The sequence below is a fragment of the Hemicordylus capensis genome, chromosome 1, assembly GCF_027244095.1.
Source record: "Hemicordylus capensis ecotype Gifberg chromosome 1, rHemCap1.1.pri, whole genome shotgun sequence".
NCBI lineage: Eukaryota > Metazoa > Chordata > Lepidosauria > Squamata > Cordylidae > Hemicordylus > Hemicordylus capensis.
Window position 1 is genome coordinate 53683871 of NC_069657.1, and position 72089 is coordinate 53755959.

General features: G+C 42.2%; 1 protein-coding gene across 4 annotated transcripts; it reads left to right on the top strand.

The window, feature by feature from the left end:
* Positions 1–17885: 17885 nt before the first annotated feature.
* On the top strand, positions 17886–33805 carry MBIP (MAP3K12 binding inhibitory protein 1). Of its 4 annotated transcripts, none has more exons than XM_053283571.1 (8): positions 17886–18009; positions 20894–21116; positions 21220–21316; positions 26824–26889; positions 28938–29090; positions 30541–30638; positions 31263–31301; positions 33294–33805. In XM_053283571.1, the coding sequence occupies exons 2-8, from the start codon at positions 21018–21020 to the stop codon at positions 33396–33398; spliced, it is 657 nt and encodes a 218-aa protein (XP_053139546.1). In that variant the 5' UTR covers positions 17886–18009; positions 20894–21017; the 3' UTR covers positions 33399–33805. The 4 variants fall into 4 exon arrangements, with proteins under 4 accessions (XP_053139546.1, XP_053139543.1, XP_053139545.1 ...); XM_053283568.1 differs by lacking the exon at positions 17886–18009 and adding an exon at positions 20194–20344; XM_053283570.1 differs by lacking the exon at positions 17886–18009 and adding an exon at positions 20355–20575.
* Positions 33806–72089: the final 38284 nt, after the last annotated feature.

Genomic DNA, 72089 nt, shown 5'->3' on the forward strand with positions numbered 1-72089 from the left:
TGTGCTATTAACAAGTATGACAAATACAGTCCTGTCCGTACAAATCTTCTCTTGCATCTTCAAGCTTTTACATGTATTTCAATTAAAGATAAGCACTCATTGATCCAGGGAGAGATAGAAGTGAGTTACCTATCTCAATCGCTGGCAAGGGTGGCTGCTGGAGTGTAGCATCACTTCTAGTGCCCAAAGTTTTGAAAGTAAGTTGAAAAGTTGGAGAGGATGCAGAGAGAAGGTTTGAGATGTCTTTCTTACAGTGACAGATAATTAAGAGATCCAATAGCTATTGTTTCTATAAGTTGTTTGGTCAAGGAACTTGGAGGAAACAGGATTGGTTGTGGTCAGTGAACAGTCTCATGCCAAAGTGCATCTAGTGGATGGGAATGAGACAGACTGGAAAACTAGTTGATGGGCTACTCAAGTGGAGATGCTCAATGGATAAATGACTGGGTTTGTATCTGGGATGCATAGGCTCAGGTCCCCAATTCTGTCATGAGTTTATTTTATGACATTGGTCATGTTACACTGTCTCAACCTCCATCCATAAAGAGGCATTATTAGCATATGCCAGGGGTGGCCAACGTGGGGCTCTCCAGCTGTTGTTGGACTACAATGCTAATCCTTCCCAGCCACAGTTTATCGTGGCTGGGGATCATGGGAGTTGTACAACAGTGGAAGAGCTCAAGTTGGCCTCCCTTGGCAGAGGACTTCACTTGTTGAGAACATCATAAAGCTCGTAAACAAGCTTTACTTCTGTTACGTGAAGCCTGGGGAAGGAAACCAATTGCCATTTTTGGTTTAAAAACAAACAACCAAACACTCCTTAGCCTTCTGCATGGACTCTTAATTTAAAATAGGAAAATTGAGGGGGGGATTGAAAAGAATCTGTTGCATGAACTATTTCTCCATAATTAAGGATAAAATTGTTTAAAACCATTTTTAACAGACTAAAACAAATATTAAAATGCAACTGATGAAGGGGCCAACCTGGTATGTATTACCGAGACTTGGTTGGCGGAGTCTAGTGGTTCCAGCTTCGTCCTCCAGGATATTCTATAGAGGAGCAGGTGAGGGGACGTGGGTGGGGTGGAGTGGCTTTGGTCTATAAGGATAAGATCTCCTTTTCCAGGGTCCCTGTTAGGATATCAGACCATATTGAATGTGTGTACTTGAGTTTGGGGACCAGGGACAGATTGGGACTTCTGTTGGTGTACCGATCACCCCACTGCCCAGCAGAATCCCTTACTGAGCTCATGGACTTGGTCGTGGAATTTGCATTGGAGTCTCCCAGACTCTTGGTGCTGGGGGACTTCAATGTTCATTTCAGGACCAATCTGTCTGGGGTAGCTCAGGAGTTCATAGCAGCCATGACAACTATGGGCCTATCCCAAGTGGTCTCTGGACCGACGCACATTGCAGGTCGTACGCTTGATTTGGTCTTTTACTCTGATCAGGGTAGTGTTCCGTGGGGGAGGGACCCCTGTGATTTCCCCATAATCATGGATGGACCACCATCTGGTTAAGGTTGGACTTACAACCACTTCCCTCTTCCACAGGGGCAAGGGGCCTCTGAGAATGGTCCGCCCGAAGAGGTTACTGGATCCAGTAAGATTCCAAGAAGCTTTGGAGAGATTAAATGTTGGCTTTGCCGGTTATCCTGTTGATGGATAACCGGTTATCCTGGTTATCCATCAACAGGATGCCGGTTATCCTGGTTGAGAACTGGAACAACTTGCTCACCAGGGAAATAGACACGATTGCTCCTAAGTGTCCCTTCCGACCCGCTTCAAAATTGGCCCCTTGGTATACGGAAGATCTACGGGGGCTGAAGCAGCAAGGTAGGCGACTGGAGTGCAAGTGGAGAAAGACTCAACTCGAATCCGACAGATTGTGACATAGAGCACATCTAAAAATCTATGCTCAGGCAATACGTGTGGCAAAGAGGCAGCTCTTTTCTGCCCGTATTGCCTCTGCGAGTTCATGTCCAGCAGAGTTGTTCAAGGTTGTGAGGGGACTAGTATCTGCTTCCCCTCTCTTGAATCAGAATTTGGAGTTATCAGTTACCCATTGCAATGTGTTTAAAGAGTTTTTTGCAGATAAAATCTCTCAGATTCGGGCCAACCTAGATGGAGACCCCACAATTAATTTGATGTCTGAACTGGAGGTGCCCAACAACTCCTCTTATGTGATTCGACTGGATCGGTTTCAGTTTGTGACTCCTGAGGATGTGGACAAGCTGCTTGGAGCGGTGAGGCCTACCACTTATTCTCTTGACCCTTGTCCACAATGGCCTGTTCTATCTAGCAGGGAGGCTGTTATAGACAGCCTGGTGGAAATTATAAATGCTTCTCTGAGGGAGGGCAGATTGTCTCCTTGTCTTAAGGAGGCAATTATTAGACCTCTTCTAAAGAAGCCTGCATTAGATCCCTCAGAGTTGAGCAATTATAAGCATGTTTCCAACCTCCCATGGCTGGGCAAGGTAAATGAGAGGTTGGTGGCCTCTCAGCTCCAGGTGGTCTTGGAGGAAACTGATTATCTAGACCCATTTTAAACTGGTTTTCGGGTGGGCTGTGGAGACTGCCTTGGTCGGCCTGATGGATGATCTCCAATTGGGAATTGACAGAGGAAGTGTGACTCTGTTGGTCCTTTTGGATCTCTTGGCGGCTTTCGATACTATCAACCATAGTATCCTTCTGGAACGTCTGAGGGTGTTGGTGGTGGGAAGCACTGTTTTACAGTGGTTCTGCTCCTACCTCTCGGATAGATTCCGTGCTGGGTGATGGTGCTGGGTGACTTCAATGTTCACTTTGGGACTAAATTGGCAGGAGCAGTTCAGGAGTTCATAGCGGCCATGACAACTATGGGCCTTTCCCAAATGGTCTCAGATCCAAACATGTCACTGGTCACATGCTTGATTTGGTTTTTTGGTCTGATCAGGGAAGTGTTCCATGGGTGGGGACTCCTATGCTTTCTCCATTGTCTTGGATGGACCACAACTTGGTAAAGGTTCAGTTTTCAGCCACTGGTAACCTCTGCAAGGGTGAAGGGTCTATTAGGATGGTCCACCCAAGGAGGCTATTGGATCCAACAGGATTCCAAGAAATCCTGGAGAGTTTTAATGTTGGCTCTGCTGGTGATCCTGTTGACACCCTGATGGGAAACTGGAATAATGAGCTCACTAGTGTGATAGACTCAATCGCTCGTAAGCATCCACTGCGATCCACTTCTAAATTAGAAGCAGCTAGGTGGAGCTGAAGCAGCTAGGTAGATGACTAGAGTGCAAATGGAGAAGGACTCAACTTGAATCCAGCAGATGCAGGCCAGAGCACAACTGAATATGGCAATATGCTCAGTATATGGCAATATGCTCAGTATGCTCTGGCAGTATGTGTGGCAAAGAAGCAGTTCTTTGCTGCACATATTGTGTCTGCAGGTTTGCATCCAGCAGAATTGTCAAGGGTGGTGAGGGGACTTACACAGGCCCCTTCCACTCTAGCTTTGGAGTAATCAGTTAGCTGCTGTGAAGCTTTAAATGATTCTTTGTGGACAAAATCTCTCATATTCAAGCTGACCCGGATTGTGATCAGGGAAGATGCAGTCTTTAGCAGGGGTATCCAGTAACTCTTCTTGTGTGGTTAAATTGGATCAGTTTCAGTTTGTGATTCCCGAGGATGTGAACAAGCTCCTAGGAATTATGCGTCTTACCACGTGTTCTCTTGAACCTTGTCCGAAACGTCTTATATTATCAAGCAGGGAGATTGTTGGAGAGGGCCTGGTCATAAATGCTTCTCTGAGGGAAGGGAGGATGCATCCTTGTTTAAAGGATGCAATTATTAGACCTCTTTTAAAGAAGCGTATGCTTGCTCTCTCAGAGTTAGGCAATTATAGGCCTGTCTCCAATCTCCTGTGGTTGGCCAAGGTGATTGAGAAGGTGGTGGACTCTCAACTCCCAGCAGCCTTGGATGAATCAGATAGGGGTGTGCATGGAATTGGCTAGTCCGGTTCAGTTCACGTCAGAATTGGACCCGGACCAGGCCAGTTCAGTCCGGCACCCCCCCCCCCCACGGTTCGGGTCGGCGGGGGGCAGGGAGGGTTTGCTAATTAAAAAAAATTTTTTTTTACATTTACCCCCTCCAGGGGAATTGTCAAAGGCAGCGAGGGGGTCTGCAGAGGTTCCCCCTCCCCTCCTCCAGCCTCCCTTATTCCAGAAATCAACCGTTTGGCCGCTCTTCAGCTGGTTTTCAGCCTTCCCACTCGGTACAGTAGCCATTTTGGAGGCATAGGCCTCTGAGTTACCTGGGTCATGACCCATAAGGGAGGCCAGGGGGAGGGGGAGGGAGAACCTCTGTGGACCCTCCCCCTCTGCTGCCTTGGACAACTCCCCCAGAGGGGGTAAGTGTAAAAAAAACCTGATTTTTTTTTAAAAAAATAACAAACCCCAGGGTGGTTTGGTCCAGGGTCGGACCGAACAGGTTCGACCCCGAACAGTCAAACCAAACCAGTTCAACATCAAACACGTTAGACGTCGAACCTGTTTGCACATCCCTGGAAACAGATTATCTAGACCCATTTCAAACTGGCTTTTGGGCAGGTTGTGGGGTGGAGTCTGCCTTTGTTAGCCTGATGGATGTTCTCCAAAGGGGAATAGACAGAGGGAGTGTGACTCTGTTGGTCCTTCTGGATCTCTCAGCGGCTTTTGATACCACCAACCATGGCATCCTTCTGGATCACCTGGGGGAACTGGGCACAGGGGGCACTGCTTTGCAGTGGTTCCACTCATACCTCTTAGGCAGTGTTCTCTCTCATTTATTTTCATTTGTGTGCAGAATGAGTTTTGTTCTGGGTGGCAGTATCAAGGCAGTGTGTGCACAAATGCATTCAGAGTGGGGCCTTCCGAGGGGCATAGCTAGGGAAAGGGGGCCCCGCGTTTGTCCCTCTCCTCGGTGGCCCCTCGGAGTGAGGGAGATAATGAAGAAAATAGGGAAGGGTGGAGCTCGGGGCCCCTCAGGAGCTGGAGCCCCCGGGTTCCTTGAAGCCATCCGCTCAATTACAGCTAGACCCCTGGGCCTTCCTGTTTCAACCTGAGCGGGATCTAAAATTAACTGAGTGGACATCAAAAAGATTGTCAGTGCACGCCATAGAGGGAACACTGCTCTTAGGCAGATTTCAGAAGGTGTTACTGTTGCAGGTACTGTTGGATACTGTTGCTTTATGAAGTGAGAGCTTTTGTATGGTTTATCTCAGGACTCCATCCTGTCTCCAATGCCACCAAACACCAAACTCTATTTCTCCATGTCAGCTTCATCAGGCCATGACATACCTTGCCTAAATACCTGCCTTGAGGCAGTAATGGGCTGGATGATAGATAACAAACTGAGACAAAATCCAAACAAGACGGAAGTGCTCATTGTAGGAAGCCGCCTGTTTGGGAAATAGGATAGATCTGCTGGTTCTGGATGTGGTTACACTCCCCCAGAAGGAAGAGGTCCACAGTTTGAAAGTACTTCTGGACCAACCCTCTCTCTGATACCTCCGGTGGAGGCAGTGGCTAGGAGTGCTTTCCAACAGCTTCAGCTGGTTTGCCAACCATACGCTTTCCTGGAAGTAACCTTAAGACAGTGGTGCACATGCTGGTAACCTCCAGGCTTGACTACTGCAATGCACTATATGTGGGGTTGCCTTTGTACATAGTCCGGAAACTACAATTGGTGCAGAATGCTGCTGCCAGATTGGTCTCCAGAACATCCCAAAGATACCATATTACTCCAGTTTTAAAAGAACTATAGTGGCTACCAATAGGTTTCTGGGCAAAATACAAAGTGCTGGTTATTACCTATAAAGCCCTTAATGGCTTGTGCCCAGTGAATTTAAGAGAACGCCTTTTTCGTTATGAACCCTGCTGCCTATTAAAATCTTCAGCGGAGGTTTGTCTGAGGGTGCTGCCAGCTTGTCTGGTGATGAATCAGAGGCGAGCCATCTCTGTAGTTGATAAAATATCAAAGCTATAAAGCCCAAATGGAAACACATTTCAAAATGACAAATTCAACACGAAGATTTAGGCTGTGTTCTCACAATCACAGTGAACCTGGTCAAATCATTAACCGGAGTCCTGTGCTGCTGCTTGTGAGAATGCAAATTTCCTGGGAAGTCCTCATCAAACCACTGTGGTTAAACCACATTTAACCAGGAGAGATAACCAGAATCTGATCATCAACCTACAACTGAAAACCCTCTTGCCATCCCTTCCCAGGGAAAATATGTGGCTCCAGTCTCTTTTAAATCTTTATGGAGGTTGCATCTGCAAAAAACACCAGAATATGCCCACTACCTACAGAAGAACCTTGGAAAAAGAGGTGATGTGGGTGTTCCCTGGAAATCCATGGTGTGGTGGAGAATAGTTGTCACAGATTTTAGATTTTGGCTGCAGTCCTATTCAAAGTTCCTAGGGAGGAAAGCCTTGACTATGCACAGAACAGAACATAGTGGGAAAGTCTTAAGTGGTGAGTTACTTTAGAAATGCAGCTTCTTTAAATACATCTGCATTTGTCTGTATTTTAACTTAAACTTTTGTCTGAGCGGAAAGCCTCATTCAAAATTTTATTCTGTATATGCAGTTTGCAAGACATATTTTGTTGGAGCTCCTTGTGGCATTGATCACTCTTGCAAAGCTTAATCTTGTAGAAAATTGGTTGCAAATAATCAGTGGACACTATCCTGATGAGTATTGCTGCTCACATGAAAACATTCCACTCATGCAAAAGAGAAAGGAGTGATTTTCACTGATTTTCCTTTCCTGTGCTGCAAGGCCCACCTGAAAATATGTCTGGTTCGAACTCGGATTGCCCAAACTGGGCTGGCTCAATGTAGAGCCCACCTTGAAGCTAGCCAGTCCTGCACATCCCTACAACACAATTTCAGGCCATATTGCTCTTCACTGCTCATCAGCAGCATATTCCAGATTTACAGGTAAATGTTTTGACAGTTTTAAAAAATCCTAAACATCTAAATTCATCTATAAATTAATCCCAACCCCAAATTCATCCTTAAACGAATTTCAGCTCCCAAGTCTAAGCTTAGAAAGAAAATGGAGCCACTGTATCATACATCTGGCATTCTGCTGTGCTTTGTAAAGGGTTTATACCTGTGATCTAAAACAGTTATCAGAACTGTGTGAATAGCATTGCCAATTACTATTGGTAAGCAGACTGTGCACATACAGTCCAGTTGATTTCTACACTTCCATTGTAAATGCAGTACACTTCCATCTGTGGTGGGTTATAATTAAGCAATAACACGGCAGGTGTATGTCATGCTATGATAATGATTCCATGCGTTGGGTAAGTTCTGCAGTTCGTGGAGTGCTTTTAGTGGATCAAGAAGTGGCATTATCCCAGCATGACACATCCTGGTGTGTGTCTCTGCAATTAACCATATTTCCAGCACAGATTTTTTTTAAAAAAGTAACTTCTTAGGCATTTAATCTTTCATCTTATCAAGCAACCAATTGCGGTGTTATGCAACCTCCGTTTCACTTTTTTTTTAACCTTCATTAATGTTAAAAGTCACTTTACTTGCATAGTCCCATATTTTGGGATGTCATCTTGGAGGAGTTGCTAGCACAAATTGTGTAACCTTAAACCCTGTAACTAAGCCCACAAAAAGTTAGTAGCCAGCAAAAAAATGTATGAGCCTGCTTATAGATAGAACAGAATGTTAAAGAAGAGCATTACACTTCAAACATCCAGAAATCCAGGCCTTGTTACCACGAAACACCACTGTCAGATGTTCATAAATACTGTATTAGGATGCACTAGTTGAGTGTGTCCTACCTGGGGAGGACAGGAATATCTGCACATGAAGCAGCTTGTTATCTCCATTTGTTTGCTGGTCTCTACACTTAGAGACCTAAAAACAGGTCTGCTAGCAGAAGTTGTGGGGTGAGCATCTACACCTGAAACAGTTGAACATCTTTTTTGTCAACCGGTGTATGTTGCCAGAAGAGAAAGCCGTTTAATGTAATATGAGGGGTTTGGGGTTTTTTGTTTTTGCTTCCAAGTTTTCTGTTGGGGGGTTATCTGTGCTTCCTGTCTACGAAATGTATTTTATTCATTTTATTGGTTTTAGTCTGAATTATATTGGTTTTATTCTGATAAGGGATTGACTTTACTGGACTTAGATCAGGCGGCAGTGGCCTGGGTCCAGCCCCGCTCAGCGGCCCCTCCAGCTACGCCCATGCGTGCGACGTCACGCACATGGGGGCGCGGCTCGGGCTCCGGAGCAGCCCAGACCAAACTCCCCCTACTACGCCCAGGCTGCCGAGAGCCTGGGTGAACTGTCGGCTAATTATTTCAGGCAGCGCAGACTGCCCGAAAGGGGAAAACATCCTATCAGGCAGCCGATGCTGCCTGAAATGATGAGCTGAGAACTCGCTTGAACTCTCAGCAGCCCGGACCATGCCCCTTTGCATGTGATGTCACACGCAAAGGGGGCATGGCCTGGGCTGCTGAGAGCCTGAGCGAGCTCTCCCCTCTTCATTTCAGGCAGTGTCGGCTGCCTGATAGGATGTTTTCCCCTTTCGGGCAGTCTGCGCTGCCTGAAATAATTAGCCGACAGTTCACCCATGCTCTCAGTGGCCTGGCGTGTGGGGGGTAGTTCGCTCTGGGCTCCTATGGAGCCCAAGCCATGGGGCTCGGCGGCCTTTTCCATTGGTGGCTCGAGTTCTTTGAACCCATTCACACAATAGTGGCTACACCCCTGACTTAGATATAAGAAGGCATGGCTTGCCCCTGTGCAAGGGTGTGATTTTTAGAGAATACCAGCTCCACTCCAGTAGTGAGTAGGGATGTGCACGGAACTGCGTGCTGTGGTGCTGCTTTAAGAATGGGGGAGGCTGCACTTACTCCTCCTGCTGCTTTCCCCCTGCTGGCTTCTGTTTTTGTCAAAGCCCATCAGGGTGGCAGCATTTCTCCCTGCCGCCCCATTGCCCCTGTTGTCCAGATATAACCGGAAGTATCCAATGCGCCGGCATGGAAAAAACCACACTCTTGGAATAAAAACAATTAAAAGCAATTCACAGAATGAAACAATTAAAATAATTTCACAGGATAAAAACAACTAAACAGTTTAAAATTAATTTTAATTAAAAGCCTGAGAAAACAGCTGTGTCTTAAGGGTCTTTTTATTTTATTAATTATTTATTACATTTAGAAACCGCCCTATCCAAAGGCTCTGGGTGGTGTATTCCTTTAGAAGCAATCAGAGATGGAGAAGCTCTTATTTTGCCCCAAAAGCTCTGGGGCAGTTACAGAGAAGACCTGGCCCTGAGTTGTCCCCAGACAAGCCTTTGGCAAACATAACCAAACCTCCCTAGATGATCTTAATAGGCAACAAGGAAGGTGGTCTCTTAAATACCCTACACTTGGGGGGCGGAGGAGGCGGCAAGATGGTGACAAGCTAGCAGCTCCACTCATGAGCTCCTGCCCTCAAAACAGCCTTTCCCCTTCTGGGCTGTAATTGCCAGACAAACCATGATGAACAAAGGCAAGAAAAAAAACAGGAACAGCCGCCCCACATGGTGACCACCACAGAGACCACCACTCAGCCAAGTCAGGGAAGCAGATGAGACTCCTAGATCCCTCCCACTGAGCGAAAGGAACTGTGAGTACTTTTTCCGCAATCCCCACTAAAAACAGATTTACAGTCCTAGGCATGGAAAGTCCTCCCTCTTCCCCCAAGGAGCCTGCTATAAGGGAGACAGCACTACATCTGGCTGCTCTCTCACCATCCAAGAACTCCGGCCCAAGAACCGTCCCCCCCGCACAGAGAAATGGGATCCAAAACTCCCAGACGTGCCCCCTGCCTTCCCTGTGAACTCCTCACTGAACACCTAAGCAGCACGTGTTTACTAATGGCAGAAATGACCTTTCAAATGTTAGGGCACCTTAACAACATTGCAGCAAACGTGGACAAACTCAGCCATGCCCTTGACTTGTTCATATCACAAGGCAACAGAGGGGTTAAAAGCCCAGCTCAACCCATCTTCGACAACACCCTGATAGCTCCCTCCCCCTCCACACAAGACACCCCCTAAAACGAATTGCCCTGACAACTTCTCACGAGTACTTCAAACATCCCAGGTACTACAAATCCTATTAAATGCCTGAAGATGGTCTTCTCACAAAACAATAACTTATTCCCTGAGCGAACTCCTTAACTGCCAACCAACCCGGTCACATTTATTTATTTGACATATTTGTATACCACCCACTACTGACTTCTCTAGATGGTTTTCAGCAATGAAACAAACCAAGAAATTTTAATTAAAACATATATAGGATCCAATTAGAATACCCATAAAAACTACTAGATAGCTTTGGCATCTTTTTGCTTCCTACCCAGCCATCCAGATGCCCCACGTGTCATGCTCTCCTTCTCCCAAGCCTCTCTTCCACTTAAACTCATGCAAACAGGGGCGGGGGCGTATCCTCCATAGTTTCAACATCAAAGCCAAAAGTGTCTTCAGAGACTGCACAGTATAGCCTCTGTTCCCAGGGAAGCAAATAATAAAAACAACATTCCTCCCTCCAAAACTCACTTCAATGAACTCAGACCTAAATAAACATCCCAGTAGCATACTCTTCAAGCTTCAGCAGATTAACCCTCTACAGCCTGAAGATAGTGAAATCCAAAAGGCCATGGACTCAAATTTTGCTGAACTGACAATGCAACTTGACCCCCTTCTCCGAACACCTGTGCTCCTGCGACTCTGGGCAAGTTGAAATAACAAAGCATGTCCTCCTCCACTGTCCATTCTACAGGGACACTCGAATCACCCTCATCTTTCTGCTTATAAGCAAGTCTATTGGGATTGTTTTAATGAAAGGCAGTATATAAATTTAACAATAAATAAACAATAAAAATAAATAAAGCCCTCAGGTTGCTCAAGCCCATTCTACGCCTCTTTCCAGCTCTCTGACTCCAACCCTATTACCACACATACTGTTGCCAAGTTCTGCGCAGCAGTGTGTAAAATTAGCCAAGTCCTGACAGTCAACAAAATCTAAGCAGGACTGACACAGTGCATTTACAGTTTTACAGGTTTTAAGATTAAAGATGTCAAGATTTTAAGATTTTACCCACTAAAGCTTCTATATAGTTTCACCCATTTTACCCTTATTACACTAATTCGATTCATTTTAACTGCAGTTTTAAGATAGTTTACCATAGTTTTACAGTAGTTATAATAGTAACGTTTAAGTTTTTAGTCTCTATACTCACAGTTCCGGATATAGCCTGTTTTAATGCCATTTTAATGCCACTCTAATGTAACCTACTTTATGCTGGCTAAATACCATAATAAAGATTGATTTGATTGCCCTAGATCTAAGCTGTTCAGGGCTTTATAGGTAAAGACCAGCACTTTGTATTTTGTTCAGAAACATATTAGCAGCCAGTGCAATTCTTTCAGAATCTGTGTTATATAGTCCCTCTTTGTTGTCCCAGAAACCAGCCTGGTTGCTGCATTAAGGTCATTTACCTACACAAATGGATGTAGCTGATGTATAAGCCAAAGCTGATAAAAAGCGCTCCTGGCCACTGCCTCAGACTGAGAAACCAGAGAGAGTTTTGGATCCAGGATCACTCCCAAGTTATGTACTTAATCTTTCAGGGGTAGTGTAACCCCATCAAGAACAGGCAGATCTAAACCATCTCTCAGGTCTTGACCCCCCTATAGTCAGTACCTCTGTCTTATTTGGATTCAACTTCAGTTTGTTATCCTTCATTCAGCCCATTACCGCCTCCAGGCAGGCATTTAAGGAAGTTATGCCATTTCTTGATAAAATTGATAGGGAGAAATAGATTTGGGTGTCATAAGCATATTGATAACACCCTGCACCAGATCTCCGGATGATCTCTCCCAGCAGTTTCATGTAGACATTAAAAAGCATTGGAGACAGTATGGAGCCTTGTAGAACTCCATACAGTAACTCTCATTTTGAAGAGCAACAGTCTCCAAATGACACCATCTGGAATCTACCTGAGATGTAGGAACAGTGCCACCTAATAACACCTCCCTCAGGCAACCCAGAAGAATACCATCGTCAATGCTATCAAAAGCTGCCAAGAGATTCAAAAGGATCAACAGAGTCACACTGCCTCTGTCAGTATACCTCTTGTTTCAAAGTAGGCAAATTTTCAAGCTTCATTTTATATTGTCATCTTTTTGTTTTAAATTTTGTAAATGTACTTTTCATTTTATATTGTGATTACTTTAGTTTTAAGCAATAAAGAACTTGAACTATCCATTACAGCAATTTCTCACCTGTACATACAAGAATTTGATGGATGAAACTTGGAATTCCAAGCCTTTGCGTATAAGATATAGGAATGAAAAAAGTCTCTTTTTCCTATGCTTGCGTGACTCCTGCCTATAAACAGAGTGGAAGCAAGGCAGGATTTGAACTCAGAACCTGCAGGTTCATAAATATGCCCTTTGCTTTTCTTCTACACTACAGCAGTTCCTCACTCACACATACAGGAATGTGATAGATGCAGCTTGGAATTAAAAAACATTGCATATAAGAAATATTGGCATATCTTCCTCCCAGGGTACAAGGATTACAATGTTGAATTAGGAAGAGAAAATGTCGATTGGAATTCAAAACTGTGGGATGCACAGATGACAGCTGTATCTTCAGGGTGAGGACACTGAGCATGCTCTTTTCTTAGCAGCTCTCCGGGTATTTCACAGCACTTCAAATGTGCCTTAATAAACACCATTGTAGTCTTTCCCTCTTTGTATTTCAGAGTTATTTGGGTGCCAAATAGCACACTCAACAACACCTGATGCTTTCCTGCAGGTTAGATTTCTTTTGTTCCTGTTTGAAGAAGTTAATGAATATCTGACACGAACTGTAGGCAGAAAAAAGAAAGCAGCTTCCTTTGGTCATACTGAACATGCTCCACTGAAGTTAAGCATGCTCAGTTGCATAAGATAAACAAATCTGAGAGGATAAGCAAAATATGATAAATAAATTACATTACACCAGTTGTTGGGTTTGGTATGGTACATTTCCATAGTATGCACAGGATGCATACAGACATTCTGTGTTATTACTTTCTGATCACAAGTCACAAGAGACAGACTACTCTCAACTTGAAAATCTTCTAATTCTTTCCTTCCGTTTTCTTTTCTTTATTATTTATTTTGTACATTTTTGATTGCTTGATATCATTTTCTATGCCATTGCCATGACATATTTAGCATGCCTTGCCTCATAGCTCCTCAGAAAGGCTGTCAGCCTTCTCCTTAATAAAGTGTCAAAACTTTATTTTTCTCCTGAAATAGTGTCAAAACACACACATTTACCATTTCTGCAACTCGGCCTAAATGCATCTCTTTGCTTTGCAATGCTAAATTGCCCTACAAGGGCGCAAACAGACAGCACAGCTTTTACCAAAAGGGCTAAACTTTTCTGAGTTGATTTTGGCACATTGGCCTTGTAAAGCTGCTGTCTCCATTTTGAGGTCTACTGGCACTATAGTTTGCCTTGTTCTGCAAAATAATGTAGAACAGCAAATAGAGGCCCGGTTATGGTTGCCATGCCACTGGCTCATTTGGCCCTCAAGACACATCTGATTTCAGGCCATAGAAATCCACCTCGCTGTTCTTAATAAACATATAAAATAAACATGTTTGGTTACTATGCTATTCATGATAGAGATTACTTCATTTTATATGATGGGGGATGTATGTATTGCATTGGCAGAGATATCTTCAACTATAGCTTTTAATTGTGGATAATGTTCAATTGTGTAAAGGTAAAGGGCAATGAACAACCATCACTATGATTTTCTGTCAGATAAGTCAAGGAGCCATGATCAGCACAGCCATGTACAGGCAGTTCATGCATTGCTAGGAACGCTATACATTCTGCTATTTTGATGATATAATACTTCTTTTTCTGAACCAGCTCTGAAACTAAAAAGGTGTCAACAACAGAGAATTCTGGTTCCATCTCCCCTCTCCCCCTTATATACAGGTGAAACTCGGAAAATTAGAATATCGTGCAAAAGTCCATTAATTTCAGTAATGCAAATTAAAAGGTGAAACTGATATATGAGACAGACACATTACATGCAAAGCGAGATAAGTCAAGCCTTAATTTGTTATAATTGTGATGATCATGGCGTACAGCTCATGAAAACCCCAAATCCACAATCTCAGAAAATTAGAATATTATATGGAACCAATAAGACAAGGATTGAAGAATAGAACAATATCGGACCTCTGAAAAGTATACAGTGTACTGTGCTTGATTGGCCAGCAAACTCGCCTGACCTGACCCCATAGAGAATCTATGGGGCATTGCCAAGAGAAGGATGAGACCAAACAATGAGACCAAACAATGCAGAATTGCTGAAGGCCACTAATGAAGCATCCTGGTCTTCCATAATACCTCATCAGTGCCACAGGCTGATAGCATCCATGCCACGCTGCATTGAAGCAGTAATTGCTGCAAAAGGCGCCCAAATCAAGTACTGAATACATATGCATGCTTATACTTTTCAGAGGTCCGATATTGTTCTATTCTTCAATCCTTGTCTTATTGGTTCCATGTAATATTCTAATTTACTGAGATTGTGGATTTGCATTACTGAAATTAATGGACTTTTGCACGATATTCTAATTTTCCGAGTTTCACCTGTATTTTCTGCATGAGTAACATAAAATCCTGTCACTGGAACCTAAGCATTCCAGTTATTAAAGGCAACAGAGAATTCTGGTCCTCCGTCTTCCTCACTTATATTTTATTTATTTATTTTTATTTTTACATTTATATCCCGCACTTCCTCCAAGGAGCCCATGGTTAAGCTTATCCTCACAACCTTGTGAGGTAGGTTAGACTGAGACAGACATGACTGGCTCAGAGTCACCTAGTGAATTTGATGGCTGAATGGGGATTTGAACTCAGTTCTCCCTGGTCCTGGTTCAACACTCTAACCACTACAAAACAGCTCTCTCTCTCTCTCTCTCTCTCTCTCTCTCTCTCTCTCTCTCTCTGTGTATATATATATTGCCTGCATGGGGTTTATTATTGATTGATTGATTGATTTGATTTGATTTGATTCCTATATCACCCTTCCAAAAATGGCTCAGGGTGGTTTACACAGAGAAATAACAAATAAATAAGATGGATCCCTGTCCCCAAAGGGCTCACAATCTAAAATGAAACAAGACAGCCACCAGCAACAGTCACTGGAGGTACTGTGCTCGGGGTGGATAGGGCCAGTTACTCTCCTCTTCTAAATAAAGAGAATCACCACGTTAAAAGGTGATTAGTTAGACCTTGAATAGTTAGACCTCTTCTTAAGAAGCCTTCCCTGGATCCCTCAGTGATGGATAGTTATAGGCCAATCTCCAATCTCCCCTGGTTGGGCAAGGTAATCGAGAGGGTGGTGGCTAACCAGCTCCAGACGGATTTGGAGGAAACATTATCTAGACCCATTTCAAACTGGCTTTAGTGGTGTTGAGACAACCTCGGGGGATCGACAGAGGGAGCGTGACTCTGTTGGTCCTCTTGGATCTCTTGGCGGCGTTCAATACCATTGACTATGGTATCCTTCTGGGTAGCCTGGGGGAGTTGGGAATAGGGGGCACTGTTTTGCAGTGGTTCCATTCCCATCTCTCGGGTAGATCCCAGATGGTGAAAGTTGCTCCTCAAAACAGGAGCTGTTATATGGAGTCCCTCAGAGCTCCATTCTGTCACCAGTGCTTTTCAATATCTGCATGAAACCACTGGGTGAGGTCATCAGGAGATTTGGTGCTGGGTGTTTTCAGTATGCTGATGACACCCAAATCTACTTCTCCCTTCCTTCTTCAGGAAATGGCACTCATTTTCTAAATGCCTGCCTACAGGCAGTAATGGGCTGGATGAGGAAGAACAAATTGAAGCTGAATCCAAGCAAGACGGAGGTGCTCATTGTGGGGGCTCAGAATCTGAGGGGTGAGTTAGATCTTCCTGTGCTGGATGGGGTTACACTCCCCCAGAAGGAGCAGGTGTGCAGCTTGGGAGTACTCCTGGACCCAGGCCTCACCCTGGTATCTCAGGTGGAGGCCATGGCCAGGAGTGCTTTCTATCAGCTTTGGCTGATTCGACAGCTGTGCCCTTTCCTTGAAGAGGATGATCTCAAAACAATAGTGCACCAGCTGGTAACCTCCCAGCTTGACTATTTCAATGTGCTCTACGTGGGGCTACCTTTGTACATAGTTCGGAAACTTCAGTTAGTTCAGAATGCGGCAGCCAGATTGGTCTCTAGGGTAACCCGGAGTGACCATATTATACCTATTTTGAAACAATTGCACTGGCTGACGGTATGTTTCCAGGCAAAATACAAAGTGCTGCTTATTACCTTTAAAGCCCTGAACGGCTTAGGCCCGAGTTACCTCAGAGAGCGCCTTCTTCTGCGTGATCCCCACCGCACATTAAGGTCATCTGAGGAGGTTCGTCTCCAGTTACCACCAGCTCATCTGGTGGCGACTCAGAGGCGGGCCTTCTCCATAGCAGCTCCTGGGCTGTGGAATGCGCTCCCTGCGGAAATCCATAATTTGAATTCTCTATTAGCCTTTAAGGGAGAGCCCTTAAAACGTAATTTTTTTTGCCTGGCATTCCAGGGCTTTTAAATCAGTTTTAATATTTTAACCCGGTTTGGGGTTTTTTAATTAGTGTAATTGTTTTAGTGGTTTGTTTTTAATTGTAAACCAACCTGAGCCATTTTGGAAGGGCGGAATTAAAAATAAATAAATAAATAAAAGGCGCCTCTTTGCCAAGTTAGCAGGGGTTACCTACTAACTTACCAGGGAAGGTCCTTTAAGTTACCGGGGAAGATCCTCCGCATGTAACGTATCTTATTATTTATTTACAGTATAATATTTTTGTAGACTGTCCCAACTTCTGTCTCTGCCAATTCCATTTTTGCTGATAAGAGTGCTTCTGTTGCCTACTGTGTGGCTAAATTCTGTGCTATTGTGTATAAAATCTGACAAGTAATGGTTAAGTCTCCCTCAACTGGTTAGGCAAAGACGTTTACTCACGCGGGGCATCCTGGAACTTCCAGGGGCCGCGCAGCCCTCAATCCCCGCTGCTCCGTGTGTGGGTGGCCGATCTGGCGCCTAGCTAAGCCCGCTCTCCCCACAAACCTCCTCTCAGCGCTTCTCACCAATCGTGAGAATCGCCTCAGTGTATGCTACTCAAAGATATATGCCCAGTAAATTGGCCCCTTCCAAGTAAACACAAGTACAAAATATAGAATGACTCTGTGCTACTCAAAGAACTGTGCCCAATAAACTGGCCCCTTGAAAGTATACGTAAGGACAAATATAGAATGAAAGTGTGCATGTTGGCCTTTTCCAAATAAATATAAGCAGAAATGCAGAATGTGTGTGTGCCACTCAAAGAACTGTGCCCAGCAAATTGGCCCCTTCCAAGTAAATTCAAGCACAAAATACAGAATAAATGTGAGCTCGTCAAAGCAGTGCAATCCTTTAGTGTGTGCATTCAGGACACACCACTCTTAACACCACTCCATCCTAAACTCTAGGCACTATGTAGAGCCACTTAGACAAGAGGTGCCAAGGTACCTTTAAAGGAGCATTCTGGGCAGCGGGGCCTGGCAATCCTTGAGCCATTTAACATTAAAGCTTAAGAAAATACTGAAGCATTTTCCAACCATCAGCTGACTGACAGCAGCAGCAGCAGAAAGAATTAATGAAGACTTCATGCTGCACCTTCTTTTTCTATCTTAGCCTCTCAAGCAACAGCAGCCAAGCCTATTGGCTCTCTTCCCCTAGTCACGTGTTCTTCCCGCTCAGCAATTGAATGCTGTTGCAGAGAGAAGGAAATGTGAGGGAGACGCTGGGCTGGCTGTTCCTTTCAGCAAAACAGAAAAGGGGAAAGAAAGGAAAAAAGAATATTGTGTGCCTGATTTCCTCCCCTCCATGCTTGAACTGCTGTGTGTTTTTCTCAGATTCTTTTCACTAGCCACGCCTTGGAAATCTGTGTGTGATTCTAAAATGCGCCCCCCCCATGATTTGTATGCAGCAGGGGAGGGCGGGGATGGGTCAATGCTCTTCTAGCAAAATTGGTCTGTTTTTTACTTTCTTTCTGATTTTGCTTTACCATGTGGTGGCTATTTGTGACAGTGGATGCTAGATTGTTTGCTGGCTTTAATCTGGGGTGTGTGTGTTTGTTTTTGTGTCTTGGCATAGTTGTTAAAAATATATACTTATATACTGCTTTTCAACAAAAGATATATCTCTCTCAAAATGGTATACATAAGTATTTTGCTAAGAAAATGTTTCCCTGCGCTCCACACAGGGGCATAGGTATATTTGAGCAGATGGGTTCAAAGAACCCAGGCCCCCAGGTTCCAGAGGGCACCTCAGCTCTACCCCTCCCTATTTTCTTCATTATCTCCCTCAGTCTTAGGGGCCACAGGAGAGAGGGGTGAACACAGGCCCCCTCTCCCCTAGCTACGCCCCATGCCTCACAGTTCTGTTGCGGTGGGGTGGGGGCGGGAAGACCAGGGAACCCTACATTAATTGTTTGCTAGTTTTAAAAGTGGTCTGATTGGATTCTTTCCCTTTGTTTTATTATTATTCAAAATACATAGGCCACTACCCAAAAAGTCCCCAAAGCAGTTTGCATAGCAAAAAAAAAAAAAATGAACAAATGGTTATCTACCCCAATATGGCTCTCATAAAGAGTTAGTGGCTATTTTATTTTGCTCAGTGATTATAAAAATACTCCATACACAAATCATTTACATATTTTTTACAAGTTTGCAGTGGAACAAAGTAGCCCCAAATTCTTGAAAGTGACTCTGCTCTTAGCAAAGGAGCTCAAAGTGCAAAACAGAATTAAACATTTCCTCCCCCACCCCACACCAAAAATGCACAATTTTGTAGTCTCTTCTTTTTAATACTTGCATCAAAATAAGACTTTGAAAATCAAATGATGGGAAACTTTTTTAATGTCTCCCCCCTCCCTTCCCTTGAAACACATGCATATCCTTAAATCCTAAAGAAACTAGGGTAACTCTATATATGCCATTCTGCTGTCTAGGTTGAAATCAAATTGGTGTTTATATATATATTGTCTAAACTGGTTGCAAGTAGGTGGCTTTTTCTTCTGTTTTGGCATACATAGCATTGCATGTGGTGATTCTACTGGAGAACACGTGGCGAAAAGTCAACATAAATATGCTTGCATCAAAATAAGACTTTGCAAATCAAACTGATGGCAAACTTTTTTTAAACTATCTTTTTCACATGCATTTTCTTGTGACACTTTTGCCCTTCCTTCAAGACACTCAGGGCAGTGCATTTTGTTCTATCTCCACTCTTTTATTCTGACAACTGTCCTGTGAGGCATGTTAGGATGAGAAAGGTTAGGTCACCCAGTGAGCTCTAAGGCTGAACAGGGAAGGATTTGAATCCAGGTCTCCCCAATTCACAACCAACACTCTAACCACACTGGCTTTCAATTATGTGGGGTATTGACTGCAGGAGCAAAAGGAGAGTGAAGTTCTTATTTTTAGCTGTGAAACAGAGTAATGTGATGGCTAAACATTATTAAGATTGGCTGGCATAAACTTAAAAATAAAAATAAATTTTAAAATACAATATTGAATCATCATAGTGGCTCCTGCAAACTGTTGTTGCCCTGCGTCCTCCAAAAGCTAGACACAGCCCTGGTTAAGAAAGCCCCATACTCTGATTTGCCCTAAGCTCCTACACAAATCATATGTGCTAGTCAAATAAATCTGCTCAGTAAGCAGACCCCTTCAAATGTAAATGAAAGCACAAACGCAGAATGAAAGTGTGCTAAAAGTTCCCCTAAAGTAAATTGGCCACTTAAGTAAAGAAAAATGCAAGATTGATCTCTCTCTCTCCCGCTATGGTTTTCTCTGCTACAACACTCTCAGAGCCAAGCATCCGTTCGCCTCCGAACCCGGGCCGAGGCAAATGCCTCATGGCTGGAATGATCCCTACATCCCTTCCTAGCGCCATCTCTTTCCCTTAGTCCCTCCTCCTCTGCTTGTCATTGGCTGCAGTGTGAGCAGCCAGAGGCTGACTGACAGGCTCCTCTCCAGGCATTTCCCTCCGTTAGGCTGTCAGTCAGCCTCAGCCTGCACAGCCCTCGACCAATGACAAGCAGAGGGATTGTCCCTCCCGTTTCGTCCTCGGCTTCCCGCCTCCTCCTCCTCCGCCAGGCAGCAGCCGCTTTCCCCCTCCCCTTCCTCCTCCGGCGCGGTGGGGACGACAACGGCAGTCGCGACTCTATCAGTAAGTTGCTGCCGTCGCCCGGTCTCCGGACGGGGTTGCGGTAATGGGGCCGGGAAGTCATTTGTTGTGGCCGGGCCCCTTTTGACTGCTGTGTAGCCCTGGGCCTTGTGGCTGCTGTTTCAAATGGCGATGCTGCCAGTGATGGAGTGTTTAAAGCAAGAGCTTTAACAGGAGAAGAGTTCTGGCTCTCTAGTGTTAGGGAGGAAAAATACTCAGGCCGTAATGTCTTGAGTAAGCATTTGAATTATATGTAAACTAAGTGGTATTGGTGCCAAGGGCTGATGCTTTGATTTGGTCCGAAACTGATGAGTATCAGGTGGATTTGCTCAGATCTTCTAGAAGGTTGTTTAAAAATACAAATAGGTACTGATCAGCAGGACAGTGACACTTGGTGATGCTATATTTTAGTTCTAGTCTGAATGGATTTTATCTACACACAGGTGATAGCAATTGCCTTATAATTATTTTAAGCAGCTTGTTTTAGAAATTCAAGTTTTAAAAAGTGTTCTGTCAGTTTGAGCCCTCTCTTTCTCTTTCTCACTTGCTTAGCCATTTATAGGGGGGGAAATCTCCAGCCTTTGATTAAAGAAGAAAACACTAGACCAGTTGATGATTCCAATAAGAAACAAGGTGGAAAGTGTGAGACTAATTCAAATGTAACAGAGGAACGCAGATGGAAGCAAAACACACAGCCAGTGGTTCTGAAAGCCTGAAAGAGGCGCGTATTGATTTCGACCCAGAAGTAGTCCAAATAAAAGCCGGGAAAGCTGAAGTATGTGACTCTTGGGCCACTTTTTAAAATCTTGTCTAGACCATTCTTTCATTTTGAATAGCAATAATGAAGACTAAATACAAGTTGTTCCTGTTACCTACAGATTGACAGACGAATATCAGCCTTCATTGAAAGGAAACAAGCTGAGATCAATGAAAATAACATCCGAGAATTTTGCAATGTTATTGATTGTAATCAAGGTAGCTATCCAGTTGTCATTTAATTTTCTTAGCCCTTTACACATGATTTTCCTCTCTTATTTTGAATGGTTGAAGTTATTGTGAAAAGGCAAAGTTTTTTTGTTTTGTTAGGCAAAATAATTATTGGTTGGACAAAATGTAGACGGTGGGTAGCATCTACAGTATCACTGTTGCATGTGCACCAGTGGTAGGCACTTGTCTATGCCTCTTCTCTTTACTAGACCTAGTAAATGGTCAGGGGCCCATTGAAAATGGGGATGGGGCCTTGGGTCAGTGGTAGAGCATCTGATTTGCATGCAAAAGGTCCCAGTTTAAATCCCTTGCTCCTCCAGGTAGGGCTGGGAAAGACACTTGCCTGAAAATGCTGAAGAGCACTGTCTGTTAGTGTGTAGACAATACTGAGCTAGATGGACCAGTGATCTGACTTGGTATAAGGCAGCTTCCTATGCTCCATATGTAAAAAGGCACCTGGAGTAGATTTTTAGTAGAGACATATACATATACAGGCACAGGTGGACCTTTAGGTATCCCATACCAAGCCATTTAGGGCTTTAAAGGTAAGAACTTGCAACTTGAATTGGACTTGGAAACAAATAAGTAACCAATGCAGATTTGAGTAGAAGTATTTTGTTCCAGCTGAAAAACAAAAGCCATCACTTACCCCAAAACCTGCTGTGCCTATGAGCATACCACTGCCCCATAACCTTTTATCACAAATGGTTGTACATCTTAAGAGTACAACCAGCTCTGAGATAAGTGAACTTTTTCAGTATATCTGTTTTGTTAGTTGTCATTAAAACAAACATTCAGAATGAAATCCACTAATTAAATTGGATACATATCACATACGTCTTGAATAAAGAAATTTAAAACAAAATGAATATATATATATAAACAAAACAGAATTTTCAACATGTCAATAAGAGACTATCCTTGTATTCTCTCTATTCCAAATGATGTACATTTGACTTTATTCATCAAGTCTCTCCTTTCTCACTTCCTTAAATCCTATTAAATGAGTAATCATCAAATGCATGTTCAGTGTTCTTAGCCATTTTTCAACTGATAACGTCTATTTTCTACTTGAAAGCCATTTAAATTCTTCCTTTAACATATCTATTGCTATTTTTTCTGTCTTACTGCATTTTTGACTTTTAAAAAAATCTTGTATTACATGAAAAGCTTACCCTATTATTTCCTTAGTTATAGCCAATATTTCTTGCCAAAAAGAAATAATTTTGGGGCAAACATCATTTATGAAAATGACCATTGGAACTGTCAGTGTCTTTAATATTGTGCTAGTCTGTACCATCATGTATCCCTTTAAAGTGATTTTTCCTTGAATTAGTAGCTGTAGAGTGTTTGAGGTTTTGAGTAAAATACATACCCCCATACATCTTCCATAATATTCATTTTTTCCTCAGTCTGTTCTGCTTGAACATAAATGTAGAACACCTGTCTTCAAAATATCATAATATTAAGAAAGCAAACCCTTAATTTTTACTGCATGATACACGTGGCTTTCAAAATTTATGATTTATCTTTTTACTGACCGCTCCTAACCCATTCTATCATAAAATGTCTTATTGGTATAACATGTTTTACCTTTCATAGTCACATATATGAATTCATCATTAAGAAATTAGTAGAAGAAAATGTTCTGTACATTTAAAGGTACCACAGGTTCCTGCTGCTTAGAGATACTTACTGTTATAAAGCACTAATGTAATTGATATGGCTTTACTAATATTTTTAAATGTTTTCTAATATATTTTACAATGATAATGTAAGATTATTGTCAGTATTTCAGGAACTCTCAGGCTATAAAAAGCAATGATGAAATCATAAACCAATAACTGCATGTTGGGCTGTTTTAATAACAGTTTTGCATATCAGGAATATCAGTACCCTAAATTTTCTTCCCTTGGTCATAAATTTCTCATGGATAAACATACACACACAATATTCTATTGCACCAAAAGCATAAAGTGGTAATTCAAATCAAAAAGCAAATTAAGAAGAATATTTGTTTTTACCAAAGCTATTTGCCACATTCTTTTAACATCCTATATTTATGCTATTGTACAAATGCACTCATCAGGTCATTGGTAGCAACTGTATCTTTTTCTCTGGTGAGAAAAGCATGGGAGAAGGGTGGAGGCATGTCTCAGCTGGATTTTGGAGGTATTGTTGTTGCTTTCTGATTGGCTCTGAAGTGAAGCATATTGACAGACACAGGACCCCACCCCTCCCCTGACTATGGGTGGGATTTTGACTGGCCACCAAGGTCAGAGACTATTTGTGGGGACCCTACTTACAACATTGATCAGTTTTCTTCTTCTATTACTGGCATAACTTAATTCAGGCAATTTCAAATTTATCAGAATATTAATATCTAGTATTAGATATTTTCTTCTATGGAATAGAATCTTGATATTAAATTCACTTCTTCATTAGTAATGATCAGTGTCTCTTATTTCAGATTGAGCTTGTCTCGGTTAGTACCAAGATATTTTGCTATATTGTTACATGTCTAATACTACTGGAGATGTAAGAGGATTAACATCAATTAAATTAATGTTGCTAATTCATTTGTATACAACTCTAGCTTAATTCTCTTGTTCTAGTTCACTGACTTTTCCCAATTCTTATTCCTTTCATTTTCCATAATCTGCTGTGTTCAGGATTCTGTAATAAAAGCGAACACAGAGAGGAGGGGACATCTATCCTGTATCCAATTACATTTTATCTGAGTCAGTAAATAACTTAATCTAGCTACCAAATTACTACATCTTAAAAAAAAACCCGCCAATATAAAAAACTATGACTTATATGCAAAATACTTGCAATATCTTCAGTCTCATTCCTCAAAATCAAATGCTTTCTGCACACTGAAAAGTATAATAGTACTCTATTTTTATTACTTAAAAAAATTCTATACATTATCTGTCACTCTTTCCAGGTATAAAAGATTCGGGTCATCCTTTATGTAGATCTTTATAGATCTTGTTTAACCAGTTGGCTAATATCAATGCCATTATTTTATACTTGGTATATATAAGAGGGAAATACATCTGTCTGCTTCTGCAGACATAAATGTTGAATATTTGCTTTTGGGTATTTAACATATTTATAATCCTTAGGGTCCCTGGAATCTCATTTAGAATTTCACTGCACACTTGTTATTTCAGGTTAGATATCTGTAGTGTACCACGCACTATACATCAGTCAAGGCCTGATGCTTTTCTTCCATTTAACGGTTGCTTCTCCCACATCTGAAATGTTTAATAACTCAGCTTCTGAGATTACCAGAAATCTAGGTCTTTCTAAATCATGTTATATTTTAATATTCCAAGGTTTATACGAGTGTGACTATATTACTTCACCAACTCTTTAAAAATGAGATACTTTAAGCACCTTTTTGGGTCCTTAATGGTGTTATAGCCACTCTTCATATTTGTATTGTATTTATTTATTATTTGCAAAATATAATTGTCTTGAGAATGCCATGGTTTGTTGGTGGGATTTTTTTTTTTTAAATCTTGACTTTTCTCTTGGAATCATAATTACAATTTTCTAATAATAAACTTTTTACTGATTATCTACTACAGGATCTATCTTCTAATGAAACCTTTTTCAGTTTTAATTATATAAAACTGCATAACCCATCTGACCTTTTATAAAAGCTGTTTCATTCTGTTGTCAGCTAAGTTTCTTCAACTATTTTACTTGTGCACACACACACTCATAATTCCCTCCCTACTTTTTCAACCAAATCTTTATCCTGTAGCAATAGTTTGTTTAAATCTGTGAATCTTCTCCTATTTTTACTTTTGTCTACATTCCAAACCATTGGTACATATCCATGTATAACTGACTTGCAGTTCTCAGTAATCATATTTTCCAATACTTCTGTCTTCTAAATTAAGTATACTATACATATGAAAGGCATGAGTAACCCAAGTGTTTAAGAATTCTCTAAGACTTGCACTTACTCTTACTTAATAAAGCAATTTATAACATTTCTATTGCAAGTATGCAAATAGCTGAAAAGTTGAAAGCATCTCATAGCCAAACTGAGAAGAAAATTATTATTAGGTCCCACAACTGGCTGGCACAGGAAGTCCTACTGTGAGTCAGGACCTCCTGGGTGAGCACAAGACACCTGGGGAAGGGACAAAGAGTTCCATAGTGGGAGAAGATAGTGCAGCAGGTGGGGCCAGAGACACTTTCCTTCCAGAAGAACAGATCTAGTGTTGTAGCCATCGGAATTGCTGTGCTAACTGTGGAAGCTGCAGAGAAGCAAAGAGTATTTAGGAACTTCTACAGGAGCTCTCCTATCTCTTTTTCTGACTGGATGGTTTAAGAGATGCCCTCTTCTAAGCCTTTCTTAATGCCAGGTTTGGATTAGTGATGGAATCCACAGATACCTTTACTTGATCTGCAGTCAGCTGCATGTGTGCAACCATGTGTAAGGATTCTGTGTGTCTACTGAAAAGCGTATTGGGGTTGAAGAGTTTGAAAGGATAGAGTAAGCTTAAAGGGGACTCCAGTCCAGAGTTTGAGAAATACTAGACTGACCCCTAGTTAAATATGATATGTCCCCAGATACAATTTCATTCACTAAGAAGAGTAGATGAGTGAATTCATAGTGCTATTTATACAACTGAAACACTGTGTACTGTGTGTGTGTTTTTGTGTGTATAAATTAATCTTACTACTTGATAAGTGGACAATTATACCTTTTGCCATGGGACTAAGGTCATTTAGCACCTTGCTTGTAGATCTAGGTTGGCTGAAGATGGGTATGCTCTGGTGATTATTTAATTTGGGCCATTGCCATATCTAATAGTAGGCATGTCTTTGCTAGAATAGAGTTACCCATTGAAGTCTAAGACTGGCATGTGTGTAAGACACAAGTCAAATATAGCCAAGAATGTAATTGGTGCTACCATGTTTTTCAGAACTGTAGCTTAGAGGAGCTTTCAACCTGACATGAGCAGCAGATAGCCAGCCAGTACTTCAGGTTGGGTGGGATGCCACCCTGCTTCTTTTCAACAGATGTAATGGAGTCTGGCCTCATTTGAAGTGAAACCATCCCTATCCTTTTATGTCCTACTTCAAGCAGTGTAATCAGTAGAGGAGAAGGTTTAGCCACAGTGTTGTCTGGACTGAATAGAATAATTAATGTACACTGCTGAGTGACTACTCTGGTGCTCAGATAATATTCATTTCTAAATACAGTAAGTTATAAAAGTGGTGCAAGGATCTGAATGACTATTTTAGGATCTAAAATACTAATATATTGAGTGTCCATTAAAGACGCAAAGGTTATTTTCTATGTGAATAATCTGGGATGAAGTAGCTAAAATGGAATATGAACATCAGCATTGCATTGAGTGCTATACATTTGTAGCTTAGATATGTTTTGGCCTAATCTGTTCAGCCTTTGAAGTGGTAAGTGGACTTCTTAAATCACTGCACTAATAATAAAACACTTCCTTTAGAAAACAGCTGTGCCAGGACTGATGCAGTGTTCACACCTTATCCTGGATTCAAAAGTCACGTAAAGGGTAAATACTACTATTTATTGTATCCATTATTTAATGTGTCTTGTCTCCTAAAATTGAGGTGGTCCAATTGGTATGGATGAGAAAGGATTGTGTCCATTTTATTAAACAACCACCTGGACACCGTGACTGACATGTTCCACAGTGTAATGTGGGTGCTTCTGGGCCATCCACACTGCTGCAGGCTCCTAAGACCACCAGCAGCTCCTCGTGCAAGAGTACAGATATAGTCATCCCTTGCCAACCACAAGAGTTCCGTTCCAGGAAAATCTCGCAGTTGATGAATTCGCAGTTGGAGAGCCATTGAAATAAATGGCAAATGGGGTTAGGGGAATCGCGATCGTGAAAGGATTGCAAAATACACTAAAGGGGGGGGGGATTCCCTCAAATCACCAGGAATCAGTAAGAAGCATGGAGGGGGGAGGGCACCTCCAAATCACGAGCCCGCCCCCCTTGCAAAAAAATTTCGCCAAACTGCAGGTACTCAGGTTGCAGTTGGTGTGACCTGCCACAATTTCCCAGTTGGGGATTCTCAAAACCATGATTGGGAAACCTGCGGTTGGTGAGGGATGACTGTACTGCACTTCAGGAGTGCTACTCTAGATTAGCTACTTAGATTATTTCCAATCTAAGTAGCGCTCCCAAAGTGCGGATGCACTGCTTTAAGTATTTGCTTTTCTGCAGGACTGTTGGAGGTTCCTTAGAACTAGCACAGTGCAGGCAGCTCAGAACCACCTGCGTTACCCTGCAGAACATGTCAGTCACTCTATTTTTATTTGAAAACAAACTGTGGCAGCTGAGACATCAATGGAAGGGCTATATATTATATATGCAATGCTATGCATCTGTATTCAGAAGTGACTCCCCTCTAAGTGTAATAGGACTTACTCCGTATATGTGTGTAGTGGGGGGCAGATTCCAGCTTCAATTCATTCTATAAGAGGGAACAGACAAGTTCAGCTATATCTGCCATTGGCAGAAGCAAGTGCTAGAAATTTATTTCTGTGTGGTTTTAATTAAAAGAATTATTGGGATTCAGTAGGAGACATCTCAGTGAGCTCTGTATTACTATCCCTATTAACTGAGCAAAGAGACACATGGTAGTTCTCTTATATTTAGCAGGGGGAGAGCAACTGGCCGTATCCAGCCCCAGCACAGTATCCTTCCAGTGGCTGTTGCTGGTATCTGCCTTTATTTTTCTTTTAGATTGTGAGCCTTTTGGGAACAGGGGACCATTTTGTTTTAAGTATTTATTTTTCTTTGTAAACAGCTTTGAACTTTGGTTGAAGAGCAGTATATAAATATTCGTAGTAGTAGTAATAGTACTTGCTTTGCAGTAAATATTTCTTTGATCGGGCTGTCAGCATAACAGACTATGGGTAGTAGAAAATGCTTCTGGAGGGTGCAAGCTGCCTTCCATTTCTAGAACCAGTGCAGGGGGATGCAGAGGTTGGTTTTGTTGTTGTTGTTTTTAGAGATATAGCACAAAACCTTGAGGCAGTTACTCCTTTTGTTGGCCTAAGCAGAATAGTTGGCTAGAAAGTCAAGAGATGCTCCTCTGTCATTTATTTTGTGGGCTGCTTCCTGTGGCAATTTGACACTCTTGTTAAACTGTTTTTAGGGGTGAACAGCAGGTGAGTCACATCTGCTAAGCTGAGCACTACAGGTTCTTTGAGAATCTACAGTAGTTGCTAATTTATAACAGTTGAGATTATGTTCTGCTGTGTGAGGGTGTGTTAGGCTAGTCTAGAACTCTGTGGTGTATGTGACAAGAACAAAGCAAAGTAGCAGAGGATAGTGTGTGTGCTCAGGATGAAGGTGCAAATAACAGGTGGTTTTAAATTGGTAAGGAAAGATAAATTCTAACAGTACAGAAATGAACTAGTTGAGCAATTTAGCCAGCACTGGAGTATAATCTGACATTTTAAGATAATATGAATATGATTTGAGATTGGCTAGCATTAGTTTATTCTGGCACTAAATGGTCCCCTATTGGCAGGTGGCCTTGCTTGTTCCTTCCATGTAAGAATATTCTTTCACTTTCTTTTTAGTTTCTCGAGTTGTAAATACCTATGGCCCTCAGACGAGAAATGAAGGTGCTCATGGGTCGAATTACAAATCTAATCCCGTCCCTCGTGATTGTGGGAATCAAGCTGTAGAAGAGAGACTACAAAATATTGAAGCCCATTTAAGGTTACAAACAGGTTTGTAGCAAGAGGGAGGTTTGTAGAAATGTTGTATTTCAGCTCTGTACATTGTGACTTTTTTTCATTGTAGTGGAAACTAACAGGTGTCATTGTTAGTGAGCTACATTTTTATCCCTTGCTGGGCCTTTCAACCTTTGGACTTCAAAATTAGGAAAAATTCCAAAACTGAGAATGATGAGAAATGTCTTTAAAGTATTTGATTGTTTTGTAGGTCTATATCATGAGATGTGTAAGCACTGTAAATTTATTCATTCATTCATTCAGTTTCTATACTGCCCTTCCAAAAATGACTCAGGGCGGTTTGCATTTGCAAATTGCATTTGCTTCTCTACTCTCATGCTTCCCTTTTGGCGTTATTGAAAGAGAATCAGTTTTGCAAGTCCTCACAATTATTTTATTTGGGCTAATTGACTTGTCAGGCACACTGCTCTATATGTGATGGCCTAGGACAAGTCTACATGCTGATACTTGCTGCACGAAGTCCTTCCATTACTCCACATGATGACTATTTTACTACTTCCCTACACCCAAGAAGAGTGTATTCCCTAACAATAAGATGATGTGCCTTTGTATCTTTGTTTTGCCCACCTTTTGTTTTTCTGTGTCCCTTCCCAGAAGGGGTATGTACACCAGTGTTTTTTCCACTGGACTTGGCTTGTAGGACATGCAGTTCTTCTGTGGTCTTACTGGGCATCCTAATAAAGGTCGCTACCAGCCTCCGTTTCCTAACTGTAAAATAAGGACAATATTTAACTTGCAAGTTTCCTTTGAAGATCAAGTTGGAAAGTACTGTGTTCCTCTGTAATGAGGACAGATTATGGATTTGCAGACAAAAATCTCCTTCCTCTGGAGCAAATAATCTTCTGGAGGAAGGAAGCCTATGGATGCAGCATTACAATTCTAAATCAGCTTGCTTTGCTAGTCATGTTTCACTCTCAGTACCACACACCTACAAAACATGAAGTAGCAGATAAGAATGTGCATTTGTTCAAAAGAAGGAAGCCTGACTCCCAACAATTCGGTGGAGCAGTCATCAAACACTGTGTAGATAAGCTATTTGGTTAGATAAGCTATTACTATACTTCTGCTTTAATGAACAAAATGAAGAGAACTGTATTTTCAGAGAAGAAGACTTTAAGTTGGAAATGAATTGAAAAAGAAAACTGACTCAAAACATTAAACAGATCTCTATTGCAACCTTGGATCAGCATTTATATATATGTAGGGAACCTTCTAGGCAGATTCCAGGTACAACACCTTGTTAGGAGTCCCAACAAGATGTGGCACCAGGCCATTTCTGTTTCATGGGTTTTTCTGTGCCCATCTCTGTGTTCACATCTTGGCTGGAAAACCAAACGTTAAAGGCTGCTTTTGCTTTTTTTACCTTTGTAGTCATGATAGCTTCTCTGATGCTTTTTCTAACATAACATATATGTATGTTATATAGGTGGGCCAGTGCCAAAAGACATTTATCAACGAATAAAAAAGCTTGAGGATAAAATTCTTGAATTGGAAGGGATGTCTCCTGAATATTTTCAGCCTGTAGTAAGTAACAAGTCTCTTGTTCCTAACAAAATATTCTGAAGAGGGGTGTGAATGTATATAGTGAAGACATACAGTTGTTTCACTCCAGTACTTTGCTGCAGGCACATAATTTTGATGTGCTTGAAGCTGTTCCACCTACACAGCCTGTCCATGTCAAAGGAATTCTGCATGGTAACCCTATTTTATGCCTGGCACTGCCTCCTCCATTGAGGTCATTTGGACTGTTAGAGCATGCAGAGTTCTGTGCATATACTGAAGTATTCATGTACAAAATCTCCTGCATGTAGAACATTCGCGTATCAAGAACAAAAGCTAGGCTAGAATACTTACACTTGATTTGCCACTTGCTTTACAGGCAGGCACCCTGATCCAAAGGTGCATGTGCAGGCAGCCAGGGCTGTATGCGCAGATCCCTTTTGAAAAAGTTAAAATTCCAGCTGGGGTTGTGGGGGGTGGGAAGGAGGAAGACTGAATCCATCCCCTTTCATTCCTAAACACCAAACAGGCAGATGTTTATCCTTTCTGAAAGTGTTGCATGTGGTTAGCCCCAACTTCTGGGCTCATTTGTTCTAATAAAGGTCCATAGGTAGTTCATTACTAAACTTGGGGGTTTGTCTTTAATAGAACTTGTCCGGGGAAAGAAGAAAAGTCCAACCAAACCAAGTAAGTGCTGATGACTCTCCTGTGTGTGTGCATAGTAAATACAAATTTGGAGATACTCTTTCACTTCCTGCTTTTACCTTCCTCCTGCCCTGAACCCAGGGCTGCACAACATTGACCCTCCAGCTGGTATTGGACAACTACTCCCCTCATCCCTCACTATTGGCCATTGTGGTTGGGGATGATGGGAGTAGTAGTCCAACTATAGCTGGAGAGCCAAAGTTGTGCAGCCCTGCCCTAACCTGTGGGTTGAAGATCTGCACCCTAAATGTCTTTAAACTGCAGTAAACACTCCAGCCACCTGCATGTTCTTTTGTCTTAACATATATTGAGGTCATTCACACAGTCAAAAACTGTGTTCTATCCAGCTTTGGGAGCTGTGTGTGCTCCCAATTTTCAATTGTGTGAAAGCAAGGTTGGAGGAAAAGCTACCCAGGTTAATATTGTCAAAATAATTTTGTCTCATAACATTAAAGGTGGACTCGGTTCACACGTTTGTACAGCAGTGGTGTTGCATCTAAACATTGCTTTCCCTTTATGGGCTCCAGCCAGGTGGTGGTATGTTTGAATCTGCTTCTTGCAGCATCTGCTGGACTGCTAGGGAACAGCATCAGTGGTCCTTCCTCGATACCAGGGTGGTACAGGTACTTTGCACACCATCCAGCAGACCCACATGGGGAAAGTGGAACAGTTGGATGGAACCTGAACTATGGAGGAACTTGATTAAGTGCAACCCTTTCTGATACAAATGTTTGTGCAATGCTATGGCGTTGTACCAAAAAGCAGCTTTTCAGTAGAATTTCATAGCATTGCACAAACATTTGAAGTTGTCTAAAGAAAGGATTGTACTTAGTAACATTTCTTACTGAAACAGCAGTCCTTCAAAGTTGTCTGTTTATAGAATCTGACATCTTTAAGCATTGCAGAATTTTTAAAAAAAGCAGTTTCTGCTGCAGGCTTATGTTCTAAGAAGACATTATGGAAGAAGAGAAACTAAAGTAAATGGGAAGGGTCAGTTGGGATAAAAGCAGATGAACAAATGTGCTTAAAGGAAGCACTTGAATGTAAAAGAAGAGAAGAAAAGTCTGATGTCAGTTGGAAGGATGTTCCCATAGTGGGTTGCTATCTGGGGGAAGGTGCTGCAGGCAAGGCATAGAGAGGATAATCTTAGTCTGAACAAGAAGATGTGCACCTTTAGACTAAATGCTTGAGTATGTAGGGAAGGAAGAAAAGATGCAAAAGAGCAAAACCATGGAGATGTTTGAAAGCTGGTACAAGAAGCTTGAACTGAAGACAAGAACAGAGGATGAAACAGTCGAGAGAATATACAAAAGAATAATATGGTCCAAATGAGAAAGAAGGCATGTCAAATGGACAGCAGTTCTTAGACAGAGTGAAGAAGCTAAGAGGAGATGCAGGAAGACCAACAGAACATTCGTTTATTATAAATAATCAGTGTAATAAATAATTAGTGTGGAAAATAAGAAAGAACTAACAACAAGACTTGGCAAGAGCCTGAATATAGGGAGAAAAAGAAAAATCAGAAGTTGCTCATGTTGACTCTCAGTTCACAGTATTACTGTTTTGCTTGATAGTTTATTAAGAGTAATATTAGAAGTTCTTCTCTCTCTCTCTCTCTCTCTCTCTCTCTCTCTCTCTCTCTCTCTCTCTCTCTCTCTCGCTTTAAAGTATTATTATTTTAGCACTGAAACACTTCAGACTTGCCGTCTAGAAGCATCCAGCCCTTTGACCCAGCACAGGAACTCTCCAAGTGGCTGTTTGCTGGTAGCTTCCTTGTGTCTCTCTTAGATTGTGAGCCCCTTTGGGACAGGAACCATGTCCTCATTTTATTTGCTCTGTTAATTGCTTTGATAACTTCTGTGTTTGAAAAGTGGTATATTTGCATTTATAGTAATTAAAATATATTGAAGTAATGCTAAACGTTTATGCAACAACTTCAAAATCTTAAATTCTAACTTCTTTTCCAAATGACAGGACTATTCTTTGGCTGAACTGGATGAGAAGATTAGTGGTCTTAGGCAAACCTTGCTGAGAAAAATAAACGAAGGGAGACCCAAGGTGGTGAATCAGATTCTTTGAGAACAGTCATACGATTTCATGCTTTTATGTGTACTTAACTGTTTTTAGACTGTCTGTGTACTGTTTATCTAGGCACTGTGGTAATGACGCTAAACAATGCATAGGAACCTATCTAATTCTTAGTGGAAACCTAGATCACTTGAACTCTTGTTTCTTCAAAATGAAGAATGCGTTGGAAGTCACATTGTAAATGTCTCTTCCTTTCTGTTGGAAGAGCAGAACCGTTCACAAAAGAAAATAGTACTTCAGTTTTGTTGTGTAAAAATAACCATATTCTGTATGTGATCAGAAGAATGTCTTTTTAAATATAGTTCTATCTAAAGACTGCTAAGTGAAATCTGATTGTTCATATAGCTTCATGAAAGATATGGGTAGAAGAATAAACAAGACTTGCAATAATAATGAAATCCATTGTTTTGATGGTGGATCTAATTATTTTTATTGATTCTTAGAATTTATACTGCTTTTCAACAACAACAACGCCACAATGCAGTTTACTTATCACAAGGAGTGAAAAGATGGTCCCTTATCCCAGAGAAGCTCACAGTCTTAGGAACAAAAGGAGAAACCAGAACAGAGACTAGGTGTTATGCTGAACTGAATAGAGCTAGAGAACCCCTGCTTTATAAGATGGTTTTCTTTGCCCAGTTACCATCCAGTCCTTATTTAATGGGATAAGGATGGCATCCATGGATCTTCTAATGGAGGGTAATAGGAAATGTATAATTAGTTAAGGGAATCCATTTGGTTAGTACTGCAAATTATATGCATTTCACCTCCATATTATTTCAAGGCAGTGGTAAATGAGTCCCTTCTGAAGCAAAGAAGTGGGACTAAATTACAATGGATCAGGCTAATCATCCTTCCAGCCTAGTACTCTGTGCTGGCCATACCTTCCAGAGTCTTCACAATCATGTCACTTTGGCGTCCTTTAACTTCAGACCCAAAAACTGAAGCTGTAGTTTCTACACACAAATTATGTGTTTTAACACTGAGCTATGGCTGCTACTAAGGAAGAAAAAAGCATAACTGTAACTCTGCAGTTTTCAATATCTTAATGGAGATATGTATGCAAACATAGCCATTACTTACGTCATACACCAACCTTTTGGCAGCCGGGTTTTGCTGTAACTCATTACTAGGCTTATTACCACTGCACTAATATCTGTTATAGCAAACACAATTCTACACAATGTTTCAGTATAGTGATAAGTACTACTTTTGTAGTTACAAGCTCGGATCAAGTGGGGTAGAAGTAAGTACCAGATAATATCCTTTCTTAAACCCTATTCAGACATGTTGTGTTAGTGTACAGCAGTCTGTATACTTGTACAAGTTTATGTGTGAATGATTGTGACTGCTTTTCATTTTAAAAGAACCTGGATATGCGTGGAAATTCCATGCATTTGAATGCATGGAAATATATTGCTGTACCAGTGCACACTGTAAGGCCTGTTTGCTGTACCAAAGCCTGCTGGGTATCCCTAAGAGGGGGAGGGTGTTTCATAGTTTGAACAATGGGAGAAAAAGCTCATCCAGAACAGTGTAAATGAGTTAACATAAGATCACGCTATAAACATACTCGTAGATGAGGCTTCTCATTGACTGTGCAAAGTCATTTTGTGTAGATTACATTTGTAGGACAGTTCAAGAAATCAAATATACAATTTTTTATTAATGCAAAAGGGAAATAAAAGAACAGTTTGAAATTAGTAGGATTTTAACTTCAAACATTCATTTTATTGAATAATTGCCATATATGATAAATTTAAATCATAAATTTGAATCCGAGAAAGATTTGCTTTTCTTTGACATGTCAAAGAAATTATTTTGAATTAGTGATCTGATTGAGTGTTAAAAATCTGAACAATAGTTAGAATATATTTAGAATTTCTTCTTTAAAAATACAAAAAAACCATAACCTTGCCCTTATCATATTCCAGTGTAAAGAGTAGTACATTCAGCTAATTTAAGTGGCAGGATCATGCATGCAAAATTTGGCAACTGTAGGTAACGGAAGTATGACTACTTCTCACCAACCAACCAAATACTTCAAAACATATAAGAGTTTTGTTCAGAGGCACCACCTTTGTGCTTTGGTATCTTCCCAGACTTTAGCTCCCAGAATGTAATGTCAGCTGTTGAATGTAGGCCATTTATCAGAAAAAGCATCTATATGATTATTTCTGGGGGAAGAGGCTGACCTGGTGTGTGTAACAGATGGCTAGATGGTATGAAATGTCTGTCTAAGAGCCCCTGGTGGCGCAGTGGTAAAACTGCCGCCCTGTAACCAGAAGGTTACAAGTTCGATCCTGACCAGGGGCTCAAGGTTGACTCAGCCTTCCATCCTTCCGAGGTCGGTAAAATGAGTACCCAGAATGTTGGGGGCAATATGCTAAATCATTGTAAACCGCTTAGAGAGCTCCGGCTATAGAGCGGTATATAAATGTAAGTGCTATTGCTATGGGTGTTTGCTGGGTATTCTGTTCACTATTAGCAAAGTAGGCAGGGAGGAGGAGTTTCTAAAGTCCATAATGATTTCATCTCCCTTACCATACCCTATTGAGGACATGGCCCATATTGACTGGGAATTCTGCTGGGGTGCTAGCCACTTTGCCGCTTGACTTGAGCTGGCACAAGTGCTCTCTATGTTGAAGTTCCCTAGACTCCTTTTTCTGGGAGATTACCATTTCCTCATTGATGTTGTATTCAAAGGCATGACTCGAGAGTTCATGGCCTCTGTGACTATTGGCAGCTTATTCTGGTGTGTCTGTCCAGTCTCCTGTGGTGTTAATCATAAATGATATGTACTTCTATTTTGAATAGATGGTTCATGATGGGGATCCAGTATTTATCTCTGTTGTGATTTAGGGTTATGTCAACTTCAGACCTCCACAGGGGTGGTGGACTCATTGACAGTAAACTCTGAAGGCTTATGGAACCAGAGGATTTCCAGATAGCTTAGGACAGGGGTGGGCAAACTGACCCTCCAGCTGTTGTGCCTGGGGATGATGGGGTGGAGGGCCAGATTTGCCCACTCCTGGCTTAGGAGACTTCTTCAGCTGATCCGTCTAGCCTGTTGATTCCTGGAATAAGGAATTCTCTTATTCAAGATATAATAGCTACTAGGTGTTCTGATTGCCATGATTTAGTCCTCCCCGTAGTTTAATGAGGAGGAGTATGAGGATGTGGCAGCAGGGAAGACAATTTGAGCAAAAGAGAAGGAAAACTCATGTGAAACCAATCAAATATGGCTTAGAGCTCACCGGAAGGCCTATTCTACTGTTGAACATAGGAAGCTGCCATATACTGAGTCAGACCATTGGTGTATCTAGTTCAATATTGTCTTCACAGACTGGCAGTGGCTTCTCCAAGGTTGCAGGCAGGAATCTCTCTCAGCCCTATTTTTTTAACAAAATGGAACTATCACATCTATGTTCTGCAAGAGACCCATTTCGAAAATGAGAGCCACCGCTTTTCGGCACAACAGCAATGGACAGTGGGCCCATCCTTCTGGTCCTACGATGGGAGCGGCAATGCAGCGGTAGTGATATTGTTCAAAGACAGACCTGATCTCAAAATCGAGAGGGTATTGGAAATTGATCAGGGCAGACTAATGTATGTAGATTTTACTGTCAGGGGTGACCCAAACTCGACAACCACTCTAAGGCTTGACCGAGCCTTTAGACTCTGCACCATATATGCCCCAGTACAATCACACCTTAGGAAGGCTCTTTCGGCTAAACTAAAAGATATATGTGACACCAAGCGCCACCTCCTGATCGCGGGGGATTTTAATAACAGAGCCCAACCGAGCGACAGGAAAGCCTTTTCGGGAGGCCTCCCAGTCTCCCCCTCAAGTCCCTCTCTAACGAATGAGGAAAAAGCTCTCCAATGGTTTCTGAGTGAGACTCTGGGTTTAGATGATATGGCCTTGGGGGTATATAATGATTTGGATTTTCCCCCAATCCGTCACGAGAACTTTAAATCGCAGTATAGACATAAATTTAAAACCGGAGTCAAATTTATATATTACCACCCAAGATCAGCTAGCCGGCTAGATAGACTCTGGGTTCCCCCTTCTTTTGAAGTCTACAGAGCCCCTGGTGGCGCAGTGGTAAAACTGCCGCCCTGTAACCAGAAGGTTACAAGTTCGATCCTGACCAGGGGCTCAAGGTTGACTCAGCCTTCCATCCTTCCGAGGTCGGTAAAATGAGTACCCAGAAATGTTGGGGGCAATATGCTAAATCATTGTAAACCGCTTAGAGAGCTCTGGCTATAGAGCGGTATATAAATGTAAGTAAGTGCTACAGGTGTAAACTAGTACTTACCCCATGGTCAGACTATGTGGCTGTGGGATTTATTTGTAATCTCTCTGAGGTAATTCCACATGGTAAGCCCTTGTGCCGATTACGCCCAAAAATGTTAAGTGATGAATATCTCAAAGGTGTCCTTTTATCAGAACAGAGGCGACAGATCCCTCGGCTATTAGAAGCAGAAGATGATCTTTTGGGAGCCTGGAAGACACTTAAAAAGAGGGTGGGCTACCGTACTAGGGCAGTGACCAGCCAGATATATAAGATAGGGGTCAAAAATTATCAGAAAGTGATCACCCAGCATCTGAGGATTGTTGATAAGATGAACAGGGGAGAAGCCTTCGATGTGGAATCATGCCGCCGCTACAAAGAGACAATCAGGACATTTCAAAATTAGCTGCGGCACAGGCGTTTAGAAAATAAGCGGTATCGCTTCAAAGGATCTATAGTTGGAAAAGGGGGAGTGGGCAAAGGACAAGACGCATGCATCTAGCTTGACATTCCAAGGCCTGCGATTGGATGGAAGTAGCCCACTAATGGCCGACCCCCACAATATGTTAAAGATCATGGCCCAGTTTTATACAAACTTGTATGCATTGAAGGATATTTCTGTAAAGGACATTCAATCCTATCTAGATAGGTTCTGCAGTCTGAATGAATGGTCTCGGCCATTCCCTCACTGGGGGGGGGGGAGCTCTTTGACCCATCCTGTAATGATAGAAGAGGTCAGAGCAGTTATCTCAGCGGGAAAGAACACATCAGCCCTGGGGCCTGATGGTCTGACATGGCCTTTCTATAAGATTTACGCAGACCAGCTACTACCAGTTTTAGTTAAATTATTTAATTTTGTCCTAGACAATGGTCGTTTAAATAGGTCCTTTGGTGATGGCCTCTTAATTCCCCCCCCCCCAAGAAAGGTGACACCACTTTACCACAAAACTGGAGACCGATAACCCTCACAAATATCGATTACAGAATCTTTGCCAAAATCCTAAATAATAGATGGGCGAAAGTGACCCCTAAATTGGTCCACAGCTTGCAGACAAGCACTATCTCGGGAAGAAAGATGACAGACTCATTGTGTCTTCTGAGAGAACTTTTTTACTCTATACAGAATGAAAGTTGGAAAGGTCACCTCCTCTTATTGGATCAAGTTAAGGCCTTTGACAAGGTGAACCACAATTATCTGTGGACATTGTTGAAAGCTAAAGGTATACCACCCCTCTTCGTTACTTGGATACAGCTGCTCTATACGAATGCAAAGGTGACACCACAGACTAATGGATGGCGGGGCGACCCAATCATTTTGCATTTGGGTGTTTGCCAAGGATGCCCACTGAGCCCATTACTTTATGTTTTTACCCTGGATCCGATCCTGATCAGGATTCAGAGAGAACCCCATCTGCAAGGACTCTGTCTCTATTCCTCCGCCCTGTGAGATCTTCCCGGGAGCGAGGAGGAGGGAGAGTGATGGGATAGCCGAACCACCTGTCCACTCAGAACTGCATTCTGAGTTTAGGGTAAAATTTGTAGCTCATGCCGATGAAGTTACATTACTGTTATCGGATGAAAATGAAATCTCTATAATACTAGACCTCTTCTGAGAATATGGCAAGATCTCGGGCTCAGAATTAAATGCTGACAAAAGTGTATTTGTTAAAATGGACCCCGAACACAAGCAACTCTCGTGCCTACCCATCTCTGAATGTAAAAGCGAAGGAGCCCCAGATTCCAAACTGAAGTGGGTAGATACAGTAAACATTTTGGGGATTGAATATGGGATTAAGGAAAAAGTCTGGGGGGAAAATTGGACAGATTGGGAAGAAAAAGTAATGCTTAAAATCACCATGTGGAAAAAATGGAGCCTTGCCATGTACCAGAAAGCGGTTTATATCCGGACTTACCTGATACCCCCGGTGCATAACCTGGCAGTAGTCTATCCTCCCCCGCTCGATCTCCTTTGGAGAGTTGAAAGCCAGATCTTCCGTCTAGTATGGCACACAGTGTCCTTCCCTTTGGCCCATGCGGTAGCATTTAAGGAGGTTGAGCGAGGAGGCCTAGCCCTACCTGCCCTGCAACCCTATTTTGTAACTGAATTCATGTCCTACAATTTTGGAAACTGGATTTTTGTGAATGTCCATAATATGTCCAACCTCCTGCAAAAAACCTGGGTCTCGCTTTTCGCTCTGCGTTGGCGCAAGTCAGCATGGGGCATAGCGTGGTGGGGGAAAGGATCTTTCAATGGTAATATCACACAAGTATTAAAAAGAGAACACCCGGACTACTTGAGAGATTTGTTATTCACACTTACAAAATGGAAGGTTGAACCAGATCTATTTAAAGGATCCTCCTCAATTAAGCAGCTAAGGGAAACACTTTATGGAGAGATTCTAGAAGTGGGTTTTAAAAACCTTATTTAGAACGTAAACGCTACAAACACTGCACCTCACAGTACTTGTTGCAACCCGATCACCCTATCGCTCTCTTTAAGGAGAAAAAAGTCCCTTTCCATTTCTGAGAAACAAGGTGGCGCTTATACCACCAAGTACTGCCACTTAATGGGGCTAAGCCATGGCTCCCAGAGGACAAGCAATAGTGTCCTAAAATCACCTGCAAACAGAAAGCTAGTGAGCTAGGCAAAATATTCAGGGAAACCCACTCACATTTCTTAAAAGAGTGTGTGGTAGCCAAAAGAGTGTGGCAGGGAGTAAACAAGCTGTTAGAGTGGCCTGATTTGGAAAAACAGACTTGGGAAGAACTAACCTCGGGTTTGAGTGATAGAACCTCTTTCCAAGGTCCCAGAAAGAAACCTTCAAGGAAACGGGATGGAACGGGTGCCCTCATACTAGGGAATTGGAACGTTGTTCCCCTTCTCGTAATCAGGTTAGTAAACCTGTATGTCATTTATGCAATGCTCCTGCATAGGAATAGGGAGGAAAGACGCGAGACCAAGAGGTTCACGGAGATGAGACAGTAAATCTCTTCTGGAAAAGTCTGTATGGTTATGTATAAAAAGACAAGAGTATCTCTTCTAAACAGCAATGGGACAAATTATGGAAATGGACGTTGGACATAACCCCCCAGATTACCTGATGTGCCTTGCAATCCCCCACCCCCAAGTTACAGTACTACCTGCATATACCTCATAACCTTGTGGGTTTCCAAATCCTTGTGTGTAAATCTTTGTAGATATATCATGTAAAAACAACCACTTTGTATATAATTGTGCTTTGGAAACATACTGTATGCTTTGGTAGTTTGTTGGTTCAATAAAAAATCTTGTCTTATAAAAAAAAATCTTGTCCTATTTTGGAGAAGCCAGGGAGGGAACTTGAAACCTTCTGCTCGCTCCATACCCTGAGGGGAATATCTTACAGTGCTTACACTTCTAGTCTCCCTTTCATATGCAAATAGGGTAGACCCTGCTTAGCTAAGGGGACAAGTCATGCTTCCTATCACAAGACCAGCTCTCCTCTCCTAATTAGCAAATAAATTGTAGATCTCTGCTACTATTTTGCCATGCTTCTCCATGTGGTTAAAAGACATTTACATCCCACCCCCAGCTTCTCTGGAAGGAATAAAGTCTGTGACTTTGTAGATAAAGTCACTCACATCTGTACCTTTAAAAGTACTCTTGTTTCAGAAACAATAGCAAAGGCTTCTGGGTCCTCTTTTAGTCAGCTCTTATTGGATGGGTTTTTTTAAAAAAAAAAGTATTCACACTTAAGAATGTGGACAGAATATTTGATTCTGTACACCCTACATGTCAGCTCAACTCATGTCCAGCTTGGCTAGTATTAAACAGTCAGATGAAATTTCTAGCCCAAGAGTGTCAAACTGTAGCCTTCCAGCTGTTGTTGGGCTACGAAAGTCATAGAGGCAAGTAGCCCAGGATGATGGGAGTTGTAGGCCAACATCTGCAGGAGGGCTGCAGTTTGACACCCCTGTTATGCATTTTTGTTTGGGAGAGGGCAAATAATAAAAATAAATTAATAAAATAGTGCCGATGACAACCAATGAAAGGACTAGAGCCTGTTCTGAAGGGCTCACAATCTAGGAATAAACCCAAGAGGGGCAGCAAAGAAAGGAGAAGGGAAGGGAGGCAGGCTAAAGAGGGGAAGACTATGGGGAATATTTCATGTACACATACTTGGGCTTAGTTGCAGTAGGTCATGAGGACTAGAGGGTTGTTCCAAATAAAGTAAAGTGTGTCATCGATTCGGTGTCGACTCCTGGTGACTACAGGGCCCCGTGGTGGTCTTTGGTACAACACAGGAGGGGTTTACCATTGCCATTTCCCATGCAGTATGAAATCATGCCTTTCAGCATCTTCCTATATTGCTGCTGCCCAATATAGGTACCTGTGGGGATTTGAACCGGCAACCTATGACTTGCTAATCCAGTCATTTCTCCGAATACTTCATGGAAAAAGTGAACCTTGAGGAGAGATTTGAAGGAAGGAATTGAGAAAGAATCACATGGGTTCTGGCTAGTTGGAAGGAGGCAGTAGGGGAACTGCGGGTCAGTTTCTAATCTCCCGTTGTTGCCTTACAGTGGCTGAATGGGATGAGCTGAGCACCTCCAGGTATTCCTGATGATTGAATTATCCTGACTCCTGTAAATCCAGCTTCCAGTCAAGCTGTTTGGTTGGGACTGCCTTAGTTGCTCTAATGAGTCATGGCCTTTGCAAAAATGCAAGAGAGCCGTGTGACCCCGTCACTTCTCCTGGACCTCTCAGCAGAATCTGGAACCATCATGGAGTTCTTTTGGATTGAGATCCACAAGCATCCCACATGCATTGGGAGCAGCGGCAGAGTCACTCCTACCAAAGCAGGAGAATTTAGAATGTGAGGCTGGGAGGCTGTTATTCTTACCCATGGACGCTGGGACACTCCAGAAATACCACAACAATGACAGCTAATACTGCTTTTCAACAAATGTGTTCATAGTAGTTTACATTAAAAAAAAAAAAGTAGGAAATAAAAATAGAAATAGCAGCTACTGGATCTGGATCTGCTTGTGCATTTTCAGATGGAGACTGGCCAGGACTGCCTGGTTGCTATGCCAGCTGCATCCTTTCTTGGAGAAGAGAGAGACTTTTCTACAGTTATGAATACCACTGTAACCTCTTAGTTGGACCGCTGCAATGCTCTGTACTACTATTACTGCTACTGCCACTGCCCTCTGATAACTGAGCAAAGAGGCACACTTAAAAAGTGGCGATTCTCTTTATTTAGCAGGGGGGAGAGCAACTGGCCCTGCCCAGCCCTAGCACAGCATCCCTCCAGTGGCTGATGCTGGTGTCTGGCTTGTGTTTCTATATAAAAACTGCTTTGGGAACCAGGGCGATCATCCCCAGCCCAAACACACCTGCAGGCTGTGCACCTGGCTGCCAACCCTACAGCTGGCGTGGGCTCTGAGATTCTGAAATGCCTCCTCTGCGCTCCACACCCCAGCAGTGTGGGGCTGGCCAGGAGCAGGAGGATTGCTTGCCATTGAAAGGCTCTCTGTGTGCTGGGACAGCCTGCCAGATACAGATCCCACCCCCGCCCCGCCCCGCCCCGCCGACTAAGCTGTTCAGAAGGTGGGCGTGGCTTCCAGAGGCCTCTCTGCCAGCCTCTCGAGTATGTGTCTGTGAAACTCCCCAGTATGGGCTGGCAGGCTGCTTGTAGGCAGTACAGAAGGAAGGAGGTAGAGTTGCCAGAGTTAGCTGCCCACAAGAGTGCTTTGCACACTCTCTGCCCTGCTCTGCCGCAGTGTGCTGAGCCTGTGCCTTCCTCCTCCTCAGAGGCAGCAATGGAAGCTATGGGATTTCCCTTTTGTCGTTATCCCCCCCCCCCGGTATATTTATGGAATGGCTTGCTATAGGGCTTTGATATCAGGCACATATGTGGGGCAGGGTGGGAGGGCTCTTTATATTTAATTTGATTTTTAATATATATATTTTATTTTAAGGGTAAAGAATCCCCTTTTTGTCCCACCCTTTAGACCTCCTGGAATGGCATAGGGCTTTGGTATTGAGCACAAATGTAGGGCAAGGTGGGAGATCTCTGTGTATTTATTACGAAGCAGACTTCTCAATCTTTCCCTACTGCAGTAAAGCTGCCAGAAAGCATTCTCTCTATCCATAGAGTACTTATAAAGTGGATGTAACTGTAAACAGCCTAATAAACAAACTATTTTTAAGAAAAATGGACTAGGTTCAAGTTCGTTTGCAATCAAGAAGGTCTGAGTGAGAACTATGAAGCAAGGGGCATGTGTTGTGCTTTTAACTTTTCCCCTTATCAATGCACTATACATCCAAACTGGTTGGACATGTCCAAACAAACTCACTTTGCTCACTCACTCACACTGTTTACACAATATGTAATCATATGAAATGTTAAGGAGGCCCTGCACATGCTAATTCGTCCCCAGCCCTGCATCTCCCCAAGAGACAGCCCTGAATGTAAGTAAGTGTAAAGTGATGCATATTGGAGGTGAAAAACCCCAACTTCACATATACACTGATGGGGTCTGTGCTGTCAATGACTGACCAGGAGAAAGATCTTGGGGTCGTGGTGGACAGCTCGTTAAGAGTGTCAACTCAGTGCACGGCAGCTGTGAAAAAGCTGCCTGGCATGCAATTCCATGCTAGGGAACATTAGGAAGGGGGTTGAAAATAAAAATGCTAATATTATAATGACCATATACAAATCAATGGTGCAGCTCATTTGTAATATTACATACAGTTCTGGTCACCTTTTCTTAAGAAGGACATTGTAGAATTGGAAAAGGTACAGAAGAGGGCAACCAAGATGATCGGGGTCTGTAGCAACTTCCATATGAGGAAAGGCTATACCATCTGGGGCTTTTTAGTTTGGAAAAGAGGTGACTATGGGGAGACATGATCCAGGTATATAAAATTATGCATAGTATGGAGAGAGTGGACAGAGATAATTTTTTCTTCCTCTCTCACAACACTAGAAATGGGTCATCTTATGAAACTGAAGTCCAGGAAACGTAGGATGGACAAAAGGAAGTACTTTTTCACACACCACATAATTGATCTATGGAATTCTATGCCATGGGATGTGGTGAAGGCCACTAACTTGGATAGCTTTAAAAGAGGCTTAGACAAATTCATGAAGAACAGGTTTATCAGTGGCTAATAGTCTGGTAGCTATAGGTCACTTCCAGCCTTAGAGATAAGATGCCTCTCAATTCCAGTTGCAGGGGAGCAACAGCACTAGAGAGGGCATGCCCTCACGCCTTGGGCCTCTGGTGGGCCTCTGTGCAAAACAGGATGGTGGACTGGATGGGCCTTGGGCCTGATCCAGCAGGGCTGTTCTTACATTATGTTTTTATCCTAAGCGTAGCTTTTAAGAAAACAGCCCAGAGCTGCATCTGAGCTGCAGCAGTCAAATAAATGCCCCTCCGAGGATTCAGTATCAAAACTAGAGGCTGGTGCTCAGTGATGAAAGTGAATTTCATGCCACAGAGATACAGGTTGAATTTCTTCACACCCCATACAAGACTTAGGGCTTCCTTGTCTATTTGTGCATAATTACGTTCTGTTGCTGACAAAGATCTGGAGGCAAATGCTATTGGCCTTTCAGATTACTCTAGGCAGACATAGAGCTCTTAACAAAGCATTTTCATTGAGCAACAAACACACTAAGTAGCAGATACAACAGCCTGGCAGAGCCAACATACTTCAATGCAAAATGAAGCCTAACTGCAGATTCACTAAACGGTTCAACATATCTAACACAATGCCCAATTGGGGGATTTCAATCGCCTGATTGGGAATTTCTATCCCCCCAGTCATGAGAATGACAGCCCACACATCTCTGAGCAAGGTAAGCAGAGAGAGAGATTGGCAGCAGGGGCAGAAAGGGAAGGGAGAGCAAGAGATGCAGCTGTGGTTTGTTTTCCACCCCCCCAACTCTCCCTCCTCCCAACTCATCTGTGCTGGCTGCCAGTGGTGCAGGCATGCTGCTTTAATTATTTGTGCTCTTGCAGTAGACCGCTGGCTCTTCCTCTGAAGCCCATAGCAGTATAGGCAAATCAGAAGAACCACTTGTGTTACATTGGGGAATGTGTTGGCCTGGCTAGTGTGCATGATGACATTGCTGAATTGTTGAAAAATGAATGGGAGATTGTAACTCATTTTGTAAATTAAACTTATTCACGAGTGTATACATTTATATTGTGTGATGATAATCCCTGCAGTTTTAGCAGTGTGTAGGAAGTTCTCCACTTTGGATACAACTTCCAATCTGAGTCCTTAGAAACATGACTGAATCTGTACAGGTGACTCCATTTTTGTGACCGGGGGTGGGGAGGAGGGAGAAAAAGAGGGTAATTACTCATTCTCACTTAAAGTGCACACTTTGATGCCTGCAAATGGAAGGAGTAGTTCTGATCTCTGTGACAGAAAAGCAAGAACACAGTAGAATTTTACATTCTGACCTGCAGGACAAAACATTTCACAAATGATTAAAGTCAGTTCTCTCCTTTGTTATGTAGTTACCTGAATGTACTGTTTAAAACACTATTCATCTTCTGCCAGTTTTTGCAATAGCTTTTTGTGCACATTAGTATAGCTTCTTAATCACCTGTCCAACTACATAATTTAATAGATACTATGTAAAAGCCATTCCATGATAATCATCTTCCATTTTCTAGTTTTCTTAAATACCTTGGCTCCTCTAATGCCTCCCCAGACAGGCACTGTAACATGTTGGCTGGTCTTATTTTATTGTTTGATTCTGGCATGTACCGTATGCTTCCATTGCAAGTTCTTCTGAGAAGGGAGTGATTCATCTCTAGGAGGCTAATTTCTTATAGCCAAGTGCAAGATTTTAATAAATAAACCAAAAAGTGAAGTGGCATTTTGAACAGCCCTCACATCAGCAGGAAATATGAGTGGTTCAGAAAACTTGAACCATTCACAATTCTATCATTGTTTGGAACAGTAATATGCCTCCCCCACCCTTAATAAAACATAAGTGATCTCTTTGTTTGGTTTTAATTAAGGAATTGCACTACCACTGTGGAGTTTTCGTTCCTAAATGCTAAGCAAATAATCTGGAATAAAAACTAAAGAGGTAGACAGATTGGCAGACTTAATTCTGAAATACTTTTAGAGGTCTACATTATTACCCATGGTTAACATAAGAACAGCCCTGCTGGATCAGGCCCAAGACCCATCTAGTCCAGCATCCTGTTTCATACAGTGGCCCACCAGCTGCCACCGGAAGCCTAAAGGCAGGAGTTGAGAGCACGCCCTCTGTCCTGCTGTTACTCCCCTGCAACTGGTACTCAGAGGCATCCTGCCTTTGAGGCTGGAGGTGGCCTATAGCCCTCCAAATAGTAGCCGTTGATAGACCTCTCCTCCATGAAGTTATCCAAACCCTTCTTGAAACCATCCAGGTTGTTGGCTGTCACCACATCTTGTATGTATTTGTATGTATTTATGTATTTATTCAGTTTCTATACCGCCCTTCCAAAAATGGCTCAGGGCGGTTTACACAGAGAAATAACAAATAAATAAGATGGATCCCTGTCCCCAAAGGGCTCACACTCTAAAAAGAAACATAAGATGGACACCAGCAACAGTCACTGGAGGTACTGTGCTGAGGGTGGATGGGGCCAGTTACTCTCCCCCTGCTAAACAGAAGAGAATCACCACATAAAAAGGTGCCTCTTTGCCAAGTTAGCAGGGGTGGCAGAGAATTCCACAAGTTGATTATGCATTGTGTGAAAAAGTACCTGCGTTTGCTGGCCCTAAATTTCCTAGCAATCAATTTCATGGAATGACCCCTGGTTCAAGTATTATGTGAAAAGGAGAAGAATTTCTCTCTATCCACTTTCTCCACACTATGAATGATTTTATAGACCTCTATCATGTCTCCCCGCAGTTGTCTTTTTTCTAAACTAAAAAGCCCCAGGTGTTGTAGTCTTGCCTCATAAGGAAGGTGCTCTAGGCCCCTGATCATCTCGCTTGCCCTCTTCTGCACCTTTTCCAGTTCTACAATGCCCTTTTTAGATGTGGTGACCAGAATTGTATGCAGTACTCCAGGTGTGGCCGCACCATAATTTTGTATAATGGCATTATAATATTAGCAGTTTTATTTTCGATCCCCTTCCTAATGATCCCAAGCATGGAATTGGCCTTTTTCACAGCTGCCACACATTGAGTCAACACTTTCAACGAGCTGTCCACCACGATCCCAAGATCCGTCTCCTGGTCAGTCACCGACAGCTCATATCCCATCAACATATACTTGAAGTTGGTGTTGGGCAAGGTGGTTAAGCAGATGGTGGCCTCTCAGCTCTAGGCAGTTTTGGATGATGCAAATTATCTAGATCCATTTCAAACTGGCTTTCATGTGGGGAGTGTGACTCTGCTGATCCTTTTGGACCTCTCTGCAACTTTCGATACCATAGACCATGGTATACTTCTGGACCGCTTGAGGGAGGTGGGATTGTGTGGCACTGTTTTACAGTGGTTCTGCTCCTACCTCTCTGTCAGATTCCAGATAGTGTTGCTTGGAGACTGTTGTTCTAATAAGCAGGAACTGAGGTGTGGAGTTCCACAAGGCTCCATACTATCTCCAATTCTTCTTAATCTCTACATGAAACCGTTGGGTGAGATCATCAGGAGATTTGGTGCTGGGTGTTATCAATATCCTGATGACACCCAGATCTATTTCTCCAACCTCATCAGGAAATGGCATATCTTCCCTAAATGCCTGCAGTAATGAGCTGGATGAGGGATAACAAACTGAAGTTGAATCCAAATAAGATGGCAGTACTGACTGTGGGTGGTCGGGGCCCAAGAGATTGTTTAGAACTGCCTGTTCTGGATGGGGTTACACTCCCCCAAAATATCAGGTACGTAGCTTGGGAGTGCTCCTAGACCCAAAGCTCTCCCTGGTTTTTCAAGTTGAGGCAGTAGCCAGGAGCGCTTTTTATCAGCTTCAACTGATACATCAGCTACGTCCATTTTAAGGTGAATAAGCTTAAAACAGTGGTATACATGCTGGTAACCTGCAGGCTTGACTACTGTAATGCTCTCTACGTGGGGCTGCTTTTGTATGTAGTCCGGAAACTTCAATTGGTACAGAATGTAGCAGCCAGATTGGTCTCCTGGGCAACACGAAGGGTCCACATAACACCGTTTTAAAACAGTACAGTTTTAAAAGAACTGTACTAGCTGCTGATATGTTTCCAGGTGAAATACAAAATGCTGGTTATTACCTATAAAGCCCTTAATGGCTTGAGTCCAGGCTATTTAAGAGAGTGTTTCCTTTGTCATAAACTCTGCCACCTGTTACTATCTTCTGGAGAGGCCTGGTTATGGTTGCCACCGGCTTGTTTGGTGGCAACCCAGGACGAGGCTTTCTCTGTGGCTGCCCCAGGGCTTTAGAATATGCTCTTTGCTGAAATAAGAGCATCTCCTTCTCTGTTTGTTTTCAGGAAGTCCCCCAAGACTCTCCTGTTTTTGCAGGCTTTTAATTAGAATTAATTTTAATAATTTTAATAATTTGTTTTAATAATTATTTTATTCTATTGTTTTATTGTGTCATGTATTTTAATCTGTGACTTTTAAACATTTTAAAGTGACTCCATGTTTTGTACACTATTTAGAGATGTACATATCAGGTGGTATAAAGTATGACTGATAAGTAAATAAATAAATAAATAAAATTATTAATGCAACCATCAGTTTCCAACGGACTGTCAAAAAGACAGCCAGCTGTGCTTCAGGGCTGTATCCTAGGCACACAAAATATGTTAGGGTTTCAAAACAGGGACTCTCACAGTGGGACCTAGGTACCTCTGAGTTCCTCAGCCATTATGGTAACATACAAGAAGAGGTAGTTGTTCTGCTGTGTTCCTAGTGGCCAAAGGGTGGTATTGCAGCTACCAGCTCAGCAAAGGTCAGCAAAGGTGATAACAAAAAGCCTATACAGTTCCATCTGGTCCTATAAAGCGGCTGACTCTAGGATGGTTTATCAGTCTGAGCAACTAGTTACATCTAGTTGGGGTGCTAGATGACTATACTGGGCTTCACTTTTCATGGGTAGGATTCAGTACCAGTAGCTTGAGTATCTCCATAGATCGTGCCAGCAATAAATTGCCTTCTGCCTCTGTACTGAACACCCATCTTCAGTAGCTATAAGGCACGCAATGGATACCATTAAACTTATCACAAAGCACTTGAGCAGAACTTAAATTCCAGTAAATTACCCTTGCTAAATTTGCAGAGGCACCTTTTAAAGTGGTGGTTCCCTTATAATCAGCAGGGGGAGAGCAATTGTCCATATTAATGCCAACATAGCATCTTTTCCAGTGGCTATTTGCTGGTATCTCCCTTGTCTCTTTTTTGTTTTTAGATGGTGAGTCTCTTTGGGACAGGGGACCATTATTTCATTTCTTTTGTTATGTAAACTTCATTGAGGGCTTTTGTTGTTGGGGAGAAGTATACAACTATTTAAAATAATAATAAATAATAATTGTGATGGACCAGCCACTGTACTTCGAGGGAAAACAGATTCAGTAAAATCATCTTTTTCGTATAATTTGCAAGTTTACCACAATGTTTAGTACTTTCCCCATAGGGCTGGCTCAGACATTACTACTACTGCAGCCATAGTAAAATACATTACTAGTCAATATATTTCTATACCACTATTACTGTATACTACTATAAATATATTATATTTTACATTGTAAAATATATTACTATGAATACTATGGATATGAAAATAAACATGGAGCCTTGTTAAAAACCTGGCTCTGTGTGATGTCCCTGACCTTGGGAGTGCATGCTCCCCCGCCCTATGCCCTTGTGGGTGTCTACTTCTAATTTTGGTTAAAACAAACCAAGATAGATCATCATGTCTGAACTGAACAATCTTGGTTTATTCTAAGCTACTTACATGAAATATACCATGATCTGAAAGCAAGGTTTGACATGAGCAACAGATCATGATTTAGTTCAAAGTAAATAGGTTAGAATAAACCAGGCTCAATTGGTTCAAATATCATGGTCAATCTTGGTTTCTTTTATTATCAGTTGGAGTCGACCCTTGCATGGGCATGGGAAGGGAAAGTGCATGCTTCCAAGTCTCAGGGACATCAAGCAGAGCCAGGCTTTAACTGAAGTTCTGTGTGATCTCTGTACCAGCCCACCTAGAGAAAGCTTTCCTTTAAGCTGCTAGATAAAAGCAAGCAGATTAAAAGGTGTTGTGAGTGCTGTCTGAATGGAATGCATGTTAATGCATGCAAGGCAAGGAGATTTCATCAAGTAACTGCTGAAACACTTTCCCAGTGTTTGAATGAAGCATATAAAGAGAATAATGCAACAGCTGGGTTTGAGATATGATGTTCTACACAATCCTGGAAGAACCCTGTTTTTAGGTACTGGGTGATATGCCTGAATCCAAAGCGGTTTACATGAGGTCATCCATCCAGGCACTGACCAGGCCTAGACGAGCATAGCTGCAGCAAGGCAGCTGCATCAGACAGCCTGAGATCATACCCTGTTCTCTTATCCTAACAGTCTGAAGGAGATGACCCCATGTTTGTTGTAACCTCCACTATCATCACTACTTTACACTGGCCACTGGTTCAGCTAAAAAACCTGGAGGAAACAGATACCAAATTATCATAATCATAATGATTCAATTTTGGTCAGTTTGTGTACATAAAACAACAAACTCTCTCCTGGCCTTTTGCAGGCCATTGATGACCATTCTTTTGTTTAGGCCTTTAGATAGCAGAACAAGTCTTTTTGGCTTGCTGTTAAATGGAGTCTTAGGACATGTTTAGCTGCAGTTGGACATGATAGATTGGCTCCTGCTATTCCATTGGATTGTGTGCATTCATTTCTATTGTTATTTATTTGTTTTCATTTTTAGGTTTTTAATATTGTACACTAACTGGCACCAACTGGGGACACACAGTCCATAAATATAAATATTAATGAATTAAAAACAGAATCCTTGGCAATATGTTTGGACGACTACGCACATTAACAAAATTCCAGAGCTGTGGGCTGTACTTCCTGCTGTGGGATGAAGCTCCTGCTAAGATTAGAGTTGTTCCATCCTTGTTGGCATTTAGGAAACAACTAAAAATGCATCTCTTCAGCCAAGCTTTTTATCTGTTTGGTATTTGTCTGGCTAAACGTCCCTGTCTCCTTTACCCAGCCTGACTAGGCTTATTGGGTCCGGCCTCAGAGCGGGGACAGGGAGGAGGTTGAGCGTCACCCTGTGCCTCCTCCATCCCAGGCTGCTTGCTCCTTGTGTCTGCCCCTCTCCGGGGGCCCCTAACACTCTCCACCAGCCAGCTTCTTATCTCCGGCTGGCTGCTTATATGCCTCCTCATAGGCTATGCACCGCCTGCCCCCAATTACGGGGCCAACGCCCCTCTTTATTACCTGTAATTGATTATCCCTTACAGCTGTTGCCAGTGCCTCTCCCTCTTCTTCCTCCACCTGCTCAGACCGTCTCCCTTCGGGAGGCATGCTGCTGATGCTATCCTCCCACACCTGCCCTTTGATCTTATCAGGGCTCTGCTCCTCCTCAACTGGAGCTGAGTCCCTGCCCGTTGGCAGTCTTTCCTCCATCTCTCCCCGGCTGCCACCTGTCCCTGTCGCCTTGGGCCCTCTCACCACTCTGTCCTCGGAGGTAAGGACAACTGACCTTTCTAGACAGTATTTTAAATTGATTTTTTTTGTTTTAATTATTAAAATTTCTTGGTTTTATTGCTAGAGACTTCGGTAGTGGGTGGTATACAAACATGTCAAATAAATAAATAAATAAATAAATATCAATCCATAGGTCATCACCTATGATGATGACCACCACCTATGGTGGAGCAAGGGGGCTGACAGAGAATCCTTCAACACTGATACACAGGATGGTTGGTGAGCCAGAGTAATGTTGAGTAACTGGGGAGTTTGACAGCAACATGAAATCTGTTGCAAAGAAAGATTTTCTCCATTGCTTAGAAAACATAACACATCATTCCAAGTTTAGTTCACAGAACAAGTGTGCCGACTGAGATATATCATCAGAGAGATTGGTAATCCATTTATGTTAACTGGTCAAGTCCTTGTAGTTATTGACAACTGTATTGTTGCAAACAAAGCTGTTGATACAATAATTTCTGCAGAGAGGATTGGTAAAAATCTGTACAACTCCTTTGTTGAAGGACGACGTGTTAAGAAGAGCTGTATCTTATCTGAGCCACAGAGGAAAAAGAACATTTGTGTTTGTGCAATATGCCAGCCAAGAAGAATAGCAATACAAATGTTACACTGAAGTATCTGAAAACAGATGTTCAGCTGTTTTCAAGGATGTTCATGGTAAGTCTGAATTGCAACATGGATTTTTAACAATTCTTCAGACATGAGAAACAGTCCTTTCCGCCTACAGCAACAGTGATAGATGTGTAGGCTACGTTAGAGTTGGTTCTGCTGTTAGAGATGGCATATGACCAAAATCAGCATAACTTCTCAGGATATGATGGAGCAGCACTTATTAATATTTTGGGACCACGCATGTCAGAGACAGTCAAGGACAATTACTTTGATGCTTTCCAACCTTACATCTACAAAGACATTGTGAAAATGTTTCTTTGCTTAATTGACTTCTAGGGTTTTAGTGTTTTTCATGCTGGAGTGTTATTTATTACTGTTTTAGTTCTCAGTTTGGTGCTCACTATTAGTGCTCACTATTTTTCAAGTGTCTGGATTCTTTGGTGTATAATAACTTTTCCTCAATGAATCCCTATGAGGATTCATTACACACCTTCATTTCTTCTATTCATTTTGACTGTCTTTTCGACAGTGCCAACTGTTAACTGCCATGTGCCAACTTCACCCACCCTCAAGGCAGTGGAGTACTGGTTTATGTTCTAGGAATTTTTTCAAGTGTTTAGGCTCTTTGGTGTCTAGTAACCTTTCTTCATAATGAATCCCTATGAGGATTCATTACACATCAAAGAGTCTAAACACCTCAAAAATTCCTAAAGTGTAAACTGAGTAAAGTGTGTAATGAAGACACCAAATAATATAAACACTTCAATATTCCTAAAAATTAAAATGAGTACCCCACTGCTTTGCCGGGGGGGGGGTAAGTTGGCACTTGGCAGTTGACAGTTGGCACTGTCCAATGACAGTCAAAATGAACAGAAGAAATGAAGGTGTGCAATGAATCCTCATAGGAATTCATTATGAGGAAAAGTTATTATACACCAAATAATCCAAACACTTGAAAAATAATGACTGCACATTTTGCTCCATAATTCCACTTCTACAAGGGCTAGAGCTTAGCTTTTAGAAAGAAAGAAAGAAAGCAAGCAAGCAAGCAAGCAAGCTGGGGATCCATATTAGGGTTAGGATAGGGCAACGTCAAATCCCCATTGTTTCCTATGGCGTAAATATACAAAATCAGTAAAAACTAAAATAATTCATTAAAAATCAACTAAGTGCCCCACTGCCTTGAAATTTGGATAATAGGTGGCATCCATGGGGACCTACCCACCACCCAAATGTGGCACCCCTAGGACCTTGTTAAATGGTCCAAATCAATCCAATACAAATCAAATCCTATACAAATTGAATCTGGGGTGATGGGGGTAGATTTGGACACAAAACAAATCAGGGGTGATTTGATTTGGGCATAACTTGAATTTTAAAAAATCAATTTGTGCACATCCCTAATTTTTACATCATCATTCTGATAAGCTCTTAGCTACTCAGAATGAGCTGCCAAAATGTGGATCTGACTGGGGCAATGTATGTGTTACCTCATTGGTGAACACAGTGTTTTTATCTTCATGCAACAGTTCATGGCACATCTTGTTGGAACCATGTGCAGAAATCCACTGCTGGATCAAGACATGTTGTTGCATACACACGATGACCCATAGGAATCTCATGTTTCTAGACTGTAACATGGTAGTTGATCCTTTGAAAAACCTAATCTTTGCACAATAATAGTACAGCAATCTGTGAGTTTATCAAGCCGGATAAGCAGGAGTCCAGGAAAAGGAATGGTCAGTTGTAGGAGCTAACACTGTTGACCTTGATCCCTGACATCACAGTTCTTCAAATTGTACTGTATGACTAGGATTTAACACCATGTTTTATAAAGGCAAAATTATCCTTTACTAATGCGATCAAACTCATTCCAACAGTAGTTAGCAAAACTTCCTACATGTATTCCTCTATTACCTCCCAGCACAAAAAACTAAGCAGAATATTTGGATTTTACCTCCTCATTATGGTTTCAGAGCTGCCTGAGCTGTCCTCCTGGAGAAGTGGCTGTGGGTACAGCATAAAATAATTGGCAGGGGAAAAGAGTCAGAGTTAGGTAATCACCTTTGTAAATCTTCAAATAAAACTGTGCTTTGTCATGAACAAAACACTTCGAGCCACAATGAAAAGAACAGGCATTGTTTAAAACCTATTATTTAGAAATCATCTAATTTTTAAAGGTTAATTAGTGTAATTTACCCATCTTGGGTTATTGAAAAGGTCTGTATGAGCACAACAAACATCAGCATTCAGTCCGTTTCAATTTCTTCTTCTTCCGCTGATTCATCCACATCTGTTTAGCTTTTTATGACCACCTAATTGAGGCACAGATTTCTGTCCAATACAGATGGGCTACTGTTGATAATTATTTGCATGCCGTTTATACTATTATTGTACTGGTTTTTATTCAATGCCAAATAGAGGGGAGCATAACAATGGCATGAACGATTCATTTGGTCGGAAGATTAAAATAGATTTGTACAGAAAATTCACAATAAAGGCAAGTAAATTATTTATCAATATATTTGTCTGCTAATTGTTCATCTTCTTTATGGCTTATTTACTCATTCCACAATATGTTCTGTTATTAAGGAGTTGTACACTGGCAGCCAGGCTAAATCAGCTGCTACAGTTTCATTTATGCTGTAAATGAGAATTAGACTTCTCTTTTTGCATACATGAAACAATGGGTAAAATCTGGGCTCCACTGAGGTCAAGCACTTTGTCATTAATGTAAAAATGTTACTTTCAATCCCATGTTAAGGAAATGTAATTTAATCAGTTATAGAGTCCTTGCATGCAGCCCACGTGAATGCATATGTGCATCTGTGTCAACTTTATTTATTTATTTGATTGATTGATTGATTGATTTCTATACCGCCATTCCAAAAATGCTCAGGGCAGTTTACACAGATGTGTAATCTGTGTACACAGATTACAGATGTGTAATCTGTGTACACAGAATATGCTCCTTTTGGTCCCATTGAACTGTCTGGGTGTTTTTTTTTTGATGCAGATGCTTATATAGATTCCAAGTTTTGTATAAGTAGGTTTGGATTCGGGCTTAAAAAAAAAAACCAAACCAAGGAGTTTGATTATCCAAACCAAAGCATCTACCCCAATGTCCATCTAGTGCTATAGGGCAAGGGTTCCCAACCTTGGCTTCCTAGATGTCCCCTGCTAACTAAGCAAAGAGGCACCTTTTTAAAGTGGTGATTCTCTTTTTTGAGCAAGGGGAGAGCAACTGGCCCTGTCCAACCCCAGCACAGCAACCCTCCAGTGGCTATTGCTGGTATCTATCTTATGTTTCTTTTTTAGATTGTGAGCCCTTTGGGGACAGGGAACCATTTTATTTATTTATTTATATCGATGTAAACCACTTTGGGAACTTTTTATTGAAAAGCAGTATATAAATATCCATTGCACAGCTGTCCCTCATCAACTCCGGGTTTCCCAATCACGAATTCGAGTAACTGGTACTGGGAAATTGTGGCAGGTCTCACCAACTGTGACCTGAGTATCCTTGGTTTGGTGAGAATTTTTGGAAATTTGGGGGTTTGGGGGTCAGGAGGTCATTTCTGGGGGTCAGGGGCCCTTTCTCCCCCTATTTTTAACTACCCCCCTGGTCTTTTTGCAACCGCTATTCCCCTAACCCCATTTCCCATTGGTTTTAATGCCTTGTCAACCGTGAATTTGCCAGCCATGAGGTTTTCCAGGAACAGAACCTTCATGGTTGGCGAGGGACGGCTGTATTGTATTGCATTGTACTATAACTCCCACTATCCCCAGGCACAATGGCCTTCAGATGGGAGCTGTCATCCAACAACATGCTGATCTTGTGGTAGCAAGCATCAATTGCCCCCTTTGATAAGCAGGGTCTGCCCTGGTTTGCATTTGAATAGGAGACTACATGTGAGCACAGTAAGGTATCTTCCTTAGGGGATGGGGCCACTCTGGGAAGAGCATCTGCATGCATAGTTCCAAGTTCCCTCCCTGGCATCTCCAAATAGAGCTGAGAGAGACTCCTTCCTGTAACCTTGGAGAAGCTACTGCAAGTGTGTGCAGACAGTACTGAGCTAGGTGGACCAATGGTCTGACTTGGTAGAAAGCAGCTTCCTATGTCCCTAACATCTGGGGACTGAAGGCTGGGAACTCCTGCTACAAGGCATTATGGAAACATTGCTCCTTTTATCGAGCTTTCTGATCAAGCATGTCATTACCACCACCCTTTCACCAGGGCCATTATACTAAATGTGGTTATAATGAGCATGTACAGATATTATGGGTCCAAGTCTCTGTTCAGTTCTAATCTCCTTCAAAAGTCAGTATAATGGATTATTTTTTCACACAGAAACAATTTCTCTCTTGCAGAACAGAGCTGATTTATGGGGCTGTAGCCAGAACAGGCAGCATTCTGGGCAATCTTGACAACACAATAGTTTCTTGGAAGCTTTGACTAGCTAAGCAGATTTCAAAGCAGCCTTGAGGTTTTCAGTCCAGAACTAGTTAGTCCCTCAAATACATTCTCCCTGACAGCTTAACATTATGAGATGTACAGGGCACGTTTTGCCAGATTTCTGAAATTGCTTTATTCACAAAATAAGCAAAATACTTCTGCATTCATGAAATGCTTGCTACCTCTGCCTGAATCACGAAATTGCTTATTTGAAGCAAAGTCTGTTTATTTCACAAAACAGGCAACACATTTGCCCGATTCATGAAACAAGCCAACTCTCTATATGAACTGAGCAGGCTCTCTGCCTGATTCATGAAATCAGTAATGTCTTTGCATAATTCATGAAATAAGCAAAGCCTTTCATGAATTTGGCAGAAGCACTTTATCGTTTCATGACTTTGGCAAAAGCATGGCTAATTTCATGAATTAAACAGTAAGGGATTCCATCCCCCCACCCCCCACCCTATATTTTGTGTAGTTAAAGGGAAGTTTCTTGAAATAGGTGAAGATAATGTTTAATTCAAAGTTTAGGGAAATATTTTAGTGAAGGAAGCATTGTTTTGAAAATTGTATGATTGGAACAATTTCATAAATTTAGGATTAACATATAACCCTTAAGCAGCACATAGGATATGTTTATTAAAATATGGGTCTCTCTCTCTCTCTCTCTCACACACACACACACACACACACACACACACACACACACACACACACACGTTAAAACACCACCCTGTGTGTTAGTCTGGATTTTAGTCAATGAGGCTGTTCACACAACCGGAAACTGGCTAGGACAAGTGTCCTACCCAGATTTGGGAGCTGTGTGCGCTCCCAATTTTCGGTTACGTGGGAACAAACAACTAGGTTGGAGGAGGGAGGAATGATTGTGTGGGAGACAGAGCTGGGTAGGACAGTGTCATCCTACCCAGTTTTCATACCCAGCACTAACCACAGCAAGACTTGCTTAGCTTCAGCAAGGTGGTTGTATCATGTACCTTTAAACCATGCTCTGAGGCCCTAGTATTCTTTGTAATAAACCTATGAGCTATCAAGACATCTTTCTGAGAAGCAATTGTGTGATCAAAACAGAAACATAACACTTTAAGTTGCTGTAGCTGCTTCTTTCACCCTTGATCCTGGCACAAAGACAATGGGTCAACGATAGAGCTACATCAGAAAGAGATATTCCTCTGCCAGCAAAAGAGAAAGGTGGGTTAGCTTTCAGGAACACTGCTGTTTTATTGCCTTCTGGTTCTGTTAGCCTGAGACTACTCTTTCCTCATCCCTTCACTATCCTTAGACATTATGGCTGGAATCCAGAGAGCTATTAATGCAGGTGTGAATGGGATTTTAAACTTTGTTTCTTTGAACAGCAGACACACATACAGCCCACAGCCCTACCACAAACTGCTTGTGAAAGTCCCCTCAGTAGTTTCAAAAGTAATTTGCCACCTGAATGGGATGGGGTGGGGACTGCACTTTAAGAAACACCCAAAGAGCATGCAGCTACTTGTACATTTCTTTGAATAGGGAGAGGTCCACCTAGGTAATTTGGGAGCCTGGACCTAAACGCCTTTGGAGCCTCCCCGCAACCCCCACCCCCATGCTACAAGTTAAGCATCATCCCCCTGCGCGCGCACACACACAAAGACACAGACACACTGTCACACACAGTATTTTTAAAACATGGGTTTTTGAGGGCACAAATAGCAACTGAACTCACAAGAATATAAGAATACAAAACTGGCATATTTATGCAAACATGCATTAGCAGAAACCCTTCAACATGCAACTTAACATATTGCCATCCAACATATTTCTTTCTCCTCTCCCACCTCCGTCTCTAAAACAGAGGTCATGCTAGGCTGCCCGGTGCAGGTCACAGTTATGTCTGGCTGCCCGCACAGTGCAGGCCAGCGTTGCGGCCAGGCAACCACACCACCCGGGATAGACTAAAAAGGATTTAGGGTCCCTCAGGGGGTGTGGAGGTCCTGGACTTCAGCTCCAAAGTCCAGGGGTAAGAGTGCCTCTGCCTATAGGCTTGTTAAAGTACTTGAGTTTTTACAGACAATAACATTTTTTTGCCCATTTTATTAGAATTCATTTTCAGAGTGATCTACAGTATTTAAACTACCTGATATTAAACTTCATGTTTCAAAAGTGTGATTTAAAAACAATAACCGTACATTGTACAATACACAATTCTTCGGCTGAGATGACTTGTAGGGATAATAACGTCTTATTCTAATATTTGTTTGAGTATTTGTTCACTTCTGTTCATTTTAGGCTGCTCTGAATAGCCTTGTTGTACTGGAGCAGTATGCAGTTTAATTCACTGCTAGTCAGCGCCTTTCTCCTGCTTCACTGGCCATATGAGGCACCGTGTACTGTGCCAACACACACAGACAGTGAAAAAAGAGTAGGTTAAGGTAAGCTAACATGATGCATACACACAAACCCCTCAGGCAAAGCATGCAAGGAAGACCTAATCCTGCTGTTTAAGGTAATGACATCTGTTCAAACAATGTTTACTTTTGCATCTGGCTCTTATAGATCATCTGTTTCCTCATGTTTGTATTCACACTGTATCAACTCTTTGAGGAAGCATGGGTTTCTGCCAGGAAATCTTTAGAGCAGGCTATAGCTCTGGAAAAAGCATAAACTTTGCACATGGGAAGCCCGAGGTCCTCTCCAGTTAAAATATTTCAGAGGGCTGGGCAAGGTAACTGTACCTGAGACCTGAAGTAGCTGCTGTCAGGCTGACGTGCTAGGCTATGTGACTTACAGCTAATGTAGATGTTTACATTTACCTTACATTTAGGAGAGAAGAACTGGTCTTGTGGTAGCAAGCATGACTTGTCCCCTTAGCTAAGCAGGGTCTGCCCTGGTTGCATATGAATGGGAGACTTGATTTGTAAGCATTGTAAGATATTACTCTCAGGGTATGGAGCCACTCTGGGAAGAGCCGAAGTTATCAAGTTCCCTCCCTGGATTCTCCAAGAAAGGGCTGAAAGAGATTCCTGCCTGCAACCTTGGAGAAGCCGCAGCCAGTCTGTGAAGACAATAGTGAGCTAGATAGATACATCAATGGTCTGACTCAGTATATGGCAGCTTCCTATGTTCCTTGTGATTTGTGGTCTTTTCACATGACATTTTGGAACATTTGCAAGGCACACACATACAAGAGACTGTATGTTGAGTCTCTGCTTTCCACTTCAGAAATCCATGCGATGAATTCTATGATTATCTGGCTTGTTCAGGTTCTCTTCTGATCATTTATTCTGATCATTTGCATTACAATCACAAAGGTCTCTCTTCTGGAGCAGCTTTGGTAGCTGCTACAGTAATAGATACTTTCTAGGCATTAAGTCTCTACGGTAGTCTCTTAAAGTACTGTCATCCTTTCTTTGAATGAGTACAATGCCATTTTGGAAAAGGAAAGAGACCATGGAAGAGTGTAGAAAACCTTACCCTAACCAACAAGTTATGTATCATGGGATATCTTAAAGAGAAAGAGTGGGGAAAGAACATCTTCCTCAACAATGTAGAATTGCTTTATTGTGAACATACCTGGCAACAATCCACTCCAATTACCACATCAGTTGTGGTAACACTGAATCATCTCTTATTTTCTGATTGGGAGAATCTTCTTACATCTCAGTAACTATGCCTGGTACTTCACTTTGGTAAGCAGATCCATTAAAGAAAACTATGCTACTTGTGTAGCGACATTTAACTCTGCTGAATGATATATGGGAATGGAGCCATCTCAATGTACCCTCAATAGCTGTATCATGTTTGCTAAGCACTTGAGGGTTAAATTGCTCACATCTGACTTGATTTGGATGCCACTTTTTCTATAATTCAGTCAAGAGAGATGTCCAGAGCACCAACACAGCCTGCTTTGTGGGATGTACTTCATCTCTTGTAGCCTGAAGACATGGACAAGAAGGAGTGGTCTCCCACATGTCTGCACTGTGTTGACCCTACAGCTAGCAATGGGGCCTGTATAGGAGTGTGCATGAACTGGTCCACAACAAAACAGTCTGCAACAAACTGGGCAGCTTAGACAGCTCCACCATGAACCGAATCAGCATCCAGGAGAGGCAGTCCAGTCTGCTCTTGAACCGAACCGAGCCCAGTCTCTCCATTCAATCAATGGGCTATGCTTGTAGGGATGTGCAGGTGTGCACCAAGGAAACTTGGGTGCCCAGACCGCCCAGCTGCGAGGCCCCTCAAAACTTCCTTTGGGGGGCCCACCCCACCTAAGCTCCAGGGTGTTTTTGGTTTTAAAACTCTTACCGTGGCTGAGGGGTGGCTGCGGGGGGAGGGGAGGGGAGCAGTCCTTCTCCTTCCCCTGGCAGTTGTGGGGTGTGTGAGCTGGAATGATGCTGAGCCTGTCCATTCTGGCCAGCGCCTTGAAGCAACTGCGAGGCGCACCTGCACAGCTGAGATTGTCACAAGCTGAGGATGTCACGGGCTTGTGATGATCTCTAAACTCCACGCTTCTGTGGAAGCCGGAACTGTGCCTCCAGGCTGCTGGCAGGAGTGCTGGGGCTTTGAGGAGAGGTGGCCACCACCAGAACATCAATAAGCACCTACCTTTAAAGGTGCCCTCTTGCCACCGCCCCCCGGCTGCCCTTAGAAAACTTTTAAGGTAGGATTCCTCTTTGCTTGCAAAGGAGAATTCTCACTGGATTCTCCTTTATGTACTACATACTTGAGTTGAGAGAGAAGTGACTGGCCCAGAGTCACCCAGCTAGTTTCATGGCTGAATGGGGATTTGAACTTGGATCTCCCCAGTCCTAGTTCAGCACTCTAATCACTACACCACACTGACTCTCTTTACAAGCATAGCCTCTTGGACTGTTGAACCGGGTCAAACCAGTTTTTAACAGTTCAGTTGAATGGACCAGACAGCTGGTCAATTCAACCGAACTGGTTAGTGGACCAGTAGTTCATTTTGAATTCAGTCCAAATTTGTTGAACCGAGTCAAATTGGTTTGAGCCAGTTGGATTGAACAGACCAAACCGGCTGATCAGTTCAACCAGTTTGTAGACTGGTGGTTCATTTCGAATTTGGTCCAGTTTGTAGACTGGTGGTTCATTTCGAATTTGGTCCAAATTTGAACTGGACCGCAAAAATCATGTAGATCCCCAGTCCTGTACCCAGGAAGTTATTAATAGTCCAATTCAGACATTATACTGTCTGTATACTCGCACATGTGTTTGTGTGAATGACTGTATCTGTGTTCATTTTCAAAGTTAATCTGGATATAGGCCCTTCAAATGCATGGTATAGATAGGAAGTGTATTTCTATACCTACATTCAGTATAATATGTGAATGACTGTACCTGTATACAGATCTGTACCTGGGTACATGGAACACTCATTGTATGAGTGTTGAACATAATGTGTGAATGGGCCTAATGACTCTGGGCAGGAGTGAGCAGTCCTGATTGCCTTGAAGGAGGCAGTTATGAGGCTGATCTGGACATAGAGGATTGTAATAACCGTTGATCAGTCACAAGCATCCCCTTCTTGAGCAAGGTTCTCAAGCAGCTGCAATGCAACTCCAGACCCTCATGGATAAGATGGAGTATCTAGAGCAGTGTTCTTCATTGCAAGGCATGGGGGCCAGTGTGGCGGCCCCCACCAACCCTACATGCAGCCCCCTGACTAACTGTTTATTAATTGTTTATTGGGCCTGTGCAAAGCTTCAGCCAACGCCAAATACCCTGGACAAGTTCCCTTGGCATCATGTGGAGGCTACCATTGCCATTGTGAGAGTGCTGAGCTTTGCCCAGCACTGAGGGGTGGCAGGGTGGGGGACAGAGCCCTCTTGAGCCCCTGCACTATCTTGGAAGACATGCCTAGAATGCTGAGAAGTGTAGCCCTTCCCAATACTTTCTCCCTAGAGCTCATGAGAGATGGATCTGTCTCTCTCTCTTAAAGGGCCCTCCTACATGGGCATCTGCAGGACTTTTTCTGGAGTGTGTGCAAAACTGCAATCCTATACCCACTTACTTGGGATTAAGCCCCACTGAATTCAATGGAACCGCACAATCCATGGGGAACAAGTGTCCCCTCTCCCCCTTCCCCAGATGCCCATGCCTTCCCATCACTGTGAAAAGTATAGTTCTGTGTGGAGGATATCACAGTGGGAATGGCTCTCACATTGAAGATTTTTGCCAAAGTGGCCCCGCTTGAAAAATAATGGTTACTGATCTAGAGCCATTTACATCTGGTTTCATGCCTTTGTCTGACACAGAAACCGCCTTGATTGCCCTGATGGATGACCTATACCAGGAATGGGACAGGGGAAGTGTGACTTTATTAGTTCTCCTGAACTTCTCAGTGACCTCTGACACTATCAACCATAGTATGCTTCTGAAGAGTCTCTGGGAGTTGGGAGTTGAGGATATGGCATTATAGTAGTTCTGCTACTTGGATTCCTACTTGGAGGGTCATTCCCATGTGGCGATGCTTAGTCTCATGGCATTTGTGTGCTACGGAGATGCCATTTAGCCTGATCTGGATGGGAATACACTTGCCCTAAAGGAGCAGGTTTGCAGTTTGGCAGTGCTCCTAGATTCAGTTTTGTCAGTGAGGGCATAGGTGGCCACTGTGGTATACTAGTTGTGACTTCTCCTGATTAGCGAAAGGTCATAGTTATCCATGCTCTGGTAACTTCCAGAAGCAGCTACTGTTATGCATTGCATGTGGGTATGCCTTTGTAGACTGTCTGGAGAGTGCAGTTAGCTTAAAATATAGCTGTTAGGCTGTGCATTGGGTCCAGATAGACATGTGCATTGGGTCCAGATAGACAGTGGGAGTACATGTTGCCAAAGTATAAAGAGCTGTATTGGCTGCTGGTCTGTTTTCAAGCATAATTCAAAGTGCTGGTGCTTAGCTTTAAAGCCCTACATGACTTAGGAAGGATCCAAGTGCTTGAAGGAGCATTTGCTCTCATTCCAGCCCATGCTGGTATGGAGGTAATCACCCAAAGCCTTTATTTGGATGCCTCCTGGGTATCTTACCTTAGGACAGGGCTGCACAATTTTGGCTGTTGTGCAGCTGTTCTTGGACTACAACTCCCATCATTCCCAGCCACAGTGGCCAATAGTCAGAGATGATGGGAAATGTAGGCTAACAACAGCTGGAAGGCCGAAGTTGTGCAGCCCTGCCTTAGGAGGTAAGGCCAGTGGTGCCTGGGGAGAGAGCCTTCTCAACTGTGATTTCCTAGCTCTTTCTAAGTAGGTTTTCCTGGCACTCACATTGTTGTTTTTTCAGTCCCAGGCAAAGACCTTTTCTTCTTCTTTCTGGTCTTTTGGAGTGCCTTTAAAAGTGCTTTTGTGCTTTTGATACTATTTTAGTGCCGCTCTGAAATTACTGCTAATCATTGCTTTATAACTGTTTTATTTAGTCATATTCCATTTGTTTTGCAAGCCTAGATAACAGACAAGTTGCCTAGAAATATTTTAAATAAATACCAGCACTTTTTAATGAGATGAAGAGTGCAATCCTACCTATATGTACCTATGAGTAAGGCCCATTGAACTCAGTGGGACTAACTTGCAAGTAAAAATGCATCGGATTGGGCTGCATGAGCACAGTCATGTGGTAGCTCTCTCCACTTCTAAACTTTTAACAAACAAGTATCGTATTCCATTCTCCTGCACTCTGCCCCATGAAGTTCATAATTACTGTTTAAATAAAGGGCCCTCCCAAAAGAGGCTGTTTTGAATGGTCCAGTCCACAATGCCCAAGTATATTTTCAGAACTTCAAGAGCTGTCAATGTGACACCAAATCGTCTGTGCAACTTCATTAGACCAGAATGAAATACTTACTTTTGGAGAAAATATCGGAAAAGAAACTTGGTCCTTTGTCAAATATACTTTTGTTATCGTAGACTTTGCTAGATTTGCAGCATGTCAAAATGGGTACTTTCCTCAGCCATTTAAGAACCAAGAGTGCCTACTCATTGTTAAATGGTTCGTTTCCGCTAGCCTATGACAAAACAGCTAGCTGGCTAGTCAGCTTCAGTCAGTGTCTATTTATGGCAAAATGTCAAAAAAGAATGTCCTGCATTTGTGGCTCAACAATAATGAACATGGTGAAATCTGAAAATTCACAAAAGGAAGTGAACAGCTTTTAAATTCTGAAGAACATTAGATTCTGGTGTCCTTTTTGTTCCAATTGTTGTGGCTTAACACTATGAAAAGACCACCTGTTGGGTTACCATTTTGTGATTGTATTAAATGCAGTGATTGCATAAAAGAACACTTTCCAAAATAACCTAGTATTATTATTCACTTATTTCACAGTAAATGTGCATTCAAGACCTGCCGTAAAGCATAAGTCTTTTCCCCCTTCACTGAGGTTTCAAGATATACGTGCTCCATAAATGCACACTTACTGCAGATCCGTGATGTTAATGTCTCAAGCATGATCCATACAAATGAGCTCATGTGAACTTGATGAGACCATTAAGGCTCATGTAAAATAAAGCTAAACTGCTGTAAACAGTGGGGAAGGGGGCAGGGGACCAGAGATGACATGATTCTAGCCTGGTATATGGATGCTAATTAGGGTTTTGTTTCTTAACAAGACACAAATATTTCCCTACTTTTGGTAAAATTAATCATGGTGTCAACAGTCTGCAAAATAGACTGTATATTACACGCAATCTGCATCTATCAGAATCAACAGGAGCTGTACCAATGGGACTTCCTCTAACAATAAATCAAAACCAAATATAACACACAACAAAATAAATGTGTACCATACAAAATCCTTCTACCAACACTCTGGATGCTGGGCTTAGACAGACTGCTGCAGGGAAAGGGAATTTCAAAGGTGGGGGCCACAACCAAAAATACTTTATTCTGAGCCTTCATATATTTAAGTGTCCAGTCCAATGCATCAGAGCCAAACTGACTAATAATAAAGCACATGAAGAATGGTTCTATGCCAACCTTAGCACTAATTCCACAGCTGGTATAAATGATAACACTGCTTTTATCTACACCAGAGCCCTATCCATATATATTATTTTCAGTACAAATACCATCTATGTACAGCATACACACATAAAGATCTGTAAGCACATACAGTTATTCACATGTTACATTGAACGCACATACAGTAGTACACTTTCTATCTGTGCCCTACATTTTAGGAGGGCTATACCAGGTTCACTTTTAAAGTGAATGCATGTGTAGTCATGCACACAAAAATATATATTGTACATGTATACAGACATCTGCACAGACTTACATAATAAGCTCCGAATAGGGCTCAGGAAAGGTTCTGATGTAAAGTACACTTTTACAAACATTTTGTGTTAGGTATATTTTATTGCTGTGCACCAGCGGCAGTCTATGGTGAAGATAAACTACAAGTACATCAATACTTAAAGGTAGATTTGTGTGTATGTGTGTGTGTGTGTGTGTGTTTCTTTTCCCCCCAATGGGGTAAGCTGCAATACAGCCCCTGCCCACCCCCGCTCCTTTCTGGCTTTGCTCAGCTTGAAGCTTTATTTGGGAAAGTGTGTGCGTGTGTGTGTGTTTTCAACCTTGAGGACTAGCAACTTGAGATTTTAATTACTGAGCTGGAACCACTTGATTTGGCGATCAGATGTCTGGAGTTCCTCGCGTCCTTGTGAGGAGGAGTTCCACGTGGTGGTGACGAGGGACTGAGCCTTGCTTGTTGGTCTTTGGTGAATTGGATTGGGGATCAAAAGAATGCAGTGTTAGGTCTCATGAGGAGGAGAGCTGGTCTTGTGGTAGCAAGCATGACTTGTCCCCTTAGCTAAGCAGGGTCCACCCTAGTTGAATAGGAATAGGAGACTTGATGTGTGAACACTGTAAGATATTCCCCCCAAGGGATGGAGCCGCTCTGGGAAGAGCAGAAGGTTCCAAGTTCCCTCCCTGGCTTCTCCAAGATAGGGCTGAGAGAGATTCCTGTCTGCAACCTCGGAGAAGCTGCTGCCAGTCTGGGAAGACAATACTGAGTTAGATAGACCAATGGTCTGACTCAGTATATGGCAGCTTCCTATGTTCCTAAAGGGGGCAAACAATAGTCTAGATCAGGGGTAGGCAATGTGTGGCTCTCCAGATATTGCTGAACTACAACGCCCATCATCCCCAGTGTAATAAATTGTGGCAGGGGGTGGTATCAGCAACGTCTGGAGAGCTGCTTGTTGCCTATCCGTGATAGCTGTTCTCCTCAGCAAGGATATTCCCATAAGCTTTTATGCGTGGACTGGCTAGCATGCGATTTTCTTTCAGTTGCTCTTTATGGGTTGATGGCACAAATGCTAAAAAGCCATTGGAACATTCACAACTTGCTCTGGAAAAGTCTGCTACATGTTAAGGTAAAGGCATTTCTGTCATAACTCCATCCAATTGAAAGCCATGGATTGATACTTTGTATAAACTAATGAGAAACCCCATAGATGTTAGTGGGGGTTATGTCACAAGCAGCTTTTGCTTGCTTGTGCTGACAGGTAGGAAGAACTGCAGAAATCTTCACATTCCTCTTGCTACGTAAACTGTATTGAGAACATTTATTGCAAAGTGGTATATAAATATTTTGACGTAGTAAAAATAGTAATGCCAGATATCCAGACTAATGAGGAATATGTGCATGCTGTACAGGAGAGGTGATTTTTGCCAGTCTTCCCTTCCCTCTAAAGACTGACTACTGAAAATATACCCTTGAAGACCATGCAACCCTCAGGGACATATTTTCAGGAGGGCTTTAGAGGGAAAGGGAGATTGAGGAAAATCACTCCTCTCCTTGGAATATTAGATGATTCCAAATCTACCTATGCCAATATCCAAAATACACACAAGGGATCAATGAGCGTCTCCCACACATCTGGAGAATGGACAATCCCAAAGGCAATGGAATTAGATCACTTTTCCAATGGCTGTAGCCATAAGCAAATTTTCAAGTTGTTATTACATATGCACACTATCAAGAGAACACCTCTTACTCTAAGGCTATAATTGTATGATTACAATTTTGGTTGTGTACACAAGCAAACACGCAGGTGGGGCGGAGGGCTGGCAGGGAGTCAGGCTCCTGCCTGCCTCCCTGCACACAAATGGCTGTCATTTAAAGGCTCTGCTGCTCATGACAGCACACAATCAGAGCCACAGAAAGCGGCAGAGCAGGGAGCCGGAGGAAGAAGTCCTCCGGCATCCCTCAGTGTGCCGCGCCAGGAGTGTGGCGCATTGAAGGGTCCTCCCTCAGCCAAGTGCTCTTGCCGCCCGGCTCTGTGTGTGCACTGGCTGCCTGCAGCCTGCACACACACACACACACACACACACCCCCAGGTTAAAGCATGAGGCACATACCTGGGCTTGGGGCCGAGGCAGCACCAGGATCGGGCCTGATCCCGGCTCTTTGCATGCGCAGCCAAGCCCAGGCCGGGCTGCCCAAGCCTTGGCTTGGCTGCTCATGACAACAGCCTCAATGTCTGAAACATGCAAAAATAGCTCAGTAATGGAATCAGAAGGTTTGGACCTCGCTTCTGATAGATTCTGTTACCGTCATATTTTGCACATTTCAGATGCTATCTATAACATTTATGGGTTTTGTAAAAATATGGCCTTGTAGGAGATAATATTCTTTTGACAGTGAGTATATTCAGGTATAATATCAACTTGACAATTGGTTATGGCTACAGTCATTGGGGGGGAAAATGGTAATGTGCCTAATTTCATTACTTTCGGAATTGCCTAAATGTCTAAAAACACCCAAACCACTGAATGTGAACAATCACTTCATGGGCATTGTCAGCATTTACTAGTAAAAAAAGCTCTGTACCTTTGGATGTTCACTAGAGGCATATGTGATATTGTCAACATTCCCTTATGATAGTTGACTGTCTTTGCACTAGGATAATTTGCTGTACCATGAATAACATGCACATGTTTATATAAATTGTAATGCACACAAATATATGTATAAATACATTGGTTTTTAAAATAATAATAATAATAATAATAATAATAAACACAACTATTTTTTAAGGAATTCAGGGTTTTCTTGTGGCCATTAAAAAACAACAACAACCCCTGCCTTTATTTCACTCCTGACATTTAAAACAAATGAGTTATGTAATGTTTCACCTTTAGCTATTTCATTCTCCAAGGTGACCTATGGAAAACAATAGGTTTTGTATACCAACCCAAACTGATTGGTGAATGCATTTTGATGTGTGGATTCAAATATATTTTATGCTAGGAGAAGAAAGGGCTTTCTTTACACTGCCTAACCTAGAGGGGAAAAAAGTGGTAATATACAATATGCCAGTATAAATTAATATCTTGGCTCTTTGTTCATTGCAATGTAAAGAGTATGTACTGTGCACTTAACTATTGTATTAGAGAATTACGGAAACTGAATCCACCAAGCAGAAATGGCTTATGTCTGAATAAAAAATATGTATCTTGAAGAGAGATACAATGTGTTTGGAACCCTGAGGGTTAATGAGAGGTAAGCTGGTGAAGGGGGAGATGAGATGAAGGGAATAAAAGAAGCTGAATAGATGAAAGAAGCGATTCAATGGGAGGCATTGTTGGTCACAGCTAGGTGTCCGAAACAAACAGAAAAATGAGAACTGCTTTAACATTGGGAGGAAAATAAAAAAATAGAACTTATACCACATATGAAAAAGAAAAAGAAAATAAGAAATAATAAAAAGCTTTCAGCTTTTTCAGTAGATCTCTATTTAAAAAAATAAAAAAGCGAGAGAGAAAGAAAGCGGAGAAATTGAATTCCTCTCTAAAGGTATCTCATACAGAAAGCTTCATTGTCTCCCTTTTCACATCAAGAATTTAATTTTGCATTCCCTTTGTCCATCTGGAGATACTTTTCCCGTTTCCTTATACTGGTTTCTATTCCCCCCTCCTCTGCTTTCGATAGATAGTCTGTATTGACAGAGGTGTAGTTCAAATTTAAGCAGTGTAGCTGTGAAACATTATGCGCTATGCTTCCTCTGGCTTTTGCTTAAAGTTTTGAACTCAGCTCGAAGAAAGCAAAAGTTTTTGTTCCCCAAACATTGAGTGTGACTTTGGCTGGCTTCTTTCTGCTTATTGCCTAGTATCTGTAAGCATCAAGCAACAATTTCATTAATCTTCATATCTAAATCCAGATGGTAACTGAATGTCCAATGATACTGACAACATATTTAATAAACTTTTCAAATAAAGCATTAAAAGAGTTGCCTGACATACGGAGCACGGATGATCCTGTGCAGTGGGAACGCAGCCTAAGAACTTTTCAACTTTTCCCCAGTGCAGAGGGGGAGTGGCCATTTTTATACCTTCCCAAGGAAGCCCTCTGTGCCTCCCAAAAACATGTCCCTGAGGGTTGTTCACCTCCCAGGACATATTTTTAGTTGGCACAGAGGGCTTCTGGAATGGAAGGCTGTCAAAAATTGCTGCTTCCCTGTTGCTGTTAGGCTGCTCCCTCACTGCACTGGTGAGGACTTTTCTTTCACAAAGCAATTAATTTCTTTTGTCTTATAACACTCTTTATTTTATTTTATTTTTTTGCAAATGAATCCAAGGAAACATATTAGAAGAAGTCCAAGGGATATGCTACATATCTTCTCAAGATACATATATTTAATTGTTTTAGTTCTAAATAAGCTACGTAATGTATATACAAATCCACATACAATAAGCTTTATGACTACAACTATGACAGATATTTAGGAAACAAAGGCACATTTATTTAAAAATTTAATACTCTAGAAAAATAACTCCAGCCTCTATAACTTCCTCTTTTGTCAAAATTGAGACCATAAAAAGCATTGCAAAAAGACACTTGTGGTGCATAACTGACATTCACCTGGTGTCATAGTCTATAGCATCTTTAGCCTAATGATTAAACCAGCCCTGTGAGACATGAGCATACTCTGTCAGTGGTTTTCAAACTGCTTCTTGGGTACGCTGGGGGTAAAAGTAACTCCAATCAGGGATTCCTCTATCAGAGAAGATCAAAACTGACATCAAAATTCCTTGAAAGATAATTCTCCCTTGCAAAGGACAACTTCAGGAGACCATGGGGTATATTCTGGGTCACACTCTCATTGCAAACAAGGCAATAGAATGGCTTAGCAAGCCTGATTAGTGGCCAGCCCTCTCTGAAGTCCAGAAAGGCCTGGGCCGCTTTGAGCGATTGGGATCCCTAGCCACAATAAAAATTTAGAAAGATGGTGACATATGAACACAAAGAAGACACAAAATGAATAGAAATAAACGAGTGAGACATAATTTGAATATTCTCCCCTCTCATTTATAATAATAATAATAATAATAATAATAATAAATAATTCAGTTTCTATACCGCCCTTCCAAAAATGGCTCAGGGCGGTTTACAAAGAGAAATAACAAACAAATAAGATGGCTCCCTGTCCCCAAAGGGCTCACATTCTAAAAAGAAACATAAGACACACACCAGCAACAGTCACTGGAAGTACTGTGCTGGGCGTGGATATGGCCAGTTACTCTCCCCCTGCTAAATAAAGAGAATCACCATGGTAAAAGGTGCCTCTTTGCCCAGTTAGCATTTAATGTA

What these genes read in the sequence shown, in the direction of transcription:
- MBIP (XM_053283571.1), top strand. Translation starts at nt 21,018, where the DNA reads ATGGAAGCAAAACACACAGCCAGTGGTTCTGAAAGCCTGAAAGAGGCG. An exon ending in TAAAAGCCGGGAAAGCTGAA is followed by an intron (nt 21,117 to 21,219) that starts GTATGTGACTCT and finishes TGTTACCTACAG; the next exon opens with ATTGACAGACGAATATCAGC. An exon ending in ATTCAAAAGTCACGTAAAGG is followed by an intron (nt 26,890 to 28,937) that starts GTAAATACTACT and finishes CTTTCTTTTTAG; the next exon opens with TTTCTCGAGTTGTAAATACC.